This window comes from Emys orbicularis, chromosome 3 (assembly GCF_028017835.1).
Source record: "Emys orbicularis isolate rEmyOrb1 chromosome 3, rEmyOrb1.hap1, whole genome shotgun sequence".
Classification (NCBI taxonomy): domain Eukaryota; kingdom Metazoa; phylum Chordata; order Testudines; family Emydidae; genus Emys; species Emys orbicularis.
Genome location: NC_088685.1, coordinates 182,096,159 through 182,168,247, shown reverse-complemented (window position 1 = coordinate 182,168,247; position 72,089 = coordinate 182,096,159).

The following is a 72,089-nucleotide window of genomic DNA, read 5'->3' as shown; positions in this document are numbered from 1 at the left end:
TTTGGGTGCATGGCTCAGTGGGTTATTTCATAAAATAAAAAGAGTAAATCACCTTAGCATACTCAATCTATTTGGTATGAAATATACTATATTAGGGGCTGATCCTTCACATTCTTATTGCTGCAAGTCATCTGACTCATATTAGTAGTTCCAGTGGATTGGCCTGGACTAGTCACTTGAGGAAGAATGACTTGAAGTAAGAGTCTGCAGGATTTGGCCCTTACCTATTGCTACTATAGATACCGGGCCACATTTTCAAAGGCACAGTTTTGTGAATGCACAAATCCCAATGTACAGGTACAACTTGAGAGTAGTGTGTACTCCAAATTGTGCTTTTGAAAATCTAGCCCATTATGTGGGTTAATATCTTATGTTAAAAATATTCTGTACTACTCATTTTTACACTTTTTGTCTTACAAATCCTCAAGAGCATAAAAATCAGGGGTGGGCAAACTTTTTGGCTTGAGGGCCACATCTGGATATGGAAATTGTATGGCGGGCCATGAATGCTCACGAAATTGCGGGTTGTGGGGTGGGAGGGCATGAGGGCTCTGGCTGGGGGTGCAGGCTCTGAGGTGGGGCCAGAAATGGGGGGTTCAGGATGTGGGAGGGGGCTCCAGGCTGGGGGTTGGTGTGCAGGGGGTGGGAGAGGTGAGGGCTCCAGCTGGGAGTGCAGGGTCTGGGGTGGGGCTGGGGATGAGGGGTTGGGGGTGCTGAAGGATGCTCCAGGCTGGGACGGAGGAGTCTGGAGGGCAGGAGGGGGATCAGGGCTGGGGCAGGGGATTGGGGCACGGGAGGGGATCAGGGGTGCAGGCTCTGGGCGGCGCTTACCTCAAGCAGCTCCCAGAAGCAACGGCATGTCCCCCCTCTGGCTCCTATGTGGAGGCACAGCCTGATGGCTCTGCACACTGCCCTGTCCACAGGTGCCACGCCTGCAGCTCCCATTGGCCGCAGTTCCTGGCCAATGGGAGCTGCGGGGGCAGCACTTGGGGCAGGGGCAGCGTGCGAAGCCTCCTGGCTGCCCCTATGTGTAGGAGCCAGAGGGGAGACGTGCCGCTGCTTCTGGGAGCTATGCAGAGTGGGACAAATCCCCGCTCCCGCTCCCTGGCTGGAGCACTGGAGCAGGGCAAGCCCCGAACCCCGCTCCCCAGTGGGAGCTCGGGGACCAGATTAAAACATCTGAGATAAATTGTAATATCTTACAGCAAAAAAACAAACCCACATTCACTGCCAATAATGCATTAGCTGATTCCTTGCTGGGCCATGCTGACCAATTTCAAGGTTAGCAAGTTAATTTAAAAAGCACTGTTTGTTTACACTTCCTATATGCTTGTGTGGCTGGAGATATTATCCATTTCATTTTGACTGACTGCACCTTATAACTTATGCTCCAGAGTAATAATTGTTTAAATTAATAATACCTCTCTGGAAAATTTCAGCTGCTGAGTGCAACTTTAAGAATGACATAATGAATGAATAATTTAAAAAATGCAAACAGTCTGATTTTGTAGAACTGAATTACAGAGACTGTCAATCTGCTTTGGTCTCGATAAATACTTTCCCTAAAAGAACATAAATCCCATGCAGTATCAATACCCTGTATATGTGTATGTATGCTGAATAGATCTATAGTATATGTAAGTATGTATCATTATACAGTTATAATAATAGTTGTGCAAGGGGTGAATTGCCCTGTGCATCTCAATGTGGTGCTAATTCTACCACCCATTGCTGGGGGTTGTGGGGCAGGGGGCAGGTGTTAGTATGTAGGTCTGTTTGTTAGCCTGGGATAGAATTTTGGGTTTGATTTTATGGTACTTTTATATTTTATACTATTATGTGTAAACAAAGAACAAAAGACATTGTGTATGTTGCTTCTGCTTAGTTAGATGGGTTTGTTAGTACAATGGGAACAAATAAGAGCAGTTAACGTGTTACATGAGCGCACACTTTAAGATTGCCTAACCCCTATCTCAAGGCAAGGTCAAGCAACCAGTCGGAAAGGGCAAAAGGGAATTTGGGGGGGGGGAAGGTATAAAACACTAAAAGACCAAAGAAATGCCTGTCCCTGACGGTAGCACAACCTCACTCCTTACCCCTCCGATGGGGTACAAAAGGGGTGGGACTGTGGGCATCCGTTGCAGATATAATTGGGCCTGCTAAGAAGGAGGAGGTGGGAATGGGGAACAGGGACACAGGCAAGACTCTGCAGCGTCAGAGCTGAGAAGGGGGACATGGGAGTAAACGCTCTGTGGTGTCAGAGCTGGGAATGAAACACTGGGAAACAGACTCTGCCTGTATGTAGAGCTGTGGATATGTTTGCTTGGAACTAACTCCAATAAACATCGCATTGCCTGCACTTCGGACTTCTGGTCTTCTGCTTTCTGTCTGTGTGACAAGAACCAGGTGAGAGGGTGAAGGGAAAGCCCTCTAACAGCAGGCTCTGCTGATTCCACCCTAGCAAAGGACTCTGTAGCCAGAGAAGAAGAGTGCAGGGTGCCAGTCCATATATTTGGCTGCTGGGTTAGGATGCCTTTATTATAACCCCTGCCTCTCTGGGGGGGGGAAGGGGCAGAGAGAATCCCTACTGCTGTGGAGGAAAGTGGGTACCTGCAGCCACTCCTGAAGGAAGAAGGAGCCCCATGTCACTATCTCTGGGAAAGGAGGGAGCCCCCTACCACCACAGGTATGAAGGTATGGGGCAGGCCATGTTGTGAGCCTGGGCTCCAGGTTGCCTTGATCTGGCCCTGTTTCAGGCAGGAAGTGAAGTATGTCTGACTGAAGCTGCTAGGGGATTTAGGTAGGTAGAATGTAATTCTCCTGATTGGAATTTGGAAGACAAGACACCTGGACTAAAATCTCTGCTGTAAGTGAGATTGCTGTGGTCTAAAAATGACAGTACATGATCCCTAGGACCTCTCTTTTGTCTCATGTGAAAGCCTGCACCTGCAGAGGCCCATTACCCTACAACACAATCAAGGGGCATTGGTTCAGCACTGACTCAGAGCAATGCCATATCAGCAATCCTACTTCAACTCTGCTGCACCATTAGACTAAACTAGGACAGTAGCAAGCCTGTCTGTGTTTTCTGAAACTGATGCAATGGAAGGATAAAACAAATATGGGACTTCAGAAATATGTAGAACTAGAAGCTCATCTTCATTGTTCATCGTAGTAGAGGCCACTCACTCCATCAGGGCATGAATGTGATTTAGTAATAGCCTCTTGCATTTTTGTCACCATAGCCATGACTCAACATTTGCTGTGCACCTGATCTTGTTGGTTTGTCCCCACTTCATCATAAAATGTCGCGCTTGTCTTACTCTTCGACTCCGTAGCAGCTGCCATGGTTCCCTCCTATAAGGAGAACCAAACATCACACAATAACTAATCTGTAAAGACAGATGATTTAGTCTTTTAAAAGACTTAAAATACCACAGATGTTTCCAGAATTATCTGATTTAGCTGCTTGAGACTTTATAGGGCCAAAAATAACCCTCAAACTTTTCCCCCTTGATTGGTTAAAGTAGAACAGTAAGTGACCAATGAATGAAACATACAGTAGAACTTTAGAGTTACAAACACCTCGTAACTCTGAAATGTTCATAACTCTGAACACAACGTTATGTTTGTCCTTTCAAAAGTTTACGACTGAACATTGACTAAATACAGCTTTGAAACTTTACTATGCAGAAGAAAAATGCTGCTTTCTCTTAATTTTTTTAGTAGTCTACATTTACCACAGTACTGTACTGTATTTGCTTTTTTGTTTTTTGTCTGCTGCTGCCTGATTGTGTACTTCTAGTTCCAAGTGAGATGTGTGGTTGACTGGTCAGTTTGTAACTCTGGTGTTCATAACTCTGAGGTTCTACTGTACACTTCCTGCAGGCATAATGGGCACATCTATTTCACAGCAGAAAAAAAAATACACTTGAAAAATATTTGACTGGTCAAGAAGAGTTATATTGACAGATATAGAACTATTGCTGCTTAACTAGTACTATCATGGTATAGGGCTCATGAACTACATAATGCATTGCACAAGATCACTCACTGTATTATCATGCACATAAAAGCTGTGTTTACAATGGATTCTGCACATCTAATTATTTTATGGCACTAGCTGTGTGCACTTTGTTGATGGATGCTCCCTAGTACATTAAATTGTAGCTTTTATAGCAGATTCCTGAACATTCTTTGGACGTTCAACTTAAAATATTCCCTTGTCCTTCCTTGCCTGGATGGTTACAATGCCCATAAGGGCTAAATTATAGCATGCACTGCTCAGGATGAGGAGCACCTTATGTGGTAGAAGGAGGCATCATGAGTGTGGAAGTCAGTACACCAGGGACATGATAATCTTATTAAGCAGCAACAGAGGGTCCTGTGGCACCTTTAAGACTAACAGAACTTTTTACAGATTCAGACTAACACGGCTACCCCTCTGATACTTATTAAGCAGCGTGGCTGGCTACACTTGTAGGAAGGGTGGTGTATGCTGTTTCGTTATCTACACTCATGAGAGACAGCTATAGCACAGGCGCTGGCTTCTAATTTACCCCCGGGGGTGCTCAATCCCCGCTCAACCCCAGGTCCCGTCCCCACTCCACCCTTTCCCCAAGGCCCCAACCCCACCCCACCTCTTCCCTGCCTCTTTCCGACCCCTCCCCTGAGCGTGCCCTGTCCCTGCTCCTCCCAGCGCTTCCTACATGCCAAGGAACAGCTGTTCCACAATGTTCAGGAGACACTGGGAAGGAGGAGGAGGAGTTGATTGGTAGGAGCCTCCGGCAGGTGGGGGGGGAAGGAGGGGAGCTTGGCTGCCTGTGGGTGCTAAGCACCCCCTAATTTTTCTCTGTGAGAGCTCCAGACCTGGAGCACCCACGGAGTTGGCGCCTATGAGCTATAGCTCTGCTCCCATTTGTCTTAGACATGCCCGTTCTGACCTATGCAGTGTTGTAGCCATGTTGGTCCTGGAATTTTAGAGAGACAAGGTGGGTGAGGTAGTATCTTTTATTGAATCATCTTGTCTCTCTCACCAGCAGAAGCTGGTCCAATAAAAGATATTACCTCACCCACTTTTTCCTCCTGACCTAGTTAACTCTGCAGCAGCATGGAAGTCCTCAATGAACTCCTCACTGCTAGAAGTCAAACTGGGCCTCATTCCTGCATGTGAGTGCATGTGGAATGGGGCTTCTTGTGTCTTCTCTTAAGTGCACTCATGCAAAGACAGACAGAATTTGGCTCCTAATTTCCAAATCAAGGAATATCTTCACTTTACATTTTATTTTGTTTTGCGCAGAGACAGCCACAGGTATTCAACCATAAATTCTCCTTTGCCTGCTGTCCAATCCAGGCATGGGATATCTGTGAGGGCTCTCATCATCTTAACGGGGCAGCTGATGCATAATAGAACTTTCACCTACCTTAGTCTGGATTGTCTCCAGTATATTCCAGTACTTAGCTGCATCACTGCAGAAACCCAGAGGGTTGGTCCAACTCAAATACTGAGAGCTACGAGTTCTCTCAAAATTGGGTGACTGGTCAACAAAATGGCAGATGAAATTCAATGTTGATAAATGCAAAGTAATGCACATTGGAAAACAGAATCCCAACTATACATACAAAATGTTGGGGGTCTAAATTGGCTGTTGCCACTCAAGAAAGAGATCTTGGAGTCATTGTGGAAAATTCTCTGAAAACATACACTCACTGTGCAGCGGCAGTTCAAAAAAGCAAACAGAATGTTGGGACTCATTCAGAAAGGGATAGAAAATAAGTCAGAAAATATCATATTGTCTCTATATAAATCCATGGTACACCCACATCTTGAATACTGAGTGCAGATGTGGTCACCCCATCTCAAAAAAGATATATTGGAATTGGAAAAGTTTCAGAAAAGGGCAACAAAAATGACTAGGGGTATGGAACCGCTGCCATATGAGGAGAGATTAATAAGACTGGGACTTTTCAGCTTGGAAAAGAGACAACTAAGGGGGGATATGATTGAAATCTATAAAATCATGACTGGTGTAGAGAAAGTAAATAAGGAAGTGTTATTTACTCCTTATAACATAAGAACTAGGGGTCACCAAATGAAATTAATAGGCAGCAGGTTTGAAACCAACAAAAGGAAGTACTTTTTCACACAACCATAGACGCGAACTTTTCCCGGCGCCGGTGGGTGCTTGACTCTCCCGCCCCCGGCCCCGCCCTGACTCGACCCCCCTGCCCTGCCCCTCGCCCTTGCCCCACCCCCATTCCAACCCCTTCCCCAAAGTCCCCGCCCCAGCCCCGCCTCTTCCCTGAGCGCGCCCTGTTCCCCCTCCTCCAGTCTCCCTCCAGTGCTTGCTGCCGTGAAACAGCTGTTTTGCAGCAGGAAGCGCTGGGAGCTAGGGGGAGAAGCGGGGACGCAGCGCGCACAGGGGAGGAGGCAGAGGTGAGCTGGGGCGGGGGGGCGGGGGGGGAGCTGCCAATGGGTGCAGAGCACCCACCAATTTTTCCCCGTGGGTGCTCCAGCCCCAGAGCACCCACAGAGTCGGTGCCTATGCACACAATGCACAGTCAACATGTGGAACTCCTTGCTCTGGTTCAAAAAAGAACTAGATAAGTTCATGGAGAATAGGTCCATCACTGGCTATTAGCCAGGATGGACAGAGATGGTGTCCTTAGCCCCTGTTTGCCAGAAGCTGGGAATGGGCGACAGGGGATGGATCACTTGACAATTACCTGTTCTGTTCATTCCCTCTGGGGTACCTGGCATTGGCCACTGTCGGAAGACAGGATACTGGGCTAGATGGACCTTTGGTGTGACTCAGTATGGCTGTTCTTATGTTCATTCCTACCAAACACTAATATAAAAAGTGGTATAACATCCCCCACCGATGGCTTAAAAATACTGCAGTGACACTATAGGAAACTGCAGTAATTCTGACTACCACTGCAAAGCACTGTCAGATTTTGTCTTTAATAAAGGAAGCAACTTGGTATCACACCTTTCAGCCTTAATTGGCTCAAGGTGTGAGAGTCTAGGGGTGAAATCCTGAAATGGCAAAGCTCCCATTGACAGCAAACATCTGGGATGAAATCATGATTCCATTGATCTGCAGTTAATTCTGCTTTGTGGTACTGTGCTGGTGGGGCCTCTGCAATATCTTTTCTTGCCACAATGAAACCCTTTCCAGTTCTACATTTAATTGTGGAAGCTGGAAATATACCCTTTCCAAAAGACAGTTGTTCCTTTGGCTCATGCAGCAGTCGTCAGCATTAATTTCTAATACTAGTGGTGACTGATGTGTTTTACACCAAATTGCTTGACAGTTGGTGAGCTGAGAACTTGGCCCTTACTTGATCACATTCCTCTGCCACCATGGAAATCACAGCAGCTGTGGACATTTTCAACAATTCTTTTAATTGGCATTTTAAGCTTACATGCCAACTTCAATAATATTGATGCATTTTGCATCAGTGGGTCATGCAGTGGAAGACAACCTTTACCAGAATTGAAGAGTGAAAAAAATGTGGGACTGCTGAAGATTACATTTCAGAATATACTAATATTTTCTATAAGGGCCCTATTCAGCATACCTTATTTATGCAAATCTCACCAAATTGGGCCCTTGCTATTGCATTATAGGACTAGCTATCTAAACTGCCATGACCAGGATTAAACATGGTTGTGACAAAGACACATCAGAATATGGTTTATTCTTGCCTGTGCTGAGAGATATCTATAGCTGTTAGTCCATGTTTTAGCAGCAATATGACAGCCTGTCAACAGACATCTCTAAAATGTTTCCACTTGTTTCCATGTTAGAGAAGCATGTTGCAAGGCTGTCAGATACCGACGATAAAACATGGTTCTCTAACAGGTTTAAACATGTGGTTAGATCCTCAGCTCGTGTAAAGCAGTGTAACTCCATTGACTTCAATGGAACTACACTGATTTACATCATCTGAGGATCTGGCCCCAGGTTATTTATATAATGTAGACAAGGACAAAAAATTGTTTGGCACAGAAATATTTCTAGATATTCCAACCTTGCAAACATTCCTTTTCTTCATTAGCTGAGCAGCAGCTTCTTGGTGCATACGCTTATGTAAGACTCTTGCATACATCCTTATGATATGTAAAGATAAAGTTACAAAACAGTCAGTAGTGTTGTGGTTACTAAGACAAACAGAGAGCTGTCCTTTACAAGTACCAATTTCCCTTTTCATACTGATGTACTGAGATATTACAGTATTTCAATATTAAATGCAAAAATTGTGTTTAATGCAACATTAAGACTGCAAATTTGAACACAGGACTTGTAAAATGTGTGGTTCACACAGCACTGTTAACTTGGTCACGTTACATATACTGCATCTTCTGTTATACATTTAATAGTCTAGCCACTAACCAAAACTACTACTTATGTACAAAGTGGCAGAATAAGGGCCTAATCCTGCTTCAGTTGAAGTCAGTGGCAAAAGTCCCACCAACTTTAACATGAGCAGAATTGAGCTCTTAGGCTTGGTCTACACTTACCCCCCAATTCGAACTAAGGTACGCAACTTCAGCTACGTGAATAACGTAGCTGAAGTTCGAAGTACCTTAGTTCGAACTTACCTCGGTCCACACGCAGCAGGCAGGCTCCCCCGTCGACGCCGCGGTACTCCTCTCGTCTAGCTGGAGTACCGCAGTCGACGGCGATCACTTCCTGGTTCGACTTATCGCGTCCAGACAAGACGCGATAAGTCGAACCCAGAACTTCGATTCCCAGCCGCCAAACTAGCGGCTGGGTGTAGACATACCCTTAATGTCAGAACATTAACTCTTGCCTTTCATGTCTTTCTGGTATTCAGATGTACAACTCTGGGGCCAAACTGGGTATGTCTACACTGCAATTAAACACCTGTGACTCGGGCTCGGGTGGTGGGGCTGTAAATTGCAGTGTAGACGTTCAGGCTTGGGCTGGAGCTTTGGCACAGGGACCCTGAGAGAGGAGAGGGTCCCAGAGCCTGGACTCCAGCCTGAGCCTGAATGTCTACACTGCAATTTTACAGCCGAGCAGCCTGAACCCTGCAAGCCCGAGTCAGCTGACACAGGCCAGCTGCAGGTGTTTAATTGCACTATAGACATACTCACTGTGGCTCTAAATCACTGGTAGGGTATGGGAATGAAGAGGGACCTGCACTACAGCAGGAGACCTTCTGGAAAAATCCTATAGAGTTTAGAATGAAATGATAAACATTCGATATGTTTTCAGAGCATTGTATAGAATGTAATGAAACATTCAGTCCCTGTCATAGAATTATCTAAGGTGGTTCAAAAAATCTATAGAAAGGATTTCATTCTCTATTAAACTTTTATATAGCTCCTTTCACTCTAGTGTCTGAGCAGCTAAATACCCAGATAGATTATATAGGTTGAACAGAATAGAATGTCTGTGTTACCCTATTGATTCTAGTCCTGTTAAATTCTACAGGACTTTTATACATGGGATGCCCAGAATTCTGGCTGACTCAGCCACAATTTCTTCACAGGCTCAGAGAAAATGCACGCTGGAGTGGGAAATCCACCCTTTGAAAGGGTGCAGCATATCCTCCTGAAGTGCTAGTTCAGCATGGCCCTGCCCTCATCACATTCCCCCTGGCCCCTTTGGGGAATATTTTACTAGTTGGCAGTTTCTAGCTATAGTCCCTGCACTGCATTTTAGTCCTAGCCTTCTAGGAATGCTGACCTTATTCAATGAACATTTTGATTTGCACAGTAGGAGGCTCTCTCTGGCATGGCTGGATCCCTTTGCCTGTTGTACCAGATAGCAATCGCAATAGGTTGTTTCACATTTCATTTTTTTCCAGAAGATATTTTTGGCTAAAAACTGTTATAAAAATATAGCCTCCTAATCCATTACCAATCATATGGCCAAACTTAATGTACATGGCAAGATTTGTCTGTACTAGTGAAGGGCATTTAGCTGTAATAGAACTGTACTAAAGAAATGATGGTAAAAGTCAGGAGGCAGAAACTTTTCCTAGCAACTTTATTATCCTCTAGGTTCTCCCCTTTGTCCTGATGTAGGTCTCTCATGTTTCCCAAAGCAGGGCAATGTTCCAACAAGCCTCGGATCAATATGAGTAATATGGGCAATGAACAGCGGTATGTTTTACCTTGTCAGGCTGACTTTGCAATGAAGATACAAAAATTAGATATGTAAATAAATTCTTATTGGCTGCTGTATGTTACATCACGCAGTTCTGTGCATCTGTGCTGGGAATTCTTTGGAAATGTTGTCAGTGGTTAAATTTTGCAACTGGATGGCTTAGGAGTGATAATGAGACCTCTAAGTCACCACTTTGCATCCAGATCAGGTCAATAGTGATTGAAAGTTATAATCTGAAGGTTGTTCAGTAACGTGAGCAAAATGGGTTGGTGATCCAAGTCCAGTTCCTGGTGGACAGGTGTCCATATTGTAAAACCTACCAACTTGGTTGTCACCAATTCACATCTATGTTGACAGTCTTGGTAGGGATGCCACAGGCTTCAATGGGCATGGAGTTTGAATTATGTTCTTACCGTGAGGAGGTCTCTCCATGTCAGAGCTGGGGCAGAAGATACTGTTGCTACCTGGTATGTTCCTGTTTCATGGATAGGGCACTCCAGTCTCTAGGATGGTCGACTGAATTTGTTTTGTGAACAATGTATTTACACCCACATGCAAAATGTTTGTGGTTTTTTAAACCTACAAGTATAGGGCCTGATCCTCATTCAAACAGTTCCATTGACATGAATTCAGACTACTTGAGTGAGGAAGGGGTAATCCTGGGTAGACATAACAATATTCAGATGTGCCTCAAGTGCAACATAACTTTATAATGTACATCAGGCCTAAGTGAGGTTCCTCACTACACCATTCTGAATTGCCATCCACCCAGAATGTCCCTCCTTGCCTCCCTGAGCCCAATTCCTGTGGCTTTACAACTCTCTCAATCTAATGCTTCCGTCCCTTGTGACAAACAGTAGCTCCTGCCCAGGCCCAAGCACTGTTTACTCACGTGAATAAGAGTTGCAGATCAGGACTATGGGTACCAGCTAGTAGTGCTGTGCAGAATTAACAACTGTTTTCTTATGCTTTTGCTCACAAAGCTAATGGTTTTAGTTGTTAATTTGAGGCAGTGTCAGATGTTGCCACTTCTACCATAAAGAACAATTTTCCCTGGAAAAACAATTACATCTCCTGGGCAAAGCCATGAATTTAGTGCAATTCACCTTAAGGGGGGAGTTTAAGTTTTGCCCCAGAGGAGTCTGGAGACAGGGTGAGGGTCAGAAAGTTCTGAGTTCTAACCTTGGCTCTGCCAAGGATTTTCAGTGTACCCTGTGTAAATTGCTTCACATCTCTGCATCAGTTTTCTCATAAGTAAAATGGGTACACAAATAGTTATTTACCCCACAGGGCTGTGGGAAGGTGTAATGAGTGTATAGAGCTTTGAGCAGTGAAAATGCTATAGTATTTATTGTCACACAGATCCTACTCTAATGGGCTCTTATAGAAATGACAGTAAATAAATAAAATGGCAGTTTTCCACCTACATATAAAGGCATTTGTTTTATCACAAATTTGATCAGAGCCTGCAAGAACAGGATTTTTCATTGGCCTTGAATGGTCTTACAGCTCTGGTGTTATACAAAAACTGAAGAACAAGCTCTTAATTTATTCAGCCCTCTGACTTATTAAATAAAAGCCAAATGTTTGATGGCAACATAGAGGAGCACAATTAATCGTTGATTTTTTAAAAAAAATCATAACTGGGTTAACTGGTTACCTGCTGTAATATGGGCTAGAGATTTTTTTCAATGTCTCAGAGATTTTAAACCTGTTTGCATGACAGTGAAGTAGAATTAAAACAGCATGACAAGAATAAAAGACAATATTAGATCAAACATAAAACCTAGTGTGCCCCTAAGGATACAGCTATTTACATTCAGGAAGGTTTCCCTGGCCAGTGTCTCTTCACCGTATTCAGACAGCACAGCTCTTTCTAGCAGCTTTCTGTACCTTTATCCAGAGGAGTCTCTTTTCCACTCTGCTTGCTGCATTGCACCACTGATTTAATGAAGACATCATCCTCATAAGGATGCTCTTCTAACTCACCTCTGAGATCTGCTTGCTTTTCTCCTCTGACAATTAAGTTTAAATGTGCTGAAGCAAAGGACTCATCCTCAACAGTTGTGTGGCTTGTTAAGTGATAAATTGCTAAAATTATGTCTGACCTCATTTGATAGATTATCTAAAAAGGAATTTGCTAATGCAATCTCATCCTGATGTATAACACTTGCAATGAATTACACATACACAAACTGTTGTGCTGGCTGTCAAAACTGGGTATTTTTACTCTGCTAGAAATGCTATTTCTGGGCCAGCCCAGTGGCCTACTGGTAACATTCTGCATTGCCACATGAGACCCAGATTGCATTTCAGCCTGTAGCTTGGCCCTAGAGCCAGTGAGGGCTGAGAAGGACACAGAGGCAGTGTGCCTTTTATGGCACTGATTGTTTCTGGAGGGTGTCTTTTCCTGTCCCCTTCAACCAGAGGGATAGTGACTCTGATATCTGGGCCTCAGTGTGGAGAGATCACTGGAGAAGCAAAGTACTGCCTGCCTTGCCCATATCCTCCCAAGGGAAAATGTTATTTAGAGCAACCACCTGGTAATGTTCTGCATGATTCTAAGAGGATTTGACTCCCAGTCCTAGCTGCCTGGGCGAGAAGGCGGGGTTTAGTATACAGCATCCTCAGCCTCTGGGATGAGGGAGTGCCTTGTCTCCTGCAGCCATCTTCAATGGGAAGAAGTGAAACCTGCTTTAACAGAGAGGACTGTGCTGAAATCAAGGAAGAGTTTCCAGAAAATTCTATTTCTCAATGTTAGTATACTACTCTCCTAGTATCTTCTTTTAAACATGACTTGTACATATCTGGAACCAAATACTGGACACAACAAGGAACTGGGCTGCTTCCAGCATGTTCTTCAGGGATCAAGAAGGGACAGACTTCTTCTCTCCCCAGCCAGAGAGTTCCTCTGCAACCAACTATTCCATCCTGATGTGCAGGGAGTCTTTGGGATTGTGCTGCATGGCATGCAGAGGGTCTGTGTGTGTCCTGAGCGAAAGACACGCCTCTTCCCCTGTATTCCTGACCTCCCCTTCAATACAGGACGGGGGAGGATGGGACAGAATTTGCCCCCCCACCAATGCACTGGATGTCTCCATCTAAACTGTAGATTCTCTAATCTTCATCTGTACTGAGTGAAAATCTGAATGCAGACTTCTCCATAATTAATAACTAGTTTCTCTCTTAAAAGTGGTAGAGACCCAAGTACATCATTGCACAAAAAATACCTGAAACCCAATCTCACAAGGGAAGCCTGCAGGTTGCCTTTATAAGATTACTCCTGCAGAGAGGGACTGGAAGGACTCAATGTATTATCAAAATGTATAAGCAAAGGGAATGCTTACAATAGAACACCCTAGGCCCGCACTGACTAACTTATCATACTGAACAAGTATTTCTTGCTTATCCACTCTGGGTGAAACCCACTCTTCCTCAATAAAGCCTGTGTAGTCAGGCTGGATATGAGCAGAGAGAGTGCAGAGGGACTGGGGCAGTGAAATACCTTCCAAGTCAAGTTTCGTGCACTGAGGTGCATTCCACAGCCTATGAGCTGGAATAGCGATTGCAGCCCCTTCACACCAATTGTGTGCAGTGTTGGGGTCAGTGCAAATACAGATCTATGGCCCTTTTCCTGGCCTTCTGTACCAGCTTGTGGTACAGCTCTTTTCAGTAGTGTGTATGTGGGAGGGTTGGGGAAGGAACCTCTGCAGATATTTTCCCTACATCCCTACAGCGCCTTGCACTCAGCCTCTGCGCCACAGGTGAATTCCACCCTGCTCTGTTCAAACAGATGTTATTTATTCTAGTAAATGCTGCATTACAACGTGGGCTAGCCCTGACAGAACAAGCCCACTTAAACACATGCTAATTATGTAAAAATCTGAACACTTAGATTTCTGTGAAATTGTCAGAGGGAAAGTAATTATTAAAATAAACTCAGGATCTTTCCTATCCCTGTGTCTTTGCTTCCCTTTGGAAATATACTAATAGGTTGCCAAAAGAGGGCAAATAGTTCGATCTGAAAGCATAGGATCTGTAGAGTTTTTGAACTGTATGTGATGTGCTTTTCTGATTCAATTTTGGCTTTCAGCCTCATGGCAGACCATTGATTAGAATTAGAGCAGTCAAGTGATTAAAAAAATTAATCGTGATTAATTGCGCGATTAATTGCACTGTTAAACAATGCTAGAATACTATTTATTTAAATATTTTTGGATGTTTCCTACATTTTCAAATATATTAATTTCAATTACAACACAGAATACAAAGTGTACAGTGCTCACTTTATATTTATTTTTGATATAAAGATTTGCACTGTACAAAACAAAACAAAATTATTTTTCAGTTCACCTCATACAAGTACTGTAGTGCAATTCCTTTATCATAAAAGTTAACTTACAAATGTAGAATTATGTACAAAAAACCTGCATTCAGTAAAACAATGTAAAGCTTTAGAACCTACAAGTTCAATCAGTCCTACTTCTTGTTCAGCCAATTGCTCAGACAAACAAGTTTCTTTACATTTGCAGAATATAATGCTGCCCACTTCTTGTTTACAAGGTCACCTGAAAGTGAGAACAGGTGTTCACATGACACTGTTGTAGCCGGCGTCACAAGATATTTACATGCCAAATGCGCTAAAGATTTATATGTCCCTTCATGCTTCAACCACCATTCCAGAGGACATGCTTCCATGCTGATGACGGGTTCTGCTTGATAACAATCCAAAGAGGTGCAGACCAACGCATGTTCATTTTCATCATCTGAGTCAGATGCCACCAGCAGAAAGCTGATTTTCTTTTTTGGTGATTTGGGTTCTATAGTTTCTGCATCAGAATGTTGCTCTTTTAAGACTTCTGAAAGCATGCTCCACACCTCATCCCTCTCAGATTTTGGAAGGCATTTCAGATTCTTAAATCTTGGGTCGAGTGCTCTAGCTATCTTTAGAAATTTCACATTGGTATTTTCTTTACTTTTTGTCAAATTTGCAGTGAAAGTGTTCTTAAAATTAACAACATGTGCTGGGTCATCATCTGAGACTGCTATAACATGAAATATATGGCAGAATGCGGGTAAAACAGCAGGACACAAACAATTCTCCCCCAAGGAGTTCAGTCACAAATTTAACTAACGCATTATTTTTTTGGCAAGCGTCTTCAGCATGGAAGCATGTCCTCTGGAACGATGGCCGAAGCATGTGAAGCATATGAATCTTTAACTCATCTGGCACATAAATATCTTGTGACACCAGCTACAAAAGTGCCATGCAAATGCATGTTCTCACTTTCAGGTGACATTGTAATTAAGAAGTGGGCAGCATTATCTCCCGTAAATGTAAACAAATGTGTTTCTCTCAGCGACTGGTTGAACAAGAAGTAGGACTGAGTGGAGTTGTAGGCTCTAAAGTTTTACATTGTTTTGTTTTTGAGTCAGGGCCGGCTCCAGGCACCAGCTTAACAAGCAGGTGCTTGGGGCGGCCAAGGGAGAGGGGCGGCACCTGAGGCAATTCGGGGGCAGCAGGTCCCTCACTCCCTCTTTTTTTTTTTTTTGCTTGGGGCGGCAGAAATGCTGGAGCCGACCCTGTTTTGAGTGCAGTTATGTAACAAAAAAAACCTATATTTGTAAGTTGCACTTTCATGATAAAGAGATTGCACTACAGTACTCGTATGATGTGAATTGAAAAATACTATTTCTTTTGTTTCATTTTTACAGTGCAAATATTTGTAATAAAAAATAATATAAAGTGAGCACTGCAACATGGAATACAAAGTGTACAATTGAAATTGATATATTTGAAAATGTAGAAAAACATTGAAAAATATTTAATAAATTTCAATTGGTATTCTATTGTTTAACAATGCAATTAATCACAATTAATTTTTTGAGTTAATCAACAGCCCTAATTAGAATATGTACCATACAATAACTCAAGTGCTGAATATTCACAATTACTGTGATGATCATAGAAGTATGAACGTTAAAGAAGGAAAAGTCCTGTTAGAGTCCATCTCCTTGCAAGTGTAGGATATAGTTCCTTGATAGAGGATATAGTATATCAAGATGTATCAGATATTTATTTAGTATTGGTGAAAGATACTTCACAAACTTGGGTGCACTATAAATCTGAAAACAAAAAAAGGATTAAAGAATATATGAGTGTAGTTTCCAAGATTGGGTCTGTACTGTACAATACATCAGACTTTTGGGTTCAGATTAACTATTATTTGTAAATAACAGTGACTTGTGTAGAACTCTCACTTATTTGGGTATCAGTGCCTCCAAGTGCTGATAACTTTCATTCCTCCAATGCTAAAAGCGGATTGCAATTCTAAGACCTACCTTTTCTAAAGGTGTTTGGAGCCTGCCTTCACTTATGGGCTACTGGGCCATGCAGAAGGCTGTTGGTCACTAGGGGCTACCAGGGCTCTGCCTCCACTAATTAAATCCTCTCTCCTTTCTTTCTTTAAACAAACCAACCTTTGAGGGATGGTGTCTTTCTCTCCAATAGCTCAATGGCGCAAACTACAGGGGGTGGGCGGCCCATTCAAGAGAGTAGCAGAAGAGATGGGGCTGGCAGGTACTAGTCCTTTAAGTGCTGCAACATAGTGCAATATCTGGGAAAGGAAAGGCAGTGACAGACACTGCTAACCCCTTCAGGGAAACAGCACCATAGTGCAGGGGTGGGCAAAATACAGCCCACGGGCCGGATCCGGCCTGGCTAACATTTGTGTCCAGCCCGCCAGGCTCTTTGGCTGCCCCGTTGTGATCTCCAGACCACTAAAAGTCCCGCAGCGCAGCAGGGCGCTCAGGCAGGCTGCCTGTATGCCATGGCCCCATGCTGGTCCCGGAAGCGGCCAACTGCTGCTGGCATGTCTCTGTGCACCCCTTGGGGGAGGGGGTCAGCAGGTCTCCGCATGCTGCCCCCTCCCCAAGCACTGTCTTCACAGCTCCTACTGGCCAGAAACCAGCCAATGGGAGCTGCAGGGGCGGTGCTTGAGGGTACAGGCTGTGCACAGAGACCCACCCACCCACCCCTCCCCCAAGGGGCGCACAGAGACGTGCAAGTAGCAGGAGTGGCGTGAGGCCATGGCATGCAGGCAGCCTGCCTGAGCCCTGCTGAGCTGCCAGCCAGGAGCCGCCTGTCATAAGCACCTCCTGGCCAGAGCCTGCACCTCGCATCCCCTCCCACACCCCAAACCCCTGGCCCAGGTTAGAACCCCCTCCTACACCCAAACTCCCTCCCAGACCCTGCACCCCCTCCTGCACCCCAATCTCCTGCCCCAGCCCGGAGCCCCCTCCTGCACCAAACTCCCTCCCAGAACCTTACACCCCTCATCTTCTCCTGCACCCCAACACTCTGCACCAGCCCGCAGCTCCCTCCTGCACCCAAATTCCCTCCCAGACCCCGCGCCCCCTCCATTAATATAGTAGAAATGTGCGGCCCATGATGACTTACCAAAATTCGTGGAGTGGCCCCCTGTGAAAATTATTGCCCACCCCTGCCATAGACTGCAAGTAGGAGAGGGAGGAGCAGATGGGACTAATGGACCTTTGGCCTCTGAGAGCGCCTCCACTTACTGTACACAGCAGGGCTGCAGTAGAGCAAACTCAAAGTCTGCCTTTTCAGCCCTCTTTGGAGCTAAAGAAGATTTGTGGGAGTGTAGATGTCCCCTGAGCACAGAGATCCACCCATGTGTCTGGAGTAACACCTGGCGCCCAAGTAGGACAAGGCTGAGGAAGAGGGAGCGAGAAGCTGGCCATCCTGCGATTGCAAGCTGTCAGCAGGGTAGAGGCTTGTGATCTGATGATGTGGAGTGAAAGGCTGAGCCTGTGTTCCAGTGATGGAGGGGGCATGCAGAGACCAGAGCAGTGGGAAGGCACGGGGGGGCTGCCTCCCCATGTTCAGGAGGAACAGGGAAGTAGTGGTGGGAGTTACTGCAGATGAGCTACTGGGATGGTGGGACCAGAATGAATGTATTGAGTGAAGGGAAACTCTTCAAATTGCTCAGTCGATTGACTGGGTCAGAAATTCTTTTGCAGGGGGGCCACTATATAACTGCCAGCCCCAGCTCCACCACTTACTTTAGACATTGGTCATAATTCTTACGCTGTAGCACATGGCCTAACTTGTTAGTGTCTCCATTGCAACAGCAAAATAGTGTTCTGGTTTCATGTCTACACTTCTAAGACTGGTAACACAGATACACTGTACAAAGCTACTCAGTGTCAAAATTGTACTAGGAGTGCCATGTCCGTTCTGGTCAGTTTTCACAATGGAGAGAGGTAAATAGTGGTATCCCCCAGGGGTCTGCACTGGGACAGGTGCTGTTCAACATATTCATAAATGATCTGGAAAAAGGAATAAACAGTGAGCTGGCAAAATTTGCAGAAGATATAAAACTACTCACAATAGTTAAGTCCAAAGCAGACTATGAAGAGTTACAAAGGGATCTCACAAAAGTGGGTGACTGGGCAACAAAATGGCAGATGAAATTCAATGTTGATAAATGCAAAGTAATGCACATTGGAAAACATAATCCCTACTACACATGTAAAATGATGGGGTCTAAATTAGCTGTTACCACTCAAGAAAGAGATCTTGGAGTCATTGTGGATAGTTCTCTGAAAACATCCACTCACTGTGCAGCGGCAGTCAAAAAAGCAAACAGAATGTTGGGAATCATTAGGAAAGGGATAGATAATAAGACAGAAATTATCATATTACCTCTGTATAAATCCATGGTACGCCCACATCTTCAATACTGCATGCAGATGTGGTTGCCTCACCACAAAAAAGATGTATTGGAATTGGAAAAAGTTTCAGAAAAGTGCAACAAAAATGATTAGGGGTATGGAACAGCTTCCATCTGAGGAAAGATTAATAAGACTGGGACTTTTCAGCTCAGAAAACGGATGACTAAGGGGGATATGATAGAGGTCTATAAAATCATGACTGGTGTGGAGAAAGTAAATAAGGAAGTGTTATTTACTCCTTCTCATAACACAAGAACTAGGGGTCACCCAATGAAATTAATAGGTAGCAGTTTAAAACAAACAAAAGGAAGTATGTCTTCACACAACGCAATGTCAACCTGTGGAACTCTTTGCCAGAGGATGTTGTGAAGGCCAAGATTATAAAAGGGTTCAAAAAAGAACTAGATAAGTTTATGGAGGATAGGTCCATCAATGGCTATTAGCCAGGTTCGGCTGGGATGCAAAATCATGCTCTGAAGTGTCCCTAGCCTCTGTTTGCCAGAAGCTGGGAATGGGCGACAGGGGATGGATCACTTGATGATTACCTGTTCTGTTCATTCCCTCTGGGGCACCTGGCATTGGCCACTGTCGGTAGACAGGATACTGGGCTAGATGGACCATTGGTCTGACCCAGTATGGCCATTCTTATGTTCAAATATTTTTAAAATTTATTTTATTCTGACCCATTTCTATTAATCACACTTCCCGAAAACCGATTTCGCTAAAGGAAACTTCCAAAGCATCTTTTGCTTGACACATTAACTGGAAACCATGCAGTCTTTGTCACTCTTTGTCCATGGGTACTTGCCAGTGCATTGATCATGTATGCAAACCCAATTATCTCTGGAGCTCATTTTGGGGAATAGAATTCTCTTTATAGTCTAATGTTGTTTATTACTCTGCTTCAGTTAATTTCTTCCAGCTTTTTGGTTCAACATTCTGTTGGCAAAAATAGGCTCTGAAGCATCATAATTAAAACTTGCTTGGTTTGAAATTTTACAAGGGTTTTAGTATATATGGAGTATATTTAATATATATTAAGTACATTGAAACAGGGTAACAGAGTTGAGGTCCATGCATGGGGGATACAGGGCTCCTCTGAGTCATTCCAGTATCAGATGCTTGAACTCTACATGAAGATGCAGGGAAATTATTGTTGAGTCATAGTAGCAGGTGCATCTTGCCAACTCCAACTAAAATATGATGAAAGGAAAAGTTAGAGTGCCTCTCTGGGCAAAAGAAGTCCTGCAAAGAAAACATTAGGAGCTGGTAAACCTGGGAAGACAGTTTAGACTGACATTTATGTCTGGTTTTTGTTACTCAAGTTACCACTGAAGGCAAAGCCCAGGAAGGGTATAAGTTTGGACAGTGAACAGTGAGTCTAGGTTCCATTCAGAGATAACAAGAAGATAGCCATAGGGTGGTGGTTTTTGCAATCTCTGCCAGATAAATTCTGCATTGGCTCTTTTAGCAACTTAAGCATACCATGTGCCTGTTGTTCTTTTGACAGTCATTTAAACTTGATTGAATCTTATAAGTTGGGTGTATATGAAGATTTCTAAGTCTTATACATTTTCTTGCTTCTTTTTTTTTTTTTTAAGCTTCTTGAATCCATCTTTTCCTCACTGTCCATCCTGATAACACCTTTGTCCATGTCTTGGTCATCTCGCACCTTGAGTATGGAAACCTCATCTCCCTGACCCTTCCCTTCTCACCTTCCTCGCTCTTTTCTATCCCAGACTCTGCTGCTAAACTAATCTTTCTCTCCCACAGCTCTGACACCTCTTATGCTCTGCTCCAGATCCAATTGTCTTCTGATCTCTTGCAGCATCTCAATAAAACTCTGTATCTTCACCTTTGAGATCTTCTTTAATCTCACCCACCCACTGCTTTGATCTCATTCCTCCTACTCCTCTCATCTGTACACTCCCAATCCCTTCTCCTTACTGCTGCCTTGGTCTCATTCTCCCACATTCAGCTTTGCATCTTCATTCATGCTGTCCTGACACCTGGATCAGTCTCCCACTTCCTGTCTGTCAAACACTCTTTCTCCCTTCTGTCAAATCCATCCAAAAAACCCACTCTTCCAGGAATCCTTCCTACTTTTCCTTCTTCACCAATAACTTTCCCCCACTTTCCTTGCCTGAACTGTTGTCCTATGGTACCTTATTTACTCTGGATTGTAAGTTCTTCAGGGCAGGGAATAGGTCTTAACCAAAGCTCAGTAGGGAACACATCCCAAAGATATAAACATGTAGAAGCCACCTCGAAGAGCCACGGTTACTATAAGTAACCGTTCATTAGTAATCCCGGTGTTACCTGTGACACCCACAACTTTTTCTAGCCAGGACAATAAGTCATAGGGCCTGATTCTGATTTATGTTAAGGCTCATTTACACCACTCTGACACTGTAAAAAGGCCTTAAGGTGGGTGTAAATTAAATTTATGACCACTTCAAAGTTCCTTCACACTGTAAAGCTCTTTAAAGGGGCTGTAATATAAATGAGAATCAGGCTCACAGTATAGGATTCAATCTTGCATCACTGCATGGCCGTGCAGCATGCTATCATATTTAACAGCCCTGCATCCACTCACATTACAAACAGGTGATGTCTTCTCTGTGCAGTGCGGGAAACATGGCAGCAAATGTCTCAAGTCACATAAATTCTTCAACTGTCATCAAAACAGCTTTTTATTCATGGCTTGGTGCAAGGATCAGCCAAATGGCAGAGACAGCCTATATTAAAAACATTAGGCTTTATTCATGTCAGAAGAGCTTTCCCCAGTCCTTGAATCTTGCATTATCTAATGAAAACACAACAGGTTCTCTAGAGGAATCTCAAATCTTTTGAATAACTTCAGAAGAAAGTGAAAGGCTGACTAGTCTTTCCTTGTCTCACAGTCTGGCATACCCAGGACGTATAGGACATTCCTTAGACGGCACGAACAAAGAGATATAGGGCAGTGACCAAATGTCACGTAAGCAATGTCTATTGTGGCAAGGCACCTCCTTAGTCTCGCCAGGCTTAGCACTTCCTCCTCTGGCAATGGTGGGCCTGGGGTAATCAGCCCCACTCAGGGCAGTGTTTTCTTTCCCCCTTCTGTGTCCCAGTGGCCATGGTTTCAGGGTAGGTACCAGGGTCAGCCTAAGGGATGATCCTTCACCAAACAAAAAGGAAACAATCTTGTAAACACAAAACCAAAGGGGGATACCTTTCTCTGCCTCCTCGCTGGGGCAGGGTATCAGTCCTCCCCCTAGCAGGCACTCAGGTTTGGCTGTTCCCCTATAGGAAGGGGCACAACCGCTCAGCCTGGAGAAACTTATTTCTCTACTACTGCTAACCTGACAGTAACACCCCCCCCCCCCATGAGGGGTTTTTAAAGGCCTCAGGCAGCCCTTAATTGGACTCAGGTGTCTCTAATTGACCTGAGGTAACCTCTTTTCAGCTTGTCGGAAAAAGGGCCGTTAACATTCTAGGGCTAACAGATTGGCTTTCCAGGACCCTCTTGCTGGTGAGGAGCTGCTGCTGCTCCTGCTGGGACCAGAGAACCCTTTTCAGTGTTTGTTTGGGCCAGACTCCCCACCCGCTACCTTGCTGGCTGGTGGTCTCCCTGGCTGCTGTTGCTCCTTGGGGGCCCCCATTGGCCTGCTCCCCAGAGGGGGAGTGAGGGACCCCACTACTGTCTGTGCTACCACCTGTGGGGTCTCTCCTGCCTGCCTGGCTGTTGGTTGCCTCTGCTGCTGCCTCGAGGAGGAAGAGGAGGATCTTTGCTTCTGGGGGAGCGTGCAGGAATACTGCAGGACACTGGAGGGGGCTTACTGCAGGAAGTAACTGTTTATGTCTTTGCTCTAGTGGTGGTGGTAGCTTCTATTGCTGTGGGGTGCTGAAGGAGCAGAGTGGAGCCCTACCCCTCCTCCATCAGCCCCACCACCACCGCTGCCCCCTCCACCATCCCCATGTACCACCTGGACTTGCTCCTCACCCCTTTTTTCCACCGCTTGGGACTGTTGTAGCAGCAAACGTGGGCTGAGCTTGCAAACGCAAGTGCCTTTCCCCTTCCCTTCGACTTGCCCTCCCCTCCTCTGCTGCTTTTGGCTGGTGGATCTCCCCACTCTCTGCTTTGCCTGTCAGCCTCCCTGAAGCAGTTTGCCGCCACTTCCCATTGTTGCCTGCCCCGCCTGCCCCTTGCCGCCCATATTTGCTGTCCCTCGCACCCAGTCCCTTAGTAGTTTTCTGTTTGTTCGCCTGTCCCGTCCTAGCCCCTGGGTGTTTGCCTGCCCAGCCCAGTCCCTGGGAGTTTGTTACTTTGCCTGCTCCACCCTAGCTCTTGCAGCTAGTCCCTGAGGTCTTCTTGCCACGGCCCCAGTCTGCTTCCAGCCCATTCCCTTCTCCCCTTGCTTTCTGCTGCCTGCCTTGTCCAGCCCCTTGCTCTGTGCATCCATGTCCCCTCCCCACACACTTGTGCCCCTTCCCCTTTTATGTTGAGCCCCATTGTTCACTGCACCCCCCCCCATGATACTGTTGTCCTTCCCCTCCCCAGTACAGCCGGAGGAGCCAGTATTTCCATCTCGCATCCGTGATTGCGCCCCCCCCTTCCCTGCCTTGATTGGTGCCCCCATTCCCCCCCCCCTTGGCACCCTCCTCTCCTGCCTGCAGCCTAGCAGGGGGAAGAGTGGTTGATCTCTCACCCCCCCTTGGTGCTCGTCAACTCTGAGTATGGCAGGAGAAAAGGGGTTGGCCTCCTTGGGTTGATACTGCTGCCCCCCCTCCACCTGCCCCCCATACATCCCTGCAGCCACCCTCTCAACTGCTGCTGCTGGACTGTCTGCCATCACCCCTGCTGTGGCGGCAGGCACAGGTACGGTCCCTGCCTTCTGTCTCCTCCAATTCTGGGGGAGCCCCCCCGGGCAGGTAGAAAGGGCCTGGGGAAGAAAAAGGGTAAAAGCCCAGCCTGGAAGGCCAAGCTCCCCATGGTAGGGGCTGCCCCCTCTGTTGTGGCTCCACCATCTGCTGCAGCACTCCCTTCCTCTTCCCTTGTTGTCCCTTCCACCAGCTCTGGGGGCATCCCTCCCTTGTCCCCCAGAGCATACGCCCAGGTGACCATGGCCCCTCCATCCTCCACCTAATCATCCCTCCAGGCCACTGCCTCCGGTTCCATCTCTGGCCCCTTTCTCACCCTAACCAGGAAGCACGGTGTCTGGTGCCTCCTGGTACCTGCTTCGTCCTATGTGGAGACCTACGTGTGGGCGTTGGTGAGGGTGGTGGGGCCCACTGCTGTGGTGGTGACTTCTATGGTGAGATCTATGGGAAGGTGGTCTTCTTCCTGGCATCAGAGGCTGCCACCCAGGAGGCGGTGAAGAAGGGCCTGGTGGGGGGGCGGGGCGTGTACCTCCTCCTCGAGCCCTTGGAGGACCTGTGTGTACTGGTGGTTTTTACCTCCGTTCCACCCTTTCTTCCCAATGCCGCCCTTTTACCCTTCCTCTCCACCCTGGGGAAGCCCCTGTCAGTGAGGAACCTCTCCTGTTAGGCTGTAAGGACCTCACGCTCCGTCACGTCCTCTCATTCCACCGGCAAGTGCCGATTCAACTGCCGCCAGTGGCGCGGGATGGGGAGGCGCTCGAGGGGTTCTTTTTGGTGCCCCACCAGGGGGCCCATTACCTGGTGTACTACCCTTGTACTAGTAGGATTTTATGTTTGTATTTTACATAATTTAAAATAAAAAATAATAATGTAGCATGTACTGGTGTATAATTTAATCATATCCTGCCAGCCACCTTTTTTAAATAGCAAAAAGGAATGACCTAATGGGCCATTGGTAAAAATACATCAGCCAGAATCTGTGTCTGTGCTGATTTCAAGACAGTAACAGACCTTTAAGGGTCACCAATTTGTTATAGGTTTAGCATTTGAAAATAAGTTAAAAAATGCCATGATTGTTTTCTTTTGCACTGCAACTTGATATTCCGGTTCAAAATGTTCTGTGTAAATTAATTTTGTTTTGTGTGTGAATGAAAAATGTGTGTGTTAAGAAATAAGTGTAAAGGCCATTGCTAAACCAGATGGTCTTATAAAAAACCGGAAACAGACGCAAGGGTGCCAGGAGACTGCAACATGCCCCTATTAAAAGGTCAAAGAAGGGCAAATTAACAACTCTAAAAATAAAACAGGCACCTGTCAATGGGGACAAAATAGCTGTAATCAAAACCAGCATAAAATAACGCCCTAAAAAAATTAATAAAAAAACAAAATAAAGAATGACAATTTAGAAAAACAAGCACTCGTCAAACAACAATTAATTACAGCATAAGGGTGCAAAAACTCATTGGTCCCAATAAAAATAAATCACTATATAAACAGGGTGCCTTGCCATGAAACTTTGGGTTCGTCCTGCCAAGACTTCCCCAGAGCATCGTGTCGCGACCAACAGAACCCGGCTCCTCCCTACCCGTGATCAACCTAGTTGGCCACTAGATTGATCTGGACTCTAAACTGGTAACTGTAACATCGACTGGCGGGACTGTGTGTGTATGTGGTGTGATTGAATGCATATGCTAATTGTTGTATCTTCAATAAACGCGGTGTATTGCCTTTTCCCCTGAAAAAGATCCCATGTGCTTCTTATAAGCATGACACTGGATCCTCCCCATAGGCTGGGGGAGACTCCTTTAGCGCAAGCCCACCTCCGGAACCCAATAGGAGGATCCTCTTGTTGCCGTCCAGCCTGACTTTGTCACACTATGTTTAGATTATCAATGGAATAGTTCTCTACCTCTCAACAGATGCTACCTGTATCAGAAAATGTTGATCTCAGGAAAATTTCTAACAACTTTAATTTTGTTTTATGTGTCTAGGTTGTGTCACGATTCATATGAAGTAATTTATATGATAGGTTATGCTCCTGTTCAGCATGGAAAATTTGTGATCATGGTTGCTGAAGGTTTAATAATTTAATATTCACCAAATAATCTGAGACTAATTCTTGATCTCTAGATTGTGAGCAGTTCATTACAAGTATTCAGTAGATGAAATCTGAACTGTGTTGGGTTTGACTGGACACATTGGTCATATGTTGTTGTTTTTTTTGTTTCTGTGGATGATCATAATTTACAAGCAGTTTACTGGTGAGAATTCTCTTTTAAGTAATTAAAAATAAAAGTCTGTGCAAATATCCTCTAATACTCAAAATTAACCACTTCAGTTAACATTCCTGTCAGTAAATTCATTTCACTAACGGTGGGAACGAAGGCCTGCAACTGAGCCTGGGACTAGCTTGCTCAGTCTCCAGGCAGACTAACGAGCATAAGTGAGCTACAGCTAATTGTCCAACCTACTTGATTGGCTGAGGGGAACCAGCAGGCATGCTCTTAAAACCAGCAGTTGGATGCTGCTGCTCAATGCTTATGCTTACTGCTGTGAGCACTCCTGTGCCAGCCTTGTTCCAGTCTGCTCCTGCGCTGCTCAGTTTCTGACTACACTTCTGAACCTTGTCTCCACTTCTGAAACTCCTGGTTTCTGACTCTGGCTCCAACCACTAGGTCTGACTGCCCTCGTCCCAATTACTGACAGCTAGAGTATTCCTGGGAAGAAAATACAGCACAGGTGCAAACATGGACAAAGATAATTCAATTATTTTTCAAGCAAATAAGCTCAGAAAACTGGGGGGATTTCAACTGCATCAAGTTGACCACCACAAGCAATTCCAAAATCATTCCCACGGTATTTATTCTGGTCCTTGTGAATTCTGAGATCAATCAAAATCCATGACCCAGCATTTCTGGATTCTTATTTCAAAATTACTGAGCCTCTTTTTCTTCTCACTCACTGTTTTACACTAGTTTAGTGCTATGGATTTGGTGAAGTTATTCCTGATTCATACTCGTATATGTGATCAGAATAAGGCCCAAACAATTGTCCATAGATGAAGCACTCTGTTGATCTAATCCAGTATCTCTTTATACATGTTCCACATAATCTCTGCAGAATTTTGAATCCAATACTTTATAACAGAAATCAGCTTCTTCTTATCAGAAGGATTCCGACCAGGGTCTGCAAAAACTTAAGAGATGTCTACATGGCATCTCCATGACAACACACACATTTACATTCAGTTAGTCCTTTACCTCTATAGACTAACTGCTCCCAGATGTGAGTTTGGACCTGGAAGCCAGTCCATAGACTCATAGACTCATAGACTTTAAGGTCAGAAGGGACCATTATGGTCATCTAGTCTGACCTCCCGCATGATGCAGGCCACGTTTTATAGGCCCCCTAATCAGCCAAGCTCTGCCCCCTACTCAGGGCTCGGGGCTCAGCTGCCCTCCCAGCACACTGCCCCTACAGGCCTCGAAGGATGCCTGATTGCACTGACTCTGCTGCTTGCAGTTTAAAGCTGGAAGCCACAGTTAATGACTTAATGAGGTGGTTGAAGGGATGGCATGGTTAAACTGGGGCAATCCAAGTAGTCCAGTAAAAGTTGTGAGCCTTGTGCTATTTCTATCCTTATTGAGGCTGCCAAGTCAAGTAAAGGATTTGGGCATTGGCAATTCTCCAAACAGTCTGAAGTCACCCAGAGGACATCTGCAAGACTTTTTGCTGACAGAGTTAGATAAGGACTAGTGATAGTTTGGGTTTCTGAGTTATTTTCTGAGACTTTTCTTCTAGGTATAGAGTGCTTTATGAGCCAATCCTGACTTTTCTTTCTTTGGGTTCAGAGGTCTCTAGACACAGACACAGGTGTGGGTCTGCTCTGTTTCTGTTCTATTCTATATAGGTTTTTATACTGATCTCATCACTATAGTATCTGAGCGCCTTCCAGTAGTGCGTTAACTACACATCTGTCATGTGTTGTTTCCCAGAGGGGGAAGCATGTGAATGAAGTGTCTTGTTTTGGTGGTAGTTGTTTTTTAAAATACATATACCTGTTTGCTGAGTGTTTATATTTATAGGTGCTGACTCCGTGGGTGCTCCAGGAGCCGAGCGGGGGGTTGAGTGCCCCCAGGGCCCGGAGGAAGCCAGCAACTGTGTTTATATTAGAGAAGGCAGGTCAAAGACATGCATTTGGGTCAGAAAGTGGTGAAGTTTGTGATGGTCTTTAGCTTCTGGGGGCCTTGGACTAGCCCCCGGAGAAAGTTCTGTCCGCTGCACAGATGAGTCTTATCTTATTATACAGAGTTCCATTGTGCCACAGGAGCAAAGTTGTTGACCGCAGTCTTCATCCTGGAAGTTTAGAAGGTCTTTTAGCTATCCTGTGTCCAGACCATGAAGTGCTTTGAAGATAAGGATCAAGACGCTGAACTTGATTTGAAATTCTATGGGAAGTCAGCACAGAGAGAGCATAGAACAGGTTTAAAATAGGAACGGCCATTGGACCAATGGTCCATCTAGCCCAGTATCCTGTCTTCCAACAGTGGCCAGTGCCAGGTGCTTCAGAGGGAATGAACAGAACAGGGCAATTATCAAGTGATCCATCCCCTGTTGTCCAGTCCCAGCTTCTGGCAGTCAGAGATTAGAGACCTCCAGAGCATGGGGTTGCATCTCTGACCATTGAGGCTAATAGCCATTGATGGACCTATCCTCCATGAACGTATCTAATTCTTTTTTGTGCCCACTTATACTTTTGGCCTTCACAACATCCCCTGGCAACAAATTTCACAGGTTGACTATGCTTTGTGTGAAGAGCTTCTTTCTTATGTTTGTTTTAAACCTGCTGCCTACACATTTTGTTGGGTGACCTTTCATTCTTATGTTATGTGAAAAGATAAATAACACTTCCTTATTCACTTTCTTCACACCATTATTGATTTTATAGACCTCTATCAGATCCCCCCTCAGTAGTCTCTTTTCTAAGATGAACAGTCCCAGTCTCTTTAATCTGTCCTCATCTAGAAACTGTTAGACTCATAGACTCATAGACTTTAAGGTCAGAAGGGACCATTATGGTCATCTAGTCTGACCTCCCGCATGATGCAGGCCACAAAAGCTGACCCACCCACTTTCCCTTAACTCAGCTGTTGAAGTCTCCAGATCGTGATTTAAAGACTTCAAGTCGCAGAGAATCCTCCAGCTTGTGACCCCTGCCCCATGCTGCGGAGGAAGGCGAAAAACCTCCAGGGCCTCTGCCAATTTGCCCTGGAGGAAAATTCCTTCCCGACCCCAAATATGGCGATCAGTAGAACCCCGAGCATACAGGCAAGATTCTCCAGCCGGACCCTCATTTTACCAGCGATGGCACGTTATTGCCTAATTGACTAAAATCATGTTATCCCATCAAACCATTCCCTCCATAAACTTATCTAGCCTAATCTTGAAGCCAGAGAAGTCTTTTGCCCCCACCGTTTCCCTCGGAAGGCTGTTCCAAAATTTCACCCCTCTGACGGTTAGAAACCTTCGTCTGATTTCAAGTCTAAACTTCCCCACGGCCAGTTTATATCCATTTGTTCTCGTGTCCACATTGGTACTGAGCTGAAATAATTCCTCTCCCTCCCTGGTATTTATCCCTCTGATATATTTAAAGAGAGCAATCATATCTCCCCTCAGCCTTCTTTTGGTTAGGCTAAACAAACCAAGCTCCTCGAGTCTCCTTTCATAGGAAAGGTTTTCCATTCCTCGGATCATCCTAGTGGCCCTTCTCTGTACCCGTTCCAGTTTGAGTTCATCCTTTTTAAACATAGGAGACCAGAACTGCACACAGTACTCCAAATGAGGTCTCACCAGCGCCTTGTATAACGGAAGCAGCACCTCCTTGTCCCTACTAGAAATCCCTCGCCTAATGCATCCCAAGATCGCATTAGCTTTTTTCACAGCCACGTCACATTGCCGACTCATAGTCATCCTGTGGTCAACCAGGACTCCGAGGTCCTTCTCCTCCTCCGTTACTTCCAACCGATGCGTCCCCAGCTTATAACTAAAATTCTTGTTAGTCATCCCTAAATGCATCACCTTACACTTCTCACTATTAAATTTCATCCTATTACTATTACTCCAAATTACAAGGTCATCCAAGTCTCCCTGCAGGATATCCCGATCCTTCTCCGAATTGGCAATACCTCCCAACTTTGTGTCATCCGCAAACTTTATCAGCCCACTCCTACATTCGGTTCCGAGGTCAGTAATAAATAGATTAAATAAAATCGGACCCAAAACCGAACCTTGAGGAACCCCACTGGTGACCTCCCTCCAACCTGACAGTTCACCTTTCAGTACTACCCGCTGCTGTCTCCCCTTTAACCAGTTCTTTATTCACCTCTGGATTTTCATATCGATCCCCATCTTTTCCAATTTAACCAATAATTCCTCATGCGGTACCGTATCAAACGCTTTACTAAAATCGAGGTATATTAGATCCACCGCATTTCCTTTATCTAGAAAGTCTGTTACTTTCTCAAAGAAGGAGATCAGGTTGGTTTGGCACGATCTCCCTTTCGTAAACCCATGTTGTAATTTGTCCCAATTGCCATTCACCTCAAGGTCCTTAACTACTTTCTCCTTCAAAATTTTTTCTAAGACCTTGCATACTACAGATGTTAAACTAACAGGCTTGTAGTTACCCGGGTCACTTTTTTCCCCTTTCTTGAAAATAGGAACCACATTAGCTATCCTCCAATCCAACGGTACCACCCCCGAGTTTACAGATTCATTAAAAATTATCGCTAAGGGGCTTGCAATTTCTGGCGCCAGTTCCTTCAATATTCTCGGATGAAGATCATCCGGTCCGCCCGATTTAGTCCCGTTTAGCTGTTCAAGTTTGGCTTCCACCTCCGATACGGTAATGTCAACCCCCTCTCCTTTATTCCCCTCTGTCCTGCTCCCTCTATTCCTAAGCCCTTCATTAGCCTTATTAAAGACCGATGCAAAATATTCATTTAGATATTGTGCCATGCCTAGATTATCCCTAATCTCCACTCCATCTACATTCTTCAGCGGTCCCACTTCCTCTTTCTTTGTTTTTTTTCCTATTTATATGGCTATAAAACCTCTTACTATTGGTTTTAATTCCCCTCGCAAGGTCCAACTCTACACGGCTTTTGGCCTTTCTCACTGCATCTCTACATGCTCTGACCTCAATAAGGTAGGTTTCCTTGCTGATCCCTCCACTCTTCCATTCTTTGTACGCTTTCTGTTTTTTCTTAATCGCCCCTTTGAGACACTCGCTCATCCAGCTAGGTCTAAATCTCCTGCCTACTAACCGTTTTCCCTTTCTCGGGATACAGGCCTCGGACAGCTCATGCAACTTCAACTTGAAATAATCCCAGGCGCCATCTGCCTTTAGATCCCTAAGTATGTTAGCCCAATCCACTTCCCTAAGTAGTTGCCTTAATTTATTAAAGTTGGCCTTTTTGAAATCGTAAACCTTAGTCACAGTTTTAATTCTGTTAATCCTTCCATTTAGTTTAAACCGAATTAGCTCATGGTCACTCGAGCCAAGGTTGTCCCCTACAACCATTTCCTCAACGAGGTCCTCACTACTCACCAGCACCAAATCTAAAATGGCATCCCCCCTCGTCGGTTCAGTTACTACTTGATGAAGGAATTCATCTGCTAGCACGTCTAGGAACATCTGAGCCCTATTATTGTTACTAGCATTTGTTCCCCAATCTATATCTGGGAAGTTAAAGTCCCCCATGATTACACAGCTCTTATTAGTTTTTACTTCCCTAAAAACATTAAATAGTTCCATATCCCTTATCATATTTGTTGCTCTTCTCTGTCCTTTTTCCAATTATAATATATCTTTTTTTGAGACAGGGTGACCAGAACTGCAAGCAGTATTCAAGGAGTGGGAGTAACATGGATTTTTATATTGGCACTATGATATTTTCTGTCTTACTAACTATTCCTTTCCTAATGGTGCCTAACATTGTGTTAGCTTTTATGACTCCCACTTGCACCCTGAGCAGACATTTTCAGAGAACTGTCCACAATGACTCCAAGATCTCTTTCTAATTTAGACCCTATCTTTTTATAGTTGGAATTATATTTTCCAATATGCATTACTTTGCACTTATCAACATTGAATTTCATTTTCTTGCCCAGACACCCAGTTTTGTGAGATCCCTTTGTAACTCCTTGAAGTCTGCTTTGGACTTACCTATCTTGAGTAATTTAGTATAATTTGCAAACTTTGACACCTCACAGTCTTTCCAGTTCATTTAGGAATATGTTGAACAGCCTGTCCCAGTACAGATAGTTGGGGGACCCCGCTATTTACCTCTCCATTGTGAAAACTGACCATTTATTCCCTATCTTTTAACCATTTACTGATCCATGAGAGGACCTTCCCTCTTATCCTATGAGGCTTCCTTTGCTTAAGAGCCTTTGATGAAGGACCTTGTCAAAAGCTTTCTGAATGTCCAAGTACACTATATCCACTGGATCCCCCTTGTCCATGTATTTGCTGACACCCTCAAAGAGGATTTGATCTGTTCGTAGTAGCCTGTGTTGCTGAGACGACCTGCTATAGCATTTTGTGCTAGTGGGAGCCTCTTAATTACTGAAGGTTTCATGCCCAGGTATATCTCATTGCCATAGTCCAGCTAAGAGGTTATGAAGGAATGAATAACTGAGGCCAGGTCTTTCTCCGGCACAATGGGATGGAGTTTCTTAGCTAAGCAAAAATTATAGAAAGCATTACAGCTTGCAGCTAGTATGTAAGAGCTCAGCGTCAATGAGGAATTCAAGAGTACTCTAGACTATGAACTGAATTGACCAATGGTGGATGTGAACCTGCAACCAAAGGGGACTGCACTGTGGCTGCAAACTCCTCAAAATACTTTCTTGTGCCCACCAGCATCACCTCTGTTTTGCTCAGGTTTAGCTTCAGCTAGCTGTTCTTCATCCATTAGCTGATCTCATGCAAGCACTAGGCCATCTTAGTGGTAATAGTGTAGTTGTATGTGAGAGAGGATAGGTAGAGGTGTGTGTCATCTGCTTATTTCCAGCACATGAGTCCATGTCATCTGACCAGTTCACCTAATGGCTACATGTAGATGTTAACAAGGATGGGAGCGATAATTGATCCTTGTGGAACCCCACAAGTGAGGGATCTAATGGTGGATGTACAATGCTTATGGAAGGCAAGATTTAGTAAGCCCACACAGTGGTCTGTATCCACTGAGCTGTATTCCATATGAGCTCCCTGCACCTCAGCATGGGGGACAATTTGGGGGACAGATCACAATGAGCTGGTAGATCCATGCTGTTCCTGTAGAGGATAGAGGATGTAGTGCCCATAGAAGCTACTGCAACTCTGAAACTCTCTATTAGAGAACACAAATGTGCATCTCTGTGACAAACTGCACTAAAGTGCAAACAAAATGGCTGCCAATCTCTGCAGACAGCAGTCTTTGGAGATTTAAAGGTACGGCATACAAATAAGAAATGCTTAACAGCTACATATCTAAACCCATCCCAGTTTTGGAGGTGGAAATTCTCTTTCTACTTGAATAACATTGTATTATCAGGTGTCAATGGCTTTATTATAGTTTTCAGAATACAGTGGAAATTAGGCCTATTTGAAGGTGGCATGCTCAATTCCAGAGTTAGTGGAGGAAGAAAAGTAAAACAGTGCCCCCACAGTTCTGCCTTTCTGTCAGCCAATATGGAGCACCTTTTCTTTGGTTCATAGTGGTGTTGTCTATCTTGCTCTCTTTGCTGTCTGTTTCCCTTATGCTCCTGTTGACACAAGAATCACTTTCTGAAAAAACTCCCGTTGTTGTTAATCCCAGTCCAGATGCACTTGTATTAGTGACGTTGGGAGCCTTAATGTAGATGGTTTGCTGGCTGCCACTGGCACTTCTAACGTGGTCATCTAAACCTGTTCAGGCAGCAACCCACGGGGACTCGCCAATATTGCTAATGCTGGTAGAGCAGAATTACTGTTTGCAGCAGAAATGTTTAGAAAATGTCTCTGTTGTAGTCAGAGCTGAGTGTGCAAGTGCTGAATGGAGACCAGTTCTTTAGTTATTTATTTCTGGATTGAGATTCAGAAGACTTGGGTTCCATTCCCCACTCTGATATTAGCCTGCTGGGTGACCTTGGGCAAGTCACTTCATCACTCTGTGCCTCAGTTTCTGCATCTGTAAAAAGGGGATAATGATGCTGACCTCCTTTGCAAAATGCTTTGCGATCTACTAACAAGCACTATGTAAAAGCTGGGTATTTATTTATTTATTGTTTTCTTCAGCTGTAAAATGTTCGGTAAAACAATGGGAAAACTATCTACCATCAAGCAAAAACCAATTTTCTCTTCTTTCCAAGTTACCATGTGCCAATTTCTCCTTTGCCTTGCAAAGTGAATATCAAATGTGATTTGCACTTCTTTGCACTGGTGCAAATGGCTACTCATGGTGCAGGGCAGATGAGAGTCAGGCTCTATGTGAAAAGAGAGAGGGCTAGAGCCCTAGCTGGTGCAAACTGGCATAACTGTTTTGGCTTCAATGGCCCTTTTTACTCTTACCACACTGATGCTTCTGATCTTTGCAGCAATTTTCTGGTTATTTTTGAGCCAAGGATGTAGCATATTTATGGAAACATCAGTGGAGCTATCTCAATTAACACCCGCAGAGGATCTGGCCCAGAAAATACCAGCTGGTGAATTTTCACTGAAATACAAAGAAATTTTGTGTACATGTTGCTGATAGACATAAATCTATCTAATGAACAGGATGCCACTAAGCCAAAAAAACAAAAAGCAAAGTGTGACCATGGGCGGCGGGTATAATAGGCCAGGGAAGGCTCTGCCTTCCCCAGTGCTGCTGCAGCCACCGGACCCCCGGTTGCAGGGTTTGGTGGCAAGGTTTTTGCTTTATTATGCCCCATGCAGGTTCTGGGGCAGTTGAGGAGGCACATGCCACCTCCTTAGCCACCCCGGACCCTGCATGGGGCGTATCAAAAGCACCTTCTAGAGGCTTTTCCCCTGCACGGGTTGGGTCCAGGAAGGGGAGGCATGGTGTGACTTTGGCCAGCCTGCGGCTCCTCTGGCTGAGGGGAGGGGGATGCTCAGGGCTTCTTCGGGTGGGGGGTGGCTTGTGGCTCTGGCCGTGGGGGGACAGGGGACCTCGGGGCTTCGGCCATAGGGAGGGCATGGGCAGAAGGGGTGGAGCCATAGGTGCCGACTCCGTGGGTGCTTCAGGGCTGGAGCACCTACGGGGAAAAATTGGTGGGTGCTCTGCACCCACCGGCAGCTCCCCCCCCCCCCCCGCCACAACTCACCTCCGCCTTCGCTCCACCTCCTCCCCTGAGCACACCGTGTGGCCCGCTTTTTCCCCCTAGCTCCCAGCGCTTGTTGCAGTCAAACAGCTGTTGCCGTGAAACAGCTGTTTCGCACGGCAAATGCTGGGAGGGAGGGGAGAGGAGGGGGAACGCGGCGTGCTCGGGGAAGAGGTGGGGCTGGGGCGGGGATTTGGGCAGGGGTCCAATAGGAGCAGGGAGGGGGCGGAGTTGGGGTGGGGAATTTGGGGAAGGGGTTGAGATGGGGGCGGGGAAGGGATGGAGTTGGGGCGGGGCCGAGGGTGGGGAGGCGCGAGCACCCACCGGCACCGGGGAAAGTTGGCACCTAGGGGTGGAGCTGGGGGCTAGCCTCCCCAAAGGGGGGCTCCACTCGCCGCTCATGAGCGTGACAGTTAAAAAGCAATATGCCTTTTCCTTCAGACATCTGCCCTGCTGAATGCTTTGTGCTGACAGGCCTGTGCTTCCGCATGCTTTACAGATAATCTATTTTTCCATAACCATACATATTTCCCTCTGCACAGTCATACTGATGGTAACCAAGAATATGTTACTTTGCTTCCAGTACTAATGTTTGCATTGCCATTTTGTAAAGAATGGTAATGGGATGTGGAACTGGACAAGAATTCAAATCCAGCCTCGGTGAGTAAGGATTGAGAATTGTTACCACTCATTGGCCCATGTGAAACATGTTTGGTGGTCTCATTTCAATTCCTAGTGGACAAGTGAACCAAAAAAATCATCACAACTGGCAATAATGGATATCCTAGTTGATAGTGTCAGTAGGGAGGTCCAGGACCAAATAGGCCATAGGAATGAACTCCTTGTGATGCTGGCAGACCAGATGCCAGCTCATGCCAAGGTCCCCATGTCTCAACTGAACGCTGACAAATACATAGCTGGAATCATTCCAGCTCTCCTATGTGTAGTATTGTTAAAATAATTATAAGATTGTGTTTTGTGTTTAGACTCTATGGAATGCTTATAAATTGCTGCTGCATGCATTAATCTCACTTACAACATCTGTATCTCATATTATAAGATAATTGAGCATATGTATTGTAAGCCTCTGTAACTGTGTAGATCATCAGACAGGAGAGAGACATTAACTAGTGTGAAATGCTGGTCTCCAATGAAAGGTGTTCTGTCTTTCCCAACAAAGAAGATCAAGCAACACCAAACAGACTAGATGGAACACTGAAGAGAACAAAAGACTGTGTTGCTTGCTCTCCTCCTCCCACCATACAGATGAGTCATGCAAGTGAATTCCTCCCATCAGCTGAGTTTGCAGGTCAGAGTGTACGTGGGGAAGGGAATAAAAACCCCTAACAAGAAGTACTCCTGGGGGAATTCTGAGCCACTGCACAATGCAGAATTTTGCAGAAATGAACGTTCACGCAGAATTTCCTTTCCCCCATAGAAATGGGCTGCAGTGCTGCTGGCTGCCACTAGGGGCCACTGGACCTGGCAGAGCCCAGCTCGCACATATAAAACACTGCTGGGGGGAGGGAGCTAGAGGGTTCCTGGCAGCTGCAGTTCCCAGGATGCCCTGAGGTAAGGACAGGGAGGCGCACAGGAAACTCTGTGCAAGCCTGGGACCAAGCATCAGGCTGTTTCTCCCTCTGGATCCCTGGGCTCTGGGGGGTAGGGAGGTGTCTGGGCTGGGGGGGGGACCATGGCTGGGCTCTGGGGGGGGAGGGGTTGTGGGTATCTGGCCCTCCTGCTGGGGTCTCGGGGTGGGGGACAGAGAAACAGGAACTGGGCTGTCATAGGGGTTTCTTTAACTCTCTACTCCTGGGGGAAATTCTGTGTGTGTCTGTATTGTTACAGACATACTTGCTGACAGGTATTTTGAAATAAATTACCAAATTATTGAAATGGGTGTGATTGTGTAGTGTTGTTTTGACAAATTTGCAGAATTTTAAAATATTGTGTGCAGATTTTTAATTTTTTGGCACAGAATGCCCTCGGGGTAAAGAAGGAACTGTATGGCTATGCTGCTTGGACTTTGAGAGGCAAGGTGTTCTAGGCATAAACAAGAGAACCCCTGTGTTTAGCCTGGGTTAGTCTTAAAGGACATATAGAGCTAACTTATTATAGAAGATTGTATTACTTTTTGAAACTTAACATTGTAACTCATTTGTGTGTGTGTATGTTCACCTGCTTTAACCCTGTAAATAACTCTTGGCTCCTTTTCCTATTTAATAAATCTGTATATCGTTTATTATAGGACTGAATGCAAGTGCTGTCTTTAGTGTGAGATCTAAAGTGCAATTGATCTGGAGTAAGTAACTGATTCTATGGGACTGGGTGTAACCTGAATATTACTGTGATTCATGGTGTAACAGACCATCTATCACAAAGATAGGCTTACCTAGGTGGCAACAGCAAGACAGATCAGAGTACCCATGGAGGTTGTCTGTGACTCCATGTTAAGGCTGTTACAGTGCCCGAGTTTACACTTGATGGTTGGTTGGTGAAATCTAAAGTATAAAACTCACAACCAATTTGTGGTTTGTGCCTTGGCTCTTACCAATCTGCCCTGAGGTTGGTATTCATGCTCTTGAGCAACTGCAGGACAACTTGATGCTCCTCTCGTTCCAAAAGGTAGTGGCTCCAGTTCAAAGAAGACTGTTGAAGTATTGGAGAAGTCCACGCTGATGGTGCATATGAACCAACTGTTGTGTGCATAACAAGAAAACTACAATCTCCAGGTTACAAGTTCACAACACAGAGAAAGTGGTGGTGGTGAAATTTAAAACTCCCCATACCAAGTATTTTTGTTGTTTTTCCAGAATATATTCATGTTACGCTGGGGGTTGGGAAAAACCTCATTAAAGCTGGTGAGTGTAACACCTGCTTTCCATTCAGGCTAAATGAGGGAACAATTAAATGCCCCTTTGTTGAGAGAGAGCAGAAACAACAGGAGCCATCACCTGAAACACAGGCCACATGTAAGGCCACTTAGGACTCTGAACTATGTGAGTAGAGGGTTTCATGATGGGCTGGATCTAAAGGGTGTGTGTGCAGTGGCGGATTACCACACGGGCTGACAGGGCCATGCCCAGGAGCCACAGCCAATTTGGGGACCCCCACAGGAGCACTGGAACTCTGGCTCCGCCCCCTGCTCCTCCTCCCCCACCTCCCCGCCCTGCTCCTTCACCCTGCTTCTCTTCTCCTGAGGGCTCCCCGCCAGGCCAGAAGATGGAGATGTGGGAGGGATACTGTGTTCTTCCCACTCTTTCCCATGCGGAGATAGGAGAGCCAGTCGCCCAAGCCCCACTCCTTTTCCCTCCCGCCCAACCCCCTATGTGGAGCTGGCCTGAGGCCCCTCTTCCTTCCCCTCTTGTACAGAGCTGGCCAAGGCTCCTCTCCCTTTTCCTGCACCACATGGAGCTGGCCTGAGCCTCTCTCCCTCCCCTCCACCACCATCCCTCCCGCCTGTGCCGAGCTGGCCTGAGGCCTTCTCCATTTTCTGACTCCACGCACCTGCATGGAGCTGGCCTGAGCCCCTGCCCCCCCTTCCCCAGCTGGTCCGAGGCTCTCTTCCCCTCCTGCTGCGCTGAACAGGCCTGAGCCTCTTCCTCACCCCCCCCACCCCCCACCCCGAGACCCTTTTTGGCAAAACTGGGCATTTGTCCCATTTGCTCTTGCCCACTGGTCATCAGCTGGGAAGAGCAAATGGGACAAATGCTCAGTTTTGCCAAAAAAGTCAGGATGTCCGGGGCCAAAATGGGATGTATGGTCAACCTAGGCCAGAGGTCCCCAAACATTTTCAGTCATGGCCCCCTTTAGCCAGTCCATGCCCCACTGGGAGCTGGGGCCAGCAGTGGGGCCAGGGAAGGAAGCAGGAGCCGGGGGTCGCGGTGGAGCCGGGGGCCATGGTCGGGAGTGGGACTGGTGGTGCAGCTGGGACCGCAGCCAGGAGCGGAGCCACGGCTGGGGTTGGGGGCAGGGTTGCGGTGGGGCCAGAGTGGAGCTGGGGGCACAGCAGGGCTAGGTGGTGCTCCCTTCCCACCCCCCAACCCCCCCCATGGGAGCTGATCCTGGCCCCACTGCATCCCCCCCAAGCGTTCCTCAGTGCCCCCCAGGGCAGTGCACTCCACAGTTTGGGGACCACTGCCCCAGGCTGTGGTAAGAGCCTCCCAAGGAGCCCGGGGAAGAGCCCTGGGCCCTCCACCTGCCCTGGGCGGGAGGACTGGGGGGGAGGGGCTGAGAGCAGCCCCCTGCCCATGTCCCTGCCCCCCACGGTGCACCACCCAGGGTAGGTGGAGGGTCCAGGGCTCCCCACAGCAGCCCAGGCTCCCTGGGCAGCTCTTACCATGGCCTGGATTCTGGCCAGGCCAGGAGGCAGGGCCTTGGGGGAATGGGAGGAGCAGGGGGCAGGGCCCCATGGCAGGGGGGATGTGGGGGGCCCAAATGTTCTTTGTGCCTAGGGCCCCAATAAATCTGTGTGTGTGTGTGAGAGAGAGAGAGAGAGAGAGAAGTAGCAAAAACATCACAGGAGCACACAGAGAAGGAACAAAGAAGCCCCAGACACAGCCAGAGAAGCCCTGGCAGTGTAACCTTGACAAAAAGCTGAGAAAGAGCTTTTGAGTAAAGTGCATCTGGAAGAGGCTTGAGCTGTGAGAACATAAACTGGCTCCTGCTATTTGATTCCTTCTTTGTAAATAAACAGGATTGCACCAAAGACATATCTGACTGACTCCATCATCAATTTCTCCTCCTAATTGAAATAACCCACAAGACCCTGAAAATTGGTTCACTCTGGATAAAAAGGAGTAATAATATAAACATTAAAATAAGAACTCTTTTAAGTAAAGAACATGGAAATTAATGCAAGACTGATCTATGCCTACAAATAGTTAATGATAGATTTTTATCCTCTACTCTTTAATCAGTTTCACTTATAAGAGATGAAGTCACAGAAGAATTAATTAAATTCAATACTCTTCTGATGCTTTCCACAATCAAAAGAATGTATATTCATGTATATTTAATAGTAGCATCTTTTTTTCACATTTGATTCCAGTAGTTCAAATTTCTCCTACAGTAAAATCGATGAGAGAGCTGGTATTTATTTTCTAAGAATTGTTTCCTGTAGCATACCCTTCCTAAGGCATAATTTTGAAGAGTTATTTCCGTAAACTGCATCATTTAAATTGGACAGTAGTGGCAGATAAAATGAGCACCTTTTGGGATGGGGACAGACCCTCCAAGGACATCACAATACTAAAATACATGAGTGCAGGCTCTCCTTCTCAAAAGGAGACAAGTAAATTATAAAAAGTCGGCTACCACAGTGTGACCTCAAGCAGAGGGTTGCCGGCCCTAAATTAAAGATTAATCTTTAATTAAAGATTGTCATGTGATGAAATCTCCAGGAATAAGTCAAACCAAAACTGGCAAGGATCACTGTTCAAACCAAGACAAGGAAAATGTGCTCAGTTTAGATGTCACTATCTTACCTGTGTAATATGCATTGAATGCAGCAGTGGTCAACCAGAAAAGTGTTCAGTTGAATACAGACTGACTGTTTTTAAAGACTATGTTACTCATACCTGCAAAGGCCCAAATATGGAACATAATTTGTGACAAGGTCCTAAAATAAGGAACAAAAAAATTATTCACGCAAGAAAACTAAATTCTGTGGGATTTCTTCCTTTAGTAACTTTCTATGAGCACAGTTTCATTCTTTACTTCTGATGCAGAGAGTTTAATAAAAAAAAAAGCGAGGGGACCCCACATTGGTGTGGAATATAGGTGTCTGGAGGACTAAAGTGAATGACATCCCTTGAAATCAGTTATACTTGTGAGGCATGACATAACAATAGAGTTTTTTAAATCACTGCAAGTGTATAATAAAAATCCTTACCGCCAAATTGATGAGTTTTTGCTTTGAGTTTAAGTTCTTGTAGTATTTTATTTATCTAAAAGTCAGACAGGTACATAAGAAAATTAGGGCTCTATTCTGCTGTCATTGATCATGTGCCATTGACTTCAATGAGAGCAGGATCTTGACCTTAATGTACAGGTCAATTGCATAAGAATAATGTGGTCACGGCTTAGGTAGATTTGCAAGTGCTAATGTGAGTCAAATCTGAACAGGGTCTTTTACTCCTGTAAGGACAAATCATTTTTTTCAATAGCGAAGTAAAACATTAGAAGAAATAATACATCTGATGCATTTGTCATTGTCTGGTACTTCTCCTTTACTTCCTATAGAGAGGTGGCCAAACCACGGCTCGCAAGCCGCATGTGGCTCTTTTACAGTTAAAGTTTGGCTTGCGAAGCTCCCCACACTCCCTCCCATTCTCTGCCTACCAGACTTGGAACATAGGACCTCAGGGCTTCTGCCAAGCAGGGAGGGGTGTCTCAGGGCTTCAGCCCCACTGGACACACCTGCCAGGGCTGGGGGCTTCAGCAGGATTGGGGCTGAAGCCCTGAGCCCAGGCCAGTGCCTCCCACGGGGCTCAGGGCTTCAGCCCCCAAACCCCTCTCCCCACAGGGCTGAAGGCCTGACCCCAGCAGGTGCCTCCCATGGAGCTGAAGCCCCAAGACCCCCCTCCAGGTGGGGCTGAAGCCCCGAGCCCTGGCAGGCACGCCCTGGCTCTTGAACTTCTAAAGATTGTGGCATGTGGCTTGGGGAGGGCCACCCCATCCTAGTTCTTTGGTGATTTGTCTTACATTTCATAAATATTTTTTCCCTGAAAGTAATAGGATTGTTTTTGTGTAGTGCATTATGATTGGGTTTTTTATGGGGGGAGTCTAAACCTTGAGTAACTACTGAACTGAGGTGAAACTGAATAAAAACATTCTAAGAATGCTGAGGCTGATCCTGCAAAACTCAACTCACACAAGTGGATCTAGAGCTTGGGCCTTTGTATAGTTAATATATACAGTGTAAATCAATGACAAGTTACATAAAATACTATTTGTTTACATCAGTAATATGAATCATTCATTATGAAGACATCACAGAATGGGGGGGAGGGAGGAGGAAATCTGCCTTTTATCTTATTACTCAGCCAAAGATCTCATAGACATCTTGACTGTGATGTGATACTCATAATAGCAATATTTTTTCATTATTCCACATGGCACAGCTGAAATAGACAAATCTAATGGAGTTACAGTGTAGCTCTTGTTTTCCTAAGGTTTCTGGAGAGAGAGAAACCACTCTGAGGCCTGGTCTACACTACGAGTTTAGGTCGACTTTAGCCGCGTTAAATCGAATTAAGCCTGGACACGTTCACACGACGAAGCCCTTTCTTTCGACTTAAAGGGCCCTTTACTCCACCTCCGACGAGGGGATTAGCGATAAAATCGGCCTTAGGGGGTCGGAATTGGGGTAGTGTGGACGGAATTCGATGTTATTGGCCTCCGGGAGCTATCCCACAGTGCTTCATTGTGACCGCTCTGGACAGCACTCTCAACTCAGATGCACTGGCCAGGTAGACAGGAAAAGCCCCGCGAACGTTTGAATTTCATTTCCTGTTTGCTCAGCGTGGAGAGCACAGGTGACCACGCAGAGCTCATCAGCACAGGTAACCGTGATGGAGTCCCAGGATCGCAAAAGAGCTCCAGCATGGACAGAACGGGAGGTACGGGATCTGCTCGCCCTATGGGGAGACGAATCACTGCTGGCTGAACTCCGAAGCAGTAAACGAAATGGCAAAATATTAGAAAAGGTCTCCAAGCCCATGAAGGACAGAGGCCATAACAGGGACGCACAGCAGTGCCGCGTGAAAATTAAGGAGCTAAGGCAAGCCTACCACAAAGCCAGAGAAGCAAACGGAAGGTCCGGGGCAGAGCCGCAAACATGCCGCTTCTACACGGAGCTGCATGCCATTCTAGGGGGTGCAGCCACCACTACCCCAACCGTGTGCTATGACTCCTTCACTGGAGAAACACACAGGGAAGCGGGTTCGGGGTACGAGGAAGATGAGGATGGAGAAAATGTAGATAGCTCACAGCCGCAAGGAAGCGGAGAAACCGGTTTCCCCAACAGCCAGGATATGTTTATCACCCTGGACCTGGAACCAGTAACCCCCGAACTCACCCAAGGCGTGCTCCCAGACCCTGAGGGCACACAGGGGACCTCTGGTGAGTGTACCTTTGTAAATATTACACATGGTTTAAAAGCAAGCGTGTTTAATGATTAATGATTAATTTGCCCTGGCAATCGTGGCCAGTACAGCTACTGGAAAAGTCTGTTAACGTGTATGGGGATGGAGCGGAAATCCTCCAGGGACATCTCCAGAAAACTCTCCTGGATGTACTCCCAAAGCCTTTGCAAAAGGTTTCTGGGGAGGGCTGCCTTATCCCGTCCACCATGGTAGGACACTTTACCATGCCAGGCCAGTAGCACGTAGTCTGGAATCATTGCATAACAAAGCATGGCAACGTATGGTCCCGGTGTTTGCTGGCATGCAGACAACATCCATTCCTTATCGCTCTTTGTTATCCTCAGGAGAGTGATATCATTCATGGTCACCTGGTTGAAATGGGGCAATTTTATTAAGGGGACATTCAGAGGTGCCCGTTCCTGCTCTGCTGAACAGAAATATTCCCCGCTGTTAGCCACGCGGTGGGGGGGAGGGGTGAAGTGATCATCCCAGAGAATTGGGTGTGTGGGGGAGGGGACTTAGTTGGGTTTGTGCTGCATGTTAACCCTGAAACCGCAGCCCCTCCTTTTACATTGCAAACCCATTTTAAATGGCCAACCCAACGGGTGCTTGGTATGGGAAATGAGAGCACTACTGTTTGAAACCATTCCCACATGTTAAGAAGGTTAAAAAAGCCAAAAGACTGTGTCTTACCATGGCTGCCTGCAAGGTGAAATCTGTGGCCTGGCACTGCGTGAGTGATCTCTCACACCAAACCGGCAGGCCATCAATATAAGAGGAAAAATGCGACCTTGTAACGAAAGCACATGTGCTGTGTAATGTGAACAGCAAAATTTAACGTGAAAGAGTGTACCCATTGTTCTCTAAAATGTGTCTTTTTTTAACCACCTCTCCCTTCTCCTCCACCAGCTGCAAATGTTTCTCCTTCACAGAGGCTAGTGAAGATTAGAAAGAGAAAACGTAGGACGCGTGATGACATGTTTACAGAGCTACAGATGTCCTCCCACGCTGACAGAGCACAGCAGAATGCGTGGAGGCAGTCAATGACTGATTACAGAAAAGCACAATATGAACGAGAGGAGAGGTGGCGTGCTGAATCGCGGGCTGAAAATGATAGGTGGCGTCAGCTTGCAGACAGAAAGCAAGAGTCGATGCTCCGGCTGCTGGAGCATCAAACTGATATGCTCCAGCGTATGGTTGAGCTGCAGGAAAGGCAGCAGGAGCAGAGACTGCCACTACAGCCCCTGTGTAACCAACAGCCCTCCTCCCCAAGTTCCATAGCCTCCTCACCCAGACGCTCAAGAACACGGTGGGGGGGCCTCCGGCCACCCAGTCACTCCACCCCAGATGATTGCCCTAGCATCAGAAGGCTGGCCTTCAATAAGAGTTAAAGTTTTAAACTGCAGTGTGTCCTTTTCCTTCCCTCCTCCCCCACCCATCCCGGGCTACCTTTGCAATTATCCCCCTAGTTGTGTGATGAATTAATAAAGAATGCATGAATGTGAAGTAACAATGACTTTATTGCCTCTGCAAGCGGTGCTCGAAGGGGAAAGGGGAGGGTGGGGTGGTTGGCTTACAGGGAAGTAGAGTGAACCGGCTTCTATTAATTCGACCTAATTTCGTAGTGTAGACATACCCTCAGATAGTGGGATTGGGGCAAGAGGGAGGAACAATGCATGGTATTCATTGCCCTCCATGATGTGACTGACCTTTTGGTTAACCAAGAGTTTCAACTAACCAGAGGTTAGTTATGCACTTCTATTATACTTGTTATCCTACCCCACTGATTTGCTTGCTTTTTAATACAAATAATGATAAGTATTTTTGAGACAGGTGTGGTCTAATGGTCTGAGCACAGGACTGGAAGCTAGGAATTTACAAGTTCTAATCTTTGCTCTAACGCTGACTCAGTTCATGGTTTCAGACAAGTCATTTAATCTTTCAGGCTCAGCTTTCCCATGTGTAAAAGTGGGATAATACTACATGTATCTCACAGGGACATTGTGAGATTAATTTTAATATTTGTAAATTATTTTGAAAATGGAAATGCTAAATCTTATTATGCAATCGTCCTAGCAGTTTGCAGTACAAACCATCCTCCTAAGTAAAGGATAAGTAGCTTGGAACTCAGCAAGTATGCTACCCAACTAGAACAAATACAATTTTGCAGTCCATTGACTTCAAATCACAATGCCAAGTTTTATCTGATCTGTGAATATCTATCTGTGTGCCATACATTATGCACTTTTTCCAGAGTGCCTTTTATACCTCATCCTTATTATCCTATCCACATTTTTGGCAAGTTAAGCAAATGGGTCAGAAGCTGAACAAAATAGACATTTGGGGGCTTTTATGATGTTGCAGTTATCATAGTTTCTTTCCCTGCTACTGTTAATACATGTGTGAATGGATTTAGTGCTACTGAAAGTGAGGAACTAAAAAACACTTGCTTGAGCATGGTGTAACTGAGGCTACAGTTTGGCTCCTGATACTTAGATTTTTATTTACCGAAGCTTCCCAACACAACCCTAGGATATAGGCACATATCAGTTGGACAGATTTTGTCTTCCAGCCCAGCCCTTCTGTGCCACTCCAGTTATATATAGGGACCAGAACTGTTCTGTAAGGGACTCTAGGAGAAAATTCCTCTGGCACAGCATAGGACTGACATAAGCAGCCATATTTTGGTCCCCTTACAAGCCATGATGCAGGGGACAGGACCATGGGGCAGAAAACTGTGGATGATCCTGAGCTGCTTTGGACTGCAAAGATAGTCCATAAGCAACTCTCGAAAGGCTTCTGTAAATTAGAGCAGCCCTGGGTTGCTCTGATTTATAGCAAGTATTATGCTGGCCCCAGAGTAGGGTGACCAGATGTCCTGATTTTATAGGGACAGTCCCGATTTTTGGGTCTTTTTCTTATATAGGCTCCTATTACCCCTCAGCCCCGTCCCGATTTTTCACACTTGCTGTCTGGTCACTCTACCCCAGAGCAGCCCACAATTCTGAAAGAACAAAGGAGGCTTACTCATCTTTGACCCCCTTTTCCTGGGTTGTGTCTTCAGTGCTGGGCCAACGGGAAATGCTGCACCGAATTTCTACCCTTTCTACTGCCATTTTACAGATGGGGTAAATAAGGCATGGAGAGGTGAGTAAATCACTTGCTAATGGTACACAGGAAGTTTGTGGCAGGGTTGAGGACAGAAGCCAGCTCTGGGGTGAAAGACCCATGTCTCATTATACCTCCCAGAAAAATACCTGAAGTACCTCCCAGAAAAATAGCTTCAAATCTCTGAAAACGGCTCCTTCCTCAAGGCAGCCCAGTGCCTCCCGGAGCTCCTTACCATGCAGAGGAAATACATCTATAATTCTGTATACTCTCCCATGCACAAGGCACCAAGAGCCTGTCTGCCTCTCCCCACCTGTCTGCCCGGCTAGCACTACAAGGGAGGGGGTGTTCCTGTGCTCAGGAGAATAGAGAGACTGCAACTGTGGTCAGCACAGACCTGGAGGGCTCCTTGCTTTCTCCCTCTCCCTTCTGCACTTCGCACAGGTACTAGCCACAATCTAGCCTATGTGTAAAGTGTTTTAGATTGATAAGTTCTACATAAATGTAAAATATTACAGCACGTAAAATATTACAATGGGACATGTTATTGTGTTCTTTGGATATTTTCCAGAAAAATGATTTAGGGCTTGTCTAGGTGAACAATTAGTGCATAACGAGCTGCGGTGTAAATCTACAACACATTAGCCTGCTGCGCACTAAGTATCTATATGGACCCTGCTTAGGGTGACCATATTTCCCAAAGGGAAAACGGGACACTGTCTGTGCAGGGCTGGCCCAACCCCCCCCCCAATCCAGGGGGCTGTCCCCAGCCGCTCAACCAAGGTCCCCCACCCCCACTGTCACTGGTCACTCGAACACTTCCGGCTCTCCACTTGAGGCTGTCGCTGGTCACTTGAACCCTGCCAGCCCCCTGCTCAAGTCTGTGGCTGTTCACTGGAACCCTGCCTGCCCCCCATCCACACATTGGAACCCTTCCTCCCCCCCTCCAGCCCAACCTGCCCCCTGCACATTTCTCTGCACTGCACCCCATATTTTTGACAAAAGTGGGCATTTGTCCAATTTGCTCTTGCCAACTTGATCAGTTGGCAAGAGCAAACTGGACAAATGCCCTCTTTTGCCAAAAAAAGTTGGGACGGCTGGGACAGGGCTTAAAAAAGGAACTGTCCTGGCCAAAACAGGACGTACTGTCACCCTAACCCTGCTACCGCACACTAAAAGCTCCTAATGCACTTTGATCTACTCTGCTTTGAAATGGGAGGTCAGTGCACACTAGGGAACTTCTAGTGAGCACCAGCTAGTGCATGGCACCCCAGCTAGAGAAGCCCTCAGCCTATGACAGTCCTAACATAAGTTTAACTAATGCAAAGTAATTTACTGATGATTCACTGGGTGTTTATAAGTGAGAAATTCTGATCGACACCTCACTCAAAAGCAGCTGGGATCAGGTGGTGTTTAGCCAAATAGTTCCAGAATATAAACTTCAAACTCTGATTTGCAAGCATGCAGAGCTTTGAAGCCTCAGACGTGGATATTTTTTCCCTTTAAAAAAAACAACAACAAACAAGCTAGGGAAGTCCATTCAAAAAGATACAGTAAGAGAAGAATGTTAAGGTTGTATGGTTAAGCACTGTAAAGTTAGAAAATGCCAAAGTCAAGATTGTACATGTTGTCCTATGCAATTTTTTATAATTACAAAAGGGATAGTAAATTTTCCCAATTTAAATTGGCTATCCTTAATTTCCCATTCTAAACTGCTATGGAGTGTTCCTGTGAGATGTTAATCTGGTTGCCACAATCCTCTCCGGAGACAGCTGGATTTCACTGGTGAGTAAAGCTACTGCTGGTAATATAAAATTTGCACAGTGGTTTAGGATTGCTTGGGATTAAAAGTACTACAGATATGTAAAATTATTATTATTGGTGGTATAATGTGGGGAAACTTGCATTTCCACTGTCCATGCTGAATTAATGCTGTGATTATATAGAGGTCTTTGTGCTCCAGAGATGTCACTCTTAACTTGCATTCATGAGCACTAACTTCACTTTGCAGAGCGGGAGGAGACTGCCACTTTCCAAACAAGGGCCCAAGCTCTGCTCTCAATTGCAGTCAATCAAGTCTAATGACATCAAGTGTTAATCTGGCAGAGAACGGCATTCAAATACATTTTAAAACGTACAACATATCAAATTCAACAGACAGAGACTCGATAGCTATTATTCCTTTATTATTATGTAATGTGCATCATTTAGTAATTTCAGCTCACACCTGTAACCAATATATAAAACCAATATATGGTGCTTTAGAAAACAGAGTAAATAGAATTTACTTACAAACTGAAGGTGGCCAAAGTGTTGCTGTCAGTAGGGGTGCCTACCAAAAATCCTGCTGAAGAACAAGGAGGCCTGGACTCTCTCAAGGTACAGGAGAAACAATTGCTGCTATTTTGTGTAGAGATGCACTGAGGAGGCAGAGTTCAGATCATATTGAGGTTGATGTGTGGGTCTGAGGTTAATGCAGGGCTACGAGTCACCATCTATGTTAAAGTCTAGCCAATTGATGCTCTGAGATTTCTGGTACTGTGTGAATGGCCACACTTGGGATTTCAGTCCACAAGATTTCAGCTGCATCCAAACCAGAAAACAAACAGGGTAGGCATTAGACACAAACCTACACCTCAAGCCACTACAACCTGGTGGCACAGCGCATGCTCCTAATGAGCCAGATTGTGTCCCCCACTGAAGCTGTCCCAGGGAGAGCCATGCCGGAGTGATAGCTCCCAGCTCAGATGGTGGTGTAAAGGGGCATCTTTTAAAATGTCCCATCTGGGGTGGAGGGAGGAATGGCATATGGGTAGGAACCACCAATAAAAATTAGGCAGCTGCGTGAGCTCTGAAAAATGAAAATAAGCTTCTTCCAAATGCCAAATCTCACAGAAAACCACAAACACTGGAGAAATTCCATATCTGGGGCTTCAAAACTGAACTTCCTCCCCAGCAAAGGGGGCTGGATTTGAGATCAGTTCTGACCCATCTTTAAATTAGTATGAAGCATGTCAGGAAAAGTTGACCATTGAGAATGCCTGCATAGTGCTGAAGGCATAAGTGCCTAATACTGACAAGAGCTCTGTAATTAGTTGGACAAGAACCTCAAAGCAGAAGAGGAATTTCTGTAAGAGGACTCTTGACATTTGGAGAAAAATTGTAACTTGACCTGATTTGTGCAAAAGCAGCAAGAGAATAAAATGTGGGATGGAGAAGAATATTTTGTAGTGATTTCAAATGAAGGGCAATGCATGGTGACATTTGTAGTGTAAATGCTAGACTGCATCAGATGGCTAGCTTGAAAGAAATTGCATGTCTACATTAATGGAAATGTATGAAGTTGCTCAGTTTTAATTCAGGTACTTTTAAAGATGTCCTTGTCTAACTGAGGAGACGGTTAATATTTGAATTGTATGGGTACTACTGTTGATCTTGTAATGGGGGAGTGGCTAGCTCAGGGGACTGCTAATGAGTAAGGTAGTGACTCCATATTAAAAAGCTTTAAACATGATCACAGGCTTGTCCTGGGACTCTGTGCATCATGTCCAAGTCAGATTTCCTGGTGGGGGTCAGTGAACCATTTGGAAAGTCCGCCATTAGATGCTTGTGGGTATCAACCATCCCCAGCCATGGAAAATGCACCATAGAATGATAGAATATCAGGGTTGGAAGGGACCTCAGGAGGTCATCTAGTCCAACCCCCTGCTCAAAGCAGGACCAATCCCCAACTAAATCATCCCAGCCAGGGCTTTATCAAGCCTGACCTTAAAAACCTCTAAGGAAGGAGATTCCACCACCTCCCTAGGTAACCCATTCCAGTGCTTCACCACCCTCCTAGTGAAAAAGTTTTTCCTGATATCCAACCTAAACCTCCCCCACTGCAACTTGAGACCTTTACTCCTGGTTCTGTCATCTGCTACCACTGAGAACAGTCTAGATCCATCCTCTTTGGAACCCCCTTTCAGGTAGTTGAAAGCAGCTATCAAATCCCCCCTCATTCTTCTCTTCTGAAGACTAAATAATCCCAGTTCCCTCAGCCTCTCCTCATAAGTCATTTGCTCTAGCCCCCTAATAATTTTTGTTGCCCTCCGCTGGACTCTTTCCAATTTTTCCACATCCTTCTTGTAGCGTGGGGCCCAAAACTGGACACAGTACTCCAGATGAGGCCTCACCAGTGTTGAATAGAGGGGAATGATCACATCCCTCAATCTGCTGGCAATGCCCCTACTTATACAGCCCAAAATGCTGTTAGCCTTCTTGGCAACAAGGGCACACTGTTGACTCATATCCAGCTTCTCGTCCACTGTAACCCCTAGGTCCTTTTCTGCAGAACTGCTGCCTAGCCATTCTGTCCCAAGTCTGTAGCAGTGCATGGGATTCTTCCTTCCTAAGTGCAGGACTCTGCACTTGTCCTTGTTGAACCTCATCAGATTTCTTTTGGCCCAATCCTCTAATTTGTCTAGGTCCCTCTGTATCCTATCCCTACCCTCCAGCGTATCTACCACTCCTCCCAGTTTAGTGTCATCTGCAAACTTGCTGAGGGTGCAGTCCACGCCATCCTCCAGATGATTAATGAAGATATTGAACAAAACCGTCCCCAGGACAGACCCTTGGGGCACTCCGCTTGATACCGGCTGCCAACTAGATATGGAGCCATTGATCACTTCAGGTGCTCTGCCTTTTCACCCCTTCAGGTCATCAAGTGTTATGCCTCCTCTCCCGCCCTCCCCCGCCCCATCACCAGGAAACCTAATAAGTGATTTGATTTCCCAAAGTTGGGGAGAGGCACCTTAAAAGTGAAGCTCCCAGTTGCATTTCCTGAGAATAAGCAGTAGGTGAGTAGTACCGTTTTTTTCCCTTTAAGTAGGACGTTACAGAATTTGTGCTGCCATGCAACAAAGCCACTGCTCTGGTAATAGAATATAGTAGGGACTGTTTCTCTTTAGGACACTTATTTGACTCCAAAACAGTTGCTAATGACTGAAAGTTATTACTATCTGAAAGGTTTGGATGCACTCAGTTCAATTTCTAGTGGACATGTAGTGGACACACACAAAAACATTTAGCAATTGATTTCCTGTGAAGCAGTTTCAACAGCGAGGACAAAGATAAAATCCTTGCGATCATCCCTACAGAACAGAATATACATATTAACAGGACAACGGTTATTGCAAGCTTCTATCATAGCCTATCCAGTAGTAATGGTGTGGCAGAGTACTCTAGGCTCGAGTGCTGTCAGTTTGACACATACTGTTCATGAACACCTGTATTCACTTTAAAAATAAATTGCAATAGCTCTGGATTCAAATTTGTGAGATATTTTTACTATCTAGAAAAGGGACCTTCTACAGAAATGGAGTCTAAGATGTCTGTGGGCACAGTAATGTTTTACATTGTACAAACACTATCATCGGCATGTTATCATATTGATGGCAACTCACTCCAACAACTGGGTTAACAACACAATGATTTTACTACCAGAGAAGTTTCAGCTCACACTCTGCACTAGTTAACTGACTCTTCCAACTGCTTGAAACTCTCAGATCTCTCCCAGGATCCTCTACCTCACTACCACTGACTAAAGCTAAATCATTCCCTAAAATGGGGAAAGGGCTGCAAATTCAGGAAGCAGCTGGGGAGAAGGGGTTGTTGGGCGTTTAGCCATCTTTGTTTTTACTTTGTTGTTTTCCCTGCATGTTTGTCTCCTCCTCCTCCAATTAGTTTGGCACCATTTCTGTAGTATGATTTTTCTAATTTGTTGCCATGTAGGTTTAACTTACCTGGTAACCTTCAAAGATCACCTGGTCTCAGGCTGATCTGCCTGGAGATAGCCAGGCTATTTAAGGGGAAGTCACCCTCCCCTCAGGGCTGTCCGTCCTAGAGGCAGCCCGTGTTCGTTCAGCTTGCGTAGTCTGCGAGAGGCAAGAGGACCACTAAGGCCAAAGAAAGCAGGAGATCACCATCATCTGTATCTTACCTGGTTCAGCTCTGTCTTCCCAAAGGATCCGAGTTCCTCCTGTGCTTCCACTTCAAGTGGCATCACGGTAGAAGGTCCGGATCTGGAGAGAGACAAGCAAACCTTAGAACAGCACGCCATACCACCTGGGTCCTGTCCTTCAGAATAGTAATGTTGACTCTTGTTGTTTGTATGCCCATAGTTTTGTAAAGGGGGTTGTGGGATCTGGGCTTTAGGCCCATCAAGAATAAACTACCGAGCTATTTTATTCTGTTTACCTTGCTTCCCTTCTTAATAAACCCCTTACTTGTTTACACCCTTATCATCCTTTCCTTTTTTTAAATTTCAAAGTGAGACTGGATGATAGATACCGGTCGGGTAAAGAATCTACCTAAAGTGGTGAGGTGCTACACTCTCGTTGATTTGTTCTAGAGCAGCTCCAGAAATCATGAATTTTCCAATTCAAGAAATGAAGATATTGGAGGGATATAATGGCAGAGAGAGTGCTGTACCATTTCTTCAGCTGATCCAGTGTACTGTGGGAAGCCTGACCACAAGAACATCTTTTGGGGTACAAGCATTTGACGGACACGGCATTTTGAATATCAACATTTTTTAAAATCTGAATTTCATCGTTGACCTGCCCAATAAAGTGCTAACACAAGCCTATGACACAGGAGGAGGAACTGTAATACCTGCCTCACACCGAGTTGCTGCCCTGAAGGCACCTGAAAGGCTAACCATCCCTGAGTGGGAGCCAGCTGTCATCACCATTACCAACAAATACTCAGTTTGCAAAGAACAAACTCCAATGTGGGAAAATCAACACTGAAGTTGTGGTGGTTGGTACAGACCCTCGACCACAGAAATAATACAAGTACTTCTGAGAGGCAGAGGAAGGGATCAGACTCACCATCCAATCCCTCCTCGATCAAGGGGTACTTGTAGAATTGGAAAGTGTATGTAACTCCCCCATATGGCCTGTGTTAAAAGCTGATAAAGTTAACTGGCGGTTAACGGTAGACTATAAGGAGCTCAACTGAGTAACACCCAGGATGACTCCCATAGTTGACAAATTCCAAGAGATAATGGTGGCCATTGCGGCAGGCGCCAAGTGGTTCACCGTTCTTGATCTCAGTAATGCCTTCTTTGCCATCCCACTCCATCCTAGCAGCTGACATAAGTTTGTGTTCACTTATGGCAACAGGCAGCTATCATTCACCCATGTCCCACAAAGGTACCATAACCCACCCTCACTTTGCCACAAAAACTTAGCAAAAATTTGGGAACATCTGGAAGGTAAAGACAAAATAATAAGCTCCATGGACAATATCCTTAGTGCAACACCTACAAGAAAGGAAAATCTGGAAATTTTAGAGGTCATCCTGAAAAGGTTCCAGGGGATGGGATTCCTAATCAGTCCCACCAAGGCGCAGATGCTCCAGCGGAAGGTAACCTATTTAGGAATAGAGCTAGGCATTCAAGGCCGTCGTCCAGATGCTGGAAGGGTTGAGCTGATCAGCAAGCTACCTGCCCTCTCTTCCCTCCCCCCTCCCCCCCCCCGGACATTACTGTGCTACATTCATTTCTCAGGCTGACGGGGTCTTCTCACAATTTCATAGAGGGTTATTCTGAACCAGCACAGCCCCTCTATAATCTGTTGAAGAAAAGGAGAGAGTGGACTTGCAAGCACCAGCACTTGTGTACCCGCAACCAGGGAAACCCTTTATCCTGTGAACTGCGACAACAAAGAATGGACTCAGTGCAGTCCTAATGCAGGACAGTGGCACGGGACTTAGACTAGTCACTTTTGGCTCTAAAACTTTGAGTGAGGTGGAAAAACAGTTCTCTCCACGTGAATGAGAGGTTTTACTCTAGTCTGGTCAATTAATCATCGGGAATATCTAGTCGGGATGTCTCCATAATTCTGAGAACAATACACACTCCAGTGAGGTATGTCCTGTCTGGAAGAATAAATGAAGGAAGGGTATCAAATCCACGGCTGACAAACTGGACTCTGAGCCTGCTCAATAAAGATGTCCATGTGGAGAAAGCTCAGTCCTCATCCACAATTCCGTACTCCCTGTTTACATCTGGAGAAGACCATGAGTGTCCTCTTCTATCAGAAGACACAAATGAGAGCAATTCACCTTTCTTATCAGAGACCTCCTATGAAGCTGCTAAAAAACTCAACAGAGATATCTGGGTGGTAGATGGGAGCTGCCACTTCCATGAAGGCAGACCACAGGCAGGGTATGCCTCTCTCCAAATAAGAACGGGAAGAACGCTCCAAGGGACTGTAATGCAAAGCTCTGCTCAAGTGGCAGAAGTTGTTGCCTTATATGAGGCAGCTTTGGACATAGATTTATTAATCTGCTCTGACTCGGATTGGGTAATTCGAGCATTAATTAATTGGATGCCTATTTGGTTAAGCAGGCAGATGATGTCAGCGGATAATAAGCCCATCACACATGCCAAATACTTAGTGCATGCATGGTGTTTGGCAGAGAAAAGAACTGGAAGAACTTACCTGTTTAAAGTCTGTGTGCATAGAAAGAACCAAGCAGAAATTTCTATTTGGAATAACAAGGTGGATCTGCTTGCAAAAGAAGCTGCCCTGTTAGGACCCGAAAGCCTTTGGGATAAATCCAATAATATAATCTGTAAGGTCCAGTCATCGGATGTGAACATCCAGCTGGATCTTGTACAGCTGCAACTACAAGACCCAGAAATTAAAGATTTATTAAACAAGTCTGAGCATCATGGCTATTTGATATCTAAACACAGCAGGAGATTGATCATGGCAACTAAAAAAGATTCACAAGACGCTATCCCAGTTTTTGTCATTCCAACCTGTCTTAAAAATGAGCTAATTATTCTGGCACATCAGCAAGGACATTTTGGTACTGACAAGACTATCAGTCGAATATTGACAGTGGGTTGGTGGCCTAACCTAAAAGATACCATAGAAAAAATACGTATGGAACTGTATTCCATGTGCTGAGAACAATTCGGACAGAAGGACTGTTAAAGGGCCAATGTTCCATCAACCGATTGGGGAACCCTGGTACCATCTCCAAATAGATTGTATAGGTCCTCTCCCCTGTACTGGAGCTGGCAACCGATACTGCCTCATGGTAGTTGATTCATTTTCTAAATGGATCGAAGCCTATCCGGTCAGAAATAACACTGCTGCCTCTACCGCCAAATCATTGCTGGATTCGGTCTGCTTCTCTCGATTCGGTTTGCCAGAGATAGTGGATTCTGACCAAGGACCCCACTTTGTTGGAGAGGTGTTCCAGTCTCTGTGCCAAGCCCTGCAAATCAAACAAAATTTTCACATAGCAGGCCACTCGCTATTTTGGTGGAAAAGAGCAACCGTACCTTAAAGACTGCATTGCGAAAAATCATATCCACCAATGGTAAAAACTGGGATAAGCAGCTGCCATTTGTCCTTAGGGTGACCAGGGGATTTTATCGGGACTGTCCCGATATTTGCTTGTTGCTTGATGTTCGGTCGGGACACTGGACAAACAAGCAATTTTGCCCTCCGCTCCGGTGCACAGGCGGAGCCCGGAGGGGCTCTCGCCCCCCCCGCCCCCAGCCCCATCCCCTCCTTCCCCCATTGGATCCCTCCCCAAATCCCCGCCCTGCCCCCACCCCCAGCCCCACCCCCTCACTGCCCCATTGGATCCCTCCCCAAATCCCCGCCCTGGCTAGGGTGACCAGATAGCAAGTGTGAAAAATCGGGATGGGGGTAGGGGGTAATAGGAGCCCATATAAAAAAAAGCCCCAAATAGCGGGACCGTCCCTATAAAATCGGGACATCTGGTCACCCTAGCCCTGGCCCCGCCTCTTCCCCAAGCACGCCGCATTCCTCCTCCCTCCCAAGCTTGCGCTGATCAGCTGTATGGTGGCACAAGCCTGGAGGGAGGGGGTGGCCCCCAGCACTTACCCTGCGAACTGCTCCAGTCCAGCTTCTCCAGGAAGGTGAGCACGGCCCGGCAGAGATCCCGCAGCAGCTCCCTCCGCCCGAGCCCCCGGTAGAAGGTGAGGAAGGCCTGGGCCTCCTGCGCCACGCCCATGGCTCACGGAGCAGCCCGGCCAAGCCCTGCCCGGGCGGGGAGGGCGGCCGGGAAGCGAGCCAGGCTGCCCCCAGGATCTAGCGCAGCATGTGGGCTTGGCAGCTCCGGGCCGGGGCGCGCTCAGCTGTTGCGGCCACCATAGAATCGGGTGGAGACGGGGCTGTGCCGCCTAGCGGCGGCGGGGAGGGGGGGCACTCCGGCGGTTTTTTTTTTTTTGCTCCGCTGCCGGCTTTTTTTTTTCCCTCCGCCGCCCCCCCGTCCTGATATTTCATCTTTGTCATCTGGTCACCCTATTTGTCCTGATGGAGATATTATCTAGCATTGCATCCCACAGATACGCACCACATGAGGTTTTCACTGGAAGAACTATGAGAACCCCTAAGAAATGGTGTTTAGGAGGCATTCCCCCGATGAATACCAACCCAGGGTTCAGATGGACCAATATATGGAAAAGTTGCTTAACAGCATCAACAACACTCAGAAGGAAGTAGCCATGCAATGTAAGTTGAATGCTAGGCAAATGGACAAGCGATTGGGTAACACCTTAAAAGTAACTGAGTGGGATGTGGGAGACCAAGTTTTGTACAGGTTTTTCTCTGAAAAAGATCACTCCTTTAGTCCTAAATGGGTAGGTCCTGTCCTCATTGTAAATAAGGCCAGCCCTACCACCTAACAGGTGGAAATATCTGGAAAGAAGGGAAAGAAAAGCCTCAAATGGTTTCATTCCACCCAGCTCAAGGAGTGGAAAGGGGTCAACAATTGAAAGCCCATAGTAACTACCTGTTTGTTTTCTCTCATTTGTTACAGGTAGACATTCAACGATCGCCTATGGTTCTATTATTATGTGGTAACATGTCTTTGTACAGAATTGCTATCTGTCTGGTTTATTTGTTACCACTTGTAAATATGTGTGGTACTTTAGTTGTAAATGAAGGAGACCATTATTTTTATAATTTGGGGAAGGATGTGTTAAATGATTATGTAAAAAGGGAACCTTCAGACCCTGGAAGGTTATTTCAAAGTCTTTCAGTATTTGGACCAGTCATGATCTTCGCTTGTAAAAATGGAGCCAATTGTGTAATATCAGTGAAGGAAATATTAGGTAGCACAAGCTCTCTGGCTACCATTCCTTTCACGGATTCTCAGTCAGACTCCTCCCTGTGTTTAGTAAAGCCCCAAACCAGCTGTAGATGGGAGCTCCTTAGCGAACATTTTAACAATTGTACCAGAGGGCTTGTAACAAAAAGTACCTTAAAGTGCATATGAATGAGGTCTAACCTAAAACCTCACATAAGGGTGGGAGCTATTCAAATTGACATCTTTGCCAATGTTCAATCTTATGTGGCATCCCTTCCTGTTAGATTACACACTCCTTGTAAGGAATATGCAACACGGTTAAGTTGCAGTAGTGATAACAAACCATATTGTAATGCTCCTTCAGTGTTAACAATTTTTGTTATGCAAGTTCCATTAATTTTGTGGCTAGCTGTTATGGTCAATTTAATATGTCCATAAATGTAAATGATTCTGGCATCTGGAATCTTGCGGGGGCCTTTAGCATAAAACAAAAGATGGAAGTTATGGTGCTCCCTGAGCCATATAAAAGTTCCATAGGATCCGTTGTGGTTAAGAAAGACCTCAAAAGACTGGTCATTATTAACCCAAGTTATTCTATCAAAAGGGTATCAGTAGATCTGCAAACCACCATTAGCGGCCTGGAACCCAAATGTGTCCCATATATAGGACCTCTACTCCTGGGTTGGCATGCTTGGCTTAGCACTGTTGCTCCTAGAGGCCTAAAATTCAAAAGAGATATAGTGGCCAAGGTGCTCGGAGGTGTGGGTACCGACTTAGGTGTGGCCAATCTAGCCAATGCTGGAAACCCTGCAAAGAAAATTAGTAGTATAGGGTACGACTTGTCAACGCTCAACCAGCCCTTGGTCTCTTCACTCAATAAAATTGGGGAATTAACATATAGACCTACATCAGTCATGTCCTCAATTCAATTCAAGAAAAGGATCTGATTCAAATAGTGGACTCCGTGGGTAAACTGCAAACCCATGCATCATGGGCCATCACATGTACCCAAGCCCAAACATGGATATAGCCCGTGTTCGTTCAGTTTGTGCAGTCTGCGAGAGGCAAGAAGACCATCAAGGCCAAGGAAAGCAGGAGATCACCATCATCTGTATCTTACCTGGTTCAGCACCATCTTCCCAAAGGATCCGAGTTCCTCCTGTGCTTCCACTTCAAGTGGCATCACGGTAGTAGGTCTGGATCTGGAGAGAGACAGAAGCAAACCTTAAAACAGCATGCCATACCACCTGGGTCCTGTCCTTCAGAATAGTAATGTTGACTCTTGTTGTTTGTATGTCCAAAGTTTTGTGAAGGGGGTTGTGGGATCTGGGCTTTAGGCCCATCAGGGATAAACCACCGAGTTATTTTATTCTGTTTACCTTGCTTCCCTTCTTAATTAAACCCCTTACTTGTTTACACCTTTATCATCATCATCTCCTTTTTTTATGTCAAAGTGACCCCAGATGGTTGTCAGGGTTCCCTCCCCACTCTGAACTCTGGGGTACAGATGTGGGGACCCGCATGAAAAAACCCCTAAGCTTATTTCTACCAGCTTAGGTTTAAAACTTCCCCAAGGCACAAATTCCTTTCTTGCCCTTGGTATCGCTGCCACCACCAAGTGATTTAAACAAACATTCAGGGAGGGCCACTTGGAGCACTACCTCCCCCAGAATATCCCCCCAAGCTCCTACACCCCTGGGGAGGCTTGAGAATACTATCCTAACCAATTGGTTACAAAGTGAGCACAGATCAACCCCCCTGGGTCTTTAGGACACTGAAAAACAATAAGGTTCTTAAAAGAAGTTTATTTTAAAAAAAAAGATAAAAGAATCACCTCTGTAAAATCAGGATGGAAGATAACTTTACAGGGTAACAAAAAGATTCAAAACACAGAGGATTTCCCCTCTAGGAAAAACTTTAAAGTTACAAAAACAGAAATAAACCTCCCTCTTAGCACAGGGAAAATTCACAAGCTACAACAAAAGATAATCTAATGCATTTCCTTGCTATTACTTACTATTTCTGTAATATTAGATGCTTAGTTCAGATATGGCTTAGGGAGATGTATTTTCCCTGCCCTGGTTCCTTGCTGACCTGGAGAGAACAAAGGACCACAAAACAAGACCTTCCCCCAAAGATTTGAAAGTATCTTCTCCCCTTATTGGTCCTTTTGGTCAGGTGCCAACCAGGTTATCTGAGCTTCTTAGCCCTTTACAGGTAAAGGAGGGATTTTATGCTACCCTTAGCTGTATGTTTATGACAATGATAGATACTGGTAGAGTAAAGAATCTACCTAAAGGGGTGGGGTCCTGCTATATAATACATTTTGAACTGTTATAGGCCCACCTGTCCTGTCATCACAAAAAGTTGTGAAACAGGGTCAGGGTTTGTCTCCCCCTCACCCAAGAATTAGGGAGTGAGGCCTCAAGAGAGATACCACTGTAGTTATACAAAGAGGATTCTGTGCTTCAAAAGCCCTGCCATAAATCTGCAGAGGAAGGAAGCAGCACAAGTGAAAGGGTATTTCCAGATCCCCACTTCCCTGACATCACAGCTCCCTTAGCCATGTTGTCATTGGAACATTGCCACTGCCAACCATCTCCTCACTCAAAGAGCTTTCTAATGTGCAGGGAGGAAGGGTTATAGCATCAGATTCCTCTTGATAGCGCTATGGGCCACCTACTGGTCTGGCACCATTTCTTGTTCCCTGAATCCACACTGGGCCTTCAAGGGAAGAGGATGATGTTATTTCGGATCATTTCTGTGGGCTGTTCTGCACATAATGGCCAATTTTAGTTAGTATCTGTGCAGTTTATGGCTCATGAAGGGGGCCTAGGTTATATCCATTTAAGAATTACATGTATTAAAGGGACACTCACACCTTTAACAGAGATAAACAAACTAACACCTGATACCACACTTGTCAGGTAAGTGGATAGTATGAACTTGAAATTGTATCAGTGTTGTACTGGGTCAAGTCAGCACCATACAAAAGTCAATGGAACAATTAGCAACATTAATAAAGACATTAAGCCAAATCCTGGTTCCATTGAAGTCAATGGCAAAACTCCTATTGACTTCAGCTGGAGCAGGATTTGGCCCTCAGTGAAAAATAACACTAACAGACTGCAATGATCAACCAGGGGAAGCTAGAAGGTAAATTTCATATCACCTTATATTAAGTTTTCAAGCAGTGTAATTAAGAGTGTGGAATCCCATGTGGCTAAGAGTCCCTCCAAATCTTGTAATGTACTGACTTCCTGTGTACAATATTGCTCAGTAGTGGCCCTCCCACAAAGAGACCTAGTGTTATTAGCAACTAAAACGGATTTATTTTATTTCATGTGAATAGATGGCTGCCTCTTAGGAACTGAAGGACATGAGTTTGTGGGTGTCATTTGTATAGTAATTGTCTTTCCTCCTGCCTTGCATGGCTCAGTGTTAGTATTTCATCTGTGTGAGCTTTGAAAAAGAATAAATTAAGTGGCATTTCAGGCATCCTGCTTTATTGGAGGAATTCTTTCTCACAACATGTATGCTACACTACCTACTCCATACATTTTGAATATTAGTGGTGACATTTTTCAGCCTATCCATCTCTTACATGCAATGCCTCACACTACTTTAGAAATGGATTCTGTTCTTTACCTTCTTTCTTATTTTAATAGGATTTATATAGATTGCAAGAAGAGTGCAAAATCCTTTTTGAGTACTTTTCAAACAACAGTTTTACAACTTGCCTTATATATCAATGGAATGCATGTAGACTGTATATTCCGGATTTCCTGTTTGCTTTCCACTTTTCTATAATTTCCAGCTCTGATAATTTTTCCTAATTCTCTGTACTTTCACTTTACTATCATTTTACACACATGCAAAATATAATTGTATTCTGGGCCTAAATTCCAAGTCTGAACTGTTTCCACATAAACTGCATAAGGAAAATACTTTACTTTTTCTTCTTAAACTAATCACAAGAATATCTACTCTTCTACTATGGAGAGTCTAATTTTAGGTTAACTGAAATCCCATATGATAATTGCATAGCCATTTTTAGAGCATTATCTAATCTGCACATATATTTTCTGATCTTCCACCTCATTTTTCCTTGTATTTGTTAGGACTTGTATTGTGCCTCTTAATTTTTTCAACACCACCAAACACAGTTGCGAATTTTCACACGGTAAATAAGCACCCCGACTTTCACAATAAGCCAAAAATCAAGCTAATCCCATTTCAAAACAAGGCTAAAACAAGCCAATCCCTAAGAACTCCAACACTCTATGTGACTAGATCCCCCCAGCATGCAGTCTGGGACTGTGGTGGGCCCGCTGTGCACCCCTGACTCTCTTCCCACCCCCACCCCACCCCGCTTGCTCCTGCTTACCGGGAGCCAATCAAAAAAAAAAAAAAAAGAAGCAACAAGCTGCAACAAGCAAAAAGCAACAAGCCAAAAACTAGCCAACAAGCAACTCACAAGGGAATTAAGCCAAAAACAAGCCCAATTTCTGCATTTTTTTCGCGGGTTTGGCATATCTGCCACCAAATGGCCTGATTATGCATTTCAGCTGCTGCAACGTCCATCTCTGCAAAACATTGTCATTTATAGACTAGTCAAATTTTAGATACTACTTTTATTTTGCATTACTGTTTAAGAAAGATTCTGAAAGTTTTGCAGTCTTTGTGTAGTAAAAATAGTGTAAGAACAAGAACAAGCATCCCAAACTTACAGACAACTTAGGAAGGGGTGAGATTTGACTCCCACCCTTTTCGGTCAGTGAATCTGACCCCATTTCTGATCTACATATAGCCTAACCATTATGCTAATATTATTTTTAATATAGCCAAATATTAAGAGTTAACGTAACACTTCTCCCACTCCACCCCTTCGCTGATTTAACTTACTTATAATATTCTTACAAACTAATTGGGACTCCAACTCATGTCTTCAGCATGAAGGTTAATTTATTTAAGGCTAAATCAGGCCCCCTCTTTCAGAGATGAAAAAAGTCCCTGCTGAAACTGGTGCATTTCTGCTGCACAATAGGGAGCTCAATATGCTCAGTGTGGGTCTGGGAGGGATCCTCTCATCCTTTCCCCCAGCCCCACCCCAGTGGCTGGAGTAGCCTCCACAGAGGCTTTACAGAACTGGAATTAATTTGCAAACTGGACACCATCAAATTAGGCCTGAATAAAGACTGGGAGTGGTTGGGTCATTACAAAACCTATTTTCCCCCATACTAATGTCCCCCTACTGTTACTCACACCTTCTTGTCAACTGTTTGAAATGGGCCACTCTCATTACCACTACAAAGGTGATTTTTTCCTCCCTTGGTAGCCTACTGTTAATTGAATTGTCTCGTTAGACTGACCTCCCACTTGGTAAGGCAACTACCATCTTTTCATGTGCTGTGTATTTATACCTGCTACTGTATTTTCCACTCCATGCATCTGATGAAGTGGGTTCTAGCCCACAAAAGCTTATGACCAAATAGAGATTTGGTTGTGGAAAGCAAAATATATCAATGAGTGGGGATTGTCTCTCAGTAATTGAGAATTAGCTTAGTTGTCCATTTAGAAAATACAATCCATGAGGAAAATATTTGTTACTTTCCTGACCACGCTTCTCATCGGCACTCCAGCTCATCCCTCCTGCTATTGCCGATGTCCAGTGATGTGATCTATGTAGATGTCCCTCGACCACCTGATGGTGTCCGACACCAAGAGTTGCCACATCAGCCGAGCGTAGCGTTGACCGATTCCACGTTCTCTCAGCACTTGCTCATCACTGGGGTCCCATGCGCGTAAGGCTCCAATGATCAGTGCGTGTGTCTGGACCTGGTAACGCTTAGCTCTTAAGTTTTCAGCCAGAGGGGCATATTTCTCCACCTTTCAAGATCGGGCATCGTGGAAGGCCTGGGTCCTGTTCTCAAGAACTGTGACGTCCACTGGGTCGGCACTGTGATGTCCACCACAAGGTCAGCTCCCACACTGCTGTTCTGGGAAGCACAGTATGGGGAAGAGGTGAGCACCCTTCGGTGGTGAAAGAACAGGTTAAGGACTATTTAGAAAAGCTGGACATACACAAGTACATGGGTCCACATCCAATGCATCCGAGGGTGCTGAGGAAATTGGCTGATGTGATTGCAGAGCCATTGGCCATTATCTTTGAAAACTCGGGGTGATTGGGGGAGGTCCTGGATGATTGGAAAAGGCAAATATAGTGTCCATCTTTAAAAAAGGGAAGAAGGAGAACCCAGGGAACTACAGACCGGTCAGCCTCACCTCAGTCCCTGGAAAAATCATGGAGCAGGTCCTCAAAGAAAACATTTTGAAGCACTTGGAGGAGAGGAAGGTGATCAGGAACAGTCAACATGGATTCACCAAGGGCAAGTCATGCCTGACCAACCTGATTGCCTTCTATGATGAGATAACTGGTTCTGTGGATATGGAGAAAGCAGTGGATGTGATATATCTTGACTTTAGCAAAGCTTTTGATACAGTCTCCCACAGTATTCTTGCCAGCAAGTTAAAGAAGTATGGATTGGACGAATGGACTATAAGGTGGACAGAAAGCTGGTTAGATTGTCGGGCTCAATGGGTAGTGATCAATGGCTTGATGTCTAGTTGGCAGAGTACCCCAGGGGTCAGTCCTGGGGCCGGTTTTGTTCAACATCTTTATTAATGATCTGGATGATGGGATGGATTGCACCCTCAGTAAATTCACAGATGACAAAAAGCTGGGGGGAGAGGTAGATATGCTGGAGGGTAGGGATAGGGTCCATAGTGACCTAGACAAATTGGAGGATTGAGCCAAAAAAAAATCTGATGAGGTTCAACAAGGACAAGTGCAGAGTCCTGCACTTAGGACGGAAGAATCCCATGTACCGCTACAGGCTGGGGACCGACTGGCTAAGCAGCAGTTCTGCAGAGAAGGACCTGGGGATTACAGTGGATGAGAAGCTGGATATGAGTCATCAGTGTGCCCTTGTTGCCAAGAAGGCTAATGCCATATTGGGCTGCATTAGTAGGAGCATTGCCAGCAAATCGAGGGAATTGATTATTCCTCTCTATTCGGCACTGGTGAAGCCACATCTGGAGTATTGCATACCTCTATCCTTAGAGGTTTTTAAGGCCTGGCTTGACAAAGCCCTGGCTGGGATGATTTAGTTGGTGTTGGTCCTGCTTTGAGCAGGGGGTTGGACTAGATGACTTCCTGAGGTCTCTTCCAACCCTAATCTTCTATGATTCTATGATCTTTTTCTGGTCCTAGTTGGTGATAACGATGTCCGGTCACAGTTGACTGTTGGTTTCGGGGATGGCGGAGTTTACGGCAACCTTCCCCATGGGTGGCAGGATGGCTCTGGCCAGGTGATCTTGGATGGCGTTGTGTCGTAGCTGCCAAGCTCTCGAATGAGGCTTGCAGCTATATGGATCTTAACCAGAAGGCCAAGAAGAATCAAACTTTACATGTATTTACCACTGCAGATGGAACATACCACAGAGTTCTTTAATTCACAATCTATATTTTTATGCAAACACATCACAGTTGTATATCATGTAATCTATACTGGGGCAATGAGAGGGGAGAACTCTAGGGGAATAACACTCCCTTTTAACAGAGGTGTGGGAGTTGTGCTCCTTTGCTGTCCCCAGTTAAAAAAAAGCATTGGACCTGGAGGATTAGTAATGGGAAATAGAGCTTGTCACCTCTAGGTTGCTAGTCTGAAGCCAGTCCAGACTGGTACTAACTACAAACTTCTACCATCAGAAGGCAGTCAGGTGGTCTCCAGGAAGATTTTAGAGTTCTCGGTGCCATTTCCTGTGGACATATGGGCAGATCACAAAAACCACCTTTACAACTGAAACCTTGAAGCAGAGAGGCCAGTCACTGAAGAATGCACACAGAAAATGGACCCATTGAGGTGGTCCCTCCACATCTAGTGTGAAGCACATAGATTAGGTAAAAACTTCACCTCACTGCCCATTCTGTGGATAGAGGACTTCTGTTTCCAGGGCAAGCAGTCTGGCAGCTTTCACAAGCTCTTCATCCACATGTAGATAAAGGAAGAGACTGAACCAAGTTAGCCAATATTCTCCCATTCTGATTAAACAGTGCTACTCGTCTTCACAATACCTGAAGGACACATATAATCAGATCTGGTAGCTGAAGCCTCCAAATACCCTTTGCTTTTCCTTTTGTGGGATTACTTGCACATTTATGGGATACTAAAGTCTGCAGAAAGAGGAGGAAATTGGATTTTTTGCTTATTCAGATGCTAAAAAAACTTAGAAATCTTGAAAAACTTCTGGCAGGAGCTTGAAGAGCTCTTGCAGCCTTTCCTGTTTAGAGGTCTTGATCTTATTAGCTACCAGGAAAGATTTATGATAGCTTTCTGTAAATTCTGAGGGGGGGAAATGACTATTGGCCTGACAAGGACTTCTTCTATTGGTAATTGAATTCATTACTTTTGTAGCTCAATAGATTCAGAATTAACAGAAGATGAAATAAAGCTGTTAAACCCGCTTTGCAAACAAGGGTGTTGACTTTTCATTTACGCAAGGATGATTCAAGTTAGAAGTTGCCCCCATGGATAATAAAGGAGATGGCTGGGAGGGGGGGAAAGGAAGCAAGTTAAAGTGAAATTAGTTACTTTCTAAAAAGTTTTATATATATATATATATATATATATGCTATTGGCATTGCTGTAAAAGATAACACAAGGAATTAACTAAAAATCTTGACTCACTCCGTTTATATAAATGATCATAAATCTCAACCTCAGCAACTTCATGCTAGTCTGGGAACACTGGACAAGCAAAAAAAGTTTACTACTTAGAAGAGTCAAGTGAATCTTCTAATTCCTGTCTGTAAGGTGGTCGCAGCTGTCCCTCCGTCCGTCTCGGAGGAGGCCAAGCCCCCTCTCTACAAGTCCTCTGGAAGAGCAAAGTTCAGGGGGGGAATTAGCATTGGGGTCTCCACCATTCAACAGGGTAACCCAGTACTGAGTCTGAGGGCCCCGGTTGTCCAACCATACTGGGCACCATTCAGTTAGAAAAACAGTGTTCATAAGCCACTTTCCACCTGCAGGGTGAGGCCACAAGCAGTTAGGTGGTCCTGGCCAGTATTCAGGACAGAGCAAATAATGAATCTTTTAGCCCAGGCCCTCAAACAGGGCGGGCAGCAAAGTCAGGAAGATCTGACCTGTACTCAGGACAGAGCACTAATGAGTCTCTAACCCTAGCCCCTCAAACAGGGCAGGGCAGCAAACAGTCAGGGGTCCTGGCTCTGGCAGACTGCCAACAAATGCAGGCCTCGTGGCTGGTGGTTGAGAGGCTCCCACCCCAGGGGTGGGATGGCAGGGGGATGCAGGCCCACCCAACATCACTGCATCCCAGCCCAGGGCCCTAACAGTGGCAAAGTGGTCTGCCACTGGGTCAGTGGGGAAATCCGGCCGCAACACGCTGACTGGCTATCAGTCAGCAACACAACTATATTCGGCTTCCCTGGGCTACTTCCTACACTCCCATTTGAGGGGGTTATCTGGGTTCCAGTGTCATCATCCGTCTCGCTGGTGTAAACATCTAACAGCAGCCCCAGCAACTCCTCGATGTCTCCAGCGACCAGCAGCTCTGGCAGTCCCTCCAGCTCTTGGGCGCTGCAGCGGTTGCTGTTGGGTCCGAGCTCCAGCAGCAGGTGAGAGCTCCTCTCCAACTGAGCTGGAGGGCCGGCCTTTCATACCAGGGCCGCCCAGAGGGGGGGGCAAGTGGGGCAATTTGCCCCAGGCCCTGGGCCCTGCAGGGGCCCCCACAAGAATATAGTATTCTATAGTATTGCAACTTTATTTTATGGAAGGGGCCCCAGAAATTGCTTTGCCCCAGGCCCCCTGAATCCTCTGGGCAGCCCTGTTTCATACTTCTGGTTTCTGTCCTGCCCCTCTGCTTCCGGTGGGGTGGGCATGGGTGTCCCACCTCTGCCTACCGGGGGGGCTCGCAGCTGTCCCTCTGTCCATCTCCGAGGGAGGCCATGCCCCCTCGCTACACAGTCCCTAGCTGTCACTGGTAAAAGCAAGCGGCAGGAACTCCAGTTGTAAACACTGATGTGCTGCCAATGTTTCAGCAAGGGTATCCCACACTTTAGCTCATAATAAACCTTGTGTGCAAGGGGTTCATGTGCTTGCAGACAGGAAGGGTGTGGGACAAAAGCATCTATTCATTTGGTCTCCCATTTACACATAAATGCGCTTTAGTAGCCATAACCGAGGAGGGAGGCACCACCAGTTATCAAACAACTTTAAGGGACATATCAAGTCTAAATTTTGTGCAGATACTCAAGGGCATGGGAGCAAGGAGCCTTCTTCCCCTCCCTGAATTACAATCCCTGAGTTCTTCTAACTCATCCTGTTGAAAAAGTGGCAGAAATTGCCTCCCATGTGGTGGATCAGGGATATGTGCCACCAATCCTGCAGATGTCCTAAAACCTGGAGAGAAATTCTACATATCTCCCATGGCATTCCTGGAGGTTAGGCCATTTCTACAGAGTCCAAGGCCCCACTCCAGCAAAGTACTTAAATGCAAGCTTAACTTTCAGCATGAAGTGCCACTGACTTCAAACATGTATTTCATTTCTTTTCTAGCTTAGGGACAAAGTGCCTTGGTGCTACTTCTTTAAAGCCTTCCACCTTTCACAGCAGCACAGCTCCCTCAGCATCAAGAAAACTTAAAAAAAAAAATAGTATTATTGAATTATTTGCCTGACAAATTTCCTCAGAGCAATTAAAAAAGGTTCTAAAATGTTTAATGTGGGTCAGATTGAATTAAAACAGCACATCTGAAACATACAAAGTTTTCAGCATATTGAAAAATATTCTTATAGCCACTGGTATGATATGGCCAATAATAGTCAATAGGAGGTGGTGGGGGTGGGGAGGTATTTCTTGTACTGAAAGTGACATGAGGAAAATCAGCTTTTGATGTAAGATGTTTAGGCATGACAGCCTCCCTTTAAATGTGCCTTGTATGCTCCTCTTAGAGCCCTGAACATGGCTATTTTCCCCCACTTACACCTCCAGCCAGGGCTTAAATTCAGCTGGAGCTGTACAGAGCGGAACTCCGGTAAATATTTTCAAACCTGTGGGGCTGAAGCCCTGAGCCCCGGTACCCCCCCGCCCCCCGCAAGGCTGAAGCCCCACACCCCAGCACTACCCCACAGGGCTGAAGCCCCGAGCTCCAGTGATCCCCAGTAGGGCTGAAGCCTCAAGCCTTGGTGTACCCCCGTGGGGCTGAAGCTCTGGTGACCCCTCCTGCAGGGCTAAAGCCCCAAGACCCTCCTCCCTGCAGCTGAAGTCCAGAGCTCTGCCCCTAACCTCACCACCCCGCCAAAGGGCAGAAGCCCTGAGCTCCTCCCTGCAGCCCAGCAACTGAAGCCTGGAGCCCCAAGTGACTCCTCTAGGCCCTGGAGTTTTTATAGCATTTTGGGAGTGTGTGGGTGGGAGCTCTGGGAAATACTCTATGAGAATTTAAGTCCTGCCTCCAGCAATATCTAAATTACTGTTTTTCCAGGCACAAATCAATGGATGGGATAGGACTTCATTCAGGTTCAATCAACGTTCCCACTTAGCTGACCAGAGGGGTCACTGCTGAGCAACAATTTCAGAAAAGAGAGACAAGGTGTGGTTGGTAACATCTTTTATTGGACCAGCTTCTGTTGGTGAGAGAGGGTATGTCTACACTGCCAACATTACAGCACGATCACAGCAGCACTGTGACATGGGCAGGGTAGTCACGCTTTGTCACCTGGAGAGAACTCTCCCAGCGATAAAAAAAAAACCCGAATGAGCGGTAGTAGCTTTATCGCCGGGAGCACGGCTCCTGGGGATAAAGCTCTGTCTATACTGGCACTTTTCAGAGCTAAAACTTTTGTTGATCGGGGTGTGTTTTTTCACACCTCTGAACGACTCAAGTTTTTGCACTGAAATTGGCAGTGTAGACACAACCAACATGATTTTGAGCTACACAGAGCTCTTCTTCAAGTCTGGGAAATGTAGTCAGTGTCACAGCTAAATACAAGGTGGAACAGATTGTTTAGCATAAATAGTTTACACATATTTCAAGGGACCATTCGTGGCTAGTTAACACCTCTCCAATCATAGTGGGGGAAGGAGAGAGAAAAAATCTGGGGAGGGGGTGGAGATTGTTAGTGGGTTATAGATTGTCATAATAAGCCATAAATCCAGTGTCTCTATTCAGTCCATGATTTTTAGTGTCTAGCAAAGTTATGAATTTAAGCTCCCAGGCTCATCTTTTGTGCAGGTTTCCTTTGAGAACGAGGACTGAGAAGTCAAATATAGAGTGATCGCTTTGTGAAAAGTGTTCACTCACAGGTGATATGGTGTTTTTGTCTTTTATCATTTTTCTGTGTGAGTTCATTCAAGAGCATAGTGATTGTCTCATTTTACCCACATAGTTGTTATTGGAGTATTTAGTGCTCTGGATGAGGTATATCATATGTTGTGATAGACATGTATAGGACCAATAGATCTTGACAGGTGTGTTGTGGGGGGTGTTGATCTTTGTAGTAGTGGAGATATGTCTACAGGTTATGCATCTGTTCTTCTGGCAGCGTCTGGTGTGTCCTGGTCTGTGGGGATCTTGCTTCTGATAATGAGGTTGGGAGACTGGGGAGTTGTTTGAAGGCCAGAAGAGAGGATTCAGAAAAAATTTCTTTCAGCATGTGGTCCCCCTTGAGGATGGGTTGTAATTCTTTAATGATACTCTGTATGTGTTCCAGTGTGGGGTGGTAGGTGACAACTAGCGGTGTGCAGTTAGAGGGGTTTTTATTTCTGTATTGAAGCACGTTCTCTTGGGTATGTGGGTGGCCTATTCCATGCTGCGTCACAAGAAGCTAAAAAGTTTGTCCCTCTCAATAACAAAAGTTGGTCCAATGAAAGATATGCCCTCACCTACCTTGTCTCTCTAATAGCCTGGGACCAACACAGCTACAACAACACTGCATATTTCAGAGAATAATTAACAAAGCTGCTGTGGTTTTAGGCATACCAAATGTGCATTTTAAAATGTATCTACATATTTATTCATATGATAGACCATTCCAGCTCTTGTCTACTAAGTAATATGCATTATACCATATAAAAATGTTAGTCCAGTGAATATGTAGGACATTGTAAACATTCTCTATATATGTATCTTAGTTGACCTATTAAGATTGCTTAGCAAATATAATGCATCTTAAATCCTTTCTAAATTGATGCCTGTCATTTCAAACCTCACTTACTTCCTTTCCCTTGTTGTTATAGTAGTATAACACAATGAAAAGTCACGGTAAAATAATATTGGAAGCAAGGAATTAGAGAAATTGGAAACAGTTGACAGATATTGCGGGAAATTGTCATATATTTGGGAGATCTGTATTAAGTGTATGTAGCATTGTGGGCCAGGGATTGTATGTAATTCCATGGGGGGAGGGGCACCACAGCCCTCCAGGAAATAAGAACAGTGGAGGGTGGTTAGGCAAATTCACTCAGGTTGTAACACTTCCAGAGAGCTAGCACCTGGATAGGCTCATATATACTGGTTCAGACTGGATTCTCCAGAGACTAACAGATAAAGAAAGGACTTTTGGATAAATAGACTGAGTTTAAACTGATCCAGGGCCTTCTTTCTGATCCAGCAAACGGAGAGAACCTTCTGTCTGAGGGGGGACCCTAATCCTTAGGGAAGGGTTGGAAGGACTGACACCTGCCAGAGCATGAGGTTGGAGTTGGGGTGACCTCTGGTAAGCTTTTTAGCATGTGTTTAGGTTCTTATATTGTTTTCATATTTTTCTCTGTAATGCTTTCATCTTAAGAATAAATATGCTTCCTTATAAAGGGATGAATGTATGGTATCTTGTAACTGTGGGAAATTACATGGTCATAGCCTTTGGAGAGAAAGCAAAATGTAGACACTAGCCTTTTAGGGCTGTTTTGCTAGGGAATAACACAGTATAGGCAGGGAACTATGCAGCCTGAAAAAACCCCGGTTAGGAAGGGGAGAGGCACGAGCACAAGAGAGGTAACAGCTGAGAACCAGGAGCCTAAGAGTGAGTGTCCTTGCTGGAACACGGTGCGGAATACAGGTGCAGTTAAGAACAGCCATACTGGGTCAGACAAATGGTCCATAATATAGAGATATATACCTATCTCATAGAACTGGAAGGGACCCTGAAAGGTCATCAAGTCCAGCCCCATGCCTTCACTAGCAGGACCAAGTACTGATTTTGCCCCAGATCCCTAAAAGGCCCCCCCCAGGATTGAACTCACAACGCTGGTTTTAGCAGGCCAATGCTCAAACCACTGAGCTATCCCTCCCCCCATCTAGCCCAGTATCCTGACAGTTGCCTATGCCAGGTGCTTCAGCCGAAATGAACAGAACAGGGCAATTACTGAGTGATCCATCCCCTGTCGTCCACTCCCAGTTTCTGGTAGTTAGATGTTATGGACGCCCAGAGCATGGGGTTGCATCCCTGACCATCTTGGCTAATAGCCATTGATGGACCTATCCTACACGAACTTATCTAATTCTTTTTGAACCCACTTATACT